This window comes from Scyliorhinus torazame, chromosome 12 (assembly GCF_047496885.1).
Source record: "Scyliorhinus torazame isolate Kashiwa2021f chromosome 12, sScyTor2.1, whole genome shotgun sequence".
Classification (NCBI taxonomy): Eukaryota; Metazoa; Chordata; class Chondrichthyes; order Carcharhiniformes; family Scyliorhinidae; genus Scyliorhinus; species Scyliorhinus torazame.
Genome location: NC_092718.1, coordinates 25,220,155 through 25,277,418, shown reverse-complemented (window position 1 = coordinate 25,277,418; position 57,264 = coordinate 25,220,155). Strand labels below are relative to the sequence as shown.

Here is a 57,264-nt window from a genome sequence, read left to right as displayed (position 1 = left end):
CGCTCTATATGCCATGGCGCACCGCTACATCCGCTTCCCTGTGGACCGGTCCAGCCAAGATGCCCGGGCCGTGGGCTTCTCTGCCGTGGCCGCGTTCCCCATGGTCCAGGGCGCGATTGATGGGATGCACGTCGCCGTGCGGCCACCTGCAGATAACAGGGCCGTATTCACCAATAGGAAGGGGACCAATTCGATGAACATACAGGTGGTCTGCGACCACCGCATGATGATCCTGCACGTCTGCGCCCGTTACCCGGGCAGTGTACATGACTCATACGTGTTGTCGTGGTCATACATCACCGGCATGTACGAGGGACGCCATCCCCGGCTGAGGGGCTGGTTGCTGGGCGACAGGGGCTACCCATTGCGATCGTGGCTAATGTCGCCTATACGGAGGCCACGCAATGAGGCGGAGAACCGTTACAATGATGGCCATGTAGCGACAAGGGGAGTGATAGAGAGGTGCTTTGGCGTGCTGAAGATGCGTTTCAGGTGCCTGGACCTCTCTAGGGGCGCCCTCCAGTATCGGTCAGATAGGGTCGGCCGCATCATTGTGGTGTGCTGCGTCCTGCACAACATAGCCCAGCAGAGGGGCGATGTGCCGCAGGCAGAGGAGGGCGGAGTGGAGGAGCAGCAGGAAGAGGCGCAGTCCTCCCCAGATGAGGGGGATGGGGGCAATGGTCAGGGCAGACGGGCTAGACACAGGCGGGTGGCTGTCCACCGTTACCGGCTGGCCCAGCGGGCACGGGACAGGCTGATAGCCGCCCGCTTCCACTGACTAGATGGGCGTGGGAATCGGGTAGTATGGCCACAGATCGCACCACCATGACAACAGCCGACCACCCACACCCCCCCACCATCCACCCACCCAGCACCCTCACCCTCTCTCCCCAACCCCACCCACCCCACCCGCATGCACACCACCCCCCCATTGCCAATCCACCTGTGGCTCAACGGCCGGGCTCACACAGTTGCCGGTGGACGCGTGTCTATCGCAGGCCATGGAGGATGATGACAACCCGCCCTGCGATGAGCTCCAGGCTCCACATCGTTGGACTATGTCTGACCCATGGCCACAGTACCACCATCCACCTAGACCATCCCTGCATGCGGCTGTGACACTGCAGCGCAACGGTCCCGTCCTCTGCCCGGGGGGATGTTGATGGCGGCCCAGGGGGAAGGGGGCAGACTCACCTGGGGCTGAGGTAAGACCACCCCTCACACACACACACTTGCGCTCAACGTACATGACACCCCCGCACGCTTTGGACAGAGCACAAAGGCAGCTTCTGTAGGTGTAACATTGACTTTAATAACGAACGGAGTTCATGCACGTGCCCTAGCCCCTAAAACTCATCTGTACCCTGCCACCCGTGCCAACTTACTCAGTGTCTAATTGTTTGGCCTTACGGGCCCTTTGACTACGTCTACGTGGTTCCCCAGGCGGCACAGCAGAACTGGAGGTGGATTCCTGTGATTCCTGCCCTCTGACATGGGATCCTTTGGCGGCCGTTTCCTGGGGCGTCCTGGCCTAGATGGGCCAGGCTGCGGCCGGGCGACTGGGATGGCGAGCTGCCAGCCTGTCCTGCCCGTTGCCCACCCCGATGCACCTGGGACGGAAGGGGGGGTTCCTAGGTGTCGCAGTGTTCCGGGACCTCCCCTACAGGGGGACCCGGGACGGACCACAGCACCTCCTCCTCCCTCGGGGTGCCCGATGGCCCCCAGGCCTCTACATGGGTGGGGGATGCGAACGGACTGGCCATCTGATGCCCCCCCGACATCTGGCGCTGCCAGTCCTGGAGGCCGATGCTGGTATCGACAGGGGTCTGCAGGTTTGCAGCCATGGAGCTCTGGGGATTGGCAAACCCTGTCTGTGACAGTGCGACGCCGGCTCGCACATGGCCAATGGCGCCGATGCCCTCAGCGATAGCCTGCTGAGACTGGGCCATGGCCTGCAGAGACTGGGCCATGGCCTGCAGGGACTGGGCTATGGACTGCTGAGACTGGGCCATGGCGTTGAGCGCCTCTGCCATCTGGCGCTGGCTCATGGCCTCCTGTGAGAGGGCAGCCATGTCCTGGGCCACAGACGCCGCCTGCACGGAAAGCCCCAGGCCTCGCAAACCGTTCCCCATGTCTGACACCGTCGCACCCATTGTCTCCACCGCGGACGCCACCCGTGCGGTGTCGGCCTGGGTGGCACGCATGACCGGCACCACTCCCAGCTCCTAGACGCGGGTGGACTCCTCCACCTGCGACTGCAGCCGCCGCAAGCCGGCCGGCACCCTCTCCGGTTCGGTGGTTGCACCGGATCTATGGGTGGGTGTGGTAACTCCAGGAACCCGGGATCCATCTGGGCGGCAGATGTTCGCTTGGGCTGGGCTGCTCTCCGACCGCCCGGCCCCTCTGCTGCTCCTACCTCCACCTGCTGTACCGGGACGGCTGTGTTGTGCGCAGCAGTGAGTGTACCAGACGCCTTATCACTAAAGTGCCCAACCGAGGTGAGTGTTTCTGCGATGGTGGAGGGTGTTGGTGACAGCAGTGGTGTTGTGTCGTGCTCTTCATCCCACTCTGAGTCCATGGCACTTTGGGGTGGGGGTTCATCTCCACCCATCCACTCTGTGTCACTGTCCGGTATTTCGTTTTCCTGGGTAGTGCTGTCCCGGGTAGGGGTTGTGGTGTTGGGTGTTCTGATGTACAGATGAGCCAACACGGTTGTATTTGGTACAACGCTGTTTTATTTCAACTTACTATTTACAGTTCTGTCTTGATACTCTGCACGTGGGGACTCCCTGTGTGTGATGTTAATCAGGTCCTGTCCTTGTCCTGGTCTCCAGATCTACTGGCCACCAGGTGTTGTGTTTCTTCTCTTATACTGTCTCTGTCCTTGTCTATGATTGGTTGTCGTGTTGTGTGTGCTGATTTGTCTGTTGGTCTGTCTATCATGATGTGTGTGTTTGAATATCATGACATCCCCCCTTTTTTACAAAATTATGTGCCTACGTGGTTATAAATACGATTGTGTCGTGAGTGCATCTAAAAGTGTGTGTGTGTGTGATATTTACAGCATGTGCATACGGTGTAACTATATACATGGGGCGATGTCGGGTGTGTCATGCTAACGAGGTTGTACCATAACAAAACAGGAATGCGAAAAACTTTGAAGTGTGGTCCGGTCAAACGATATCTGGAATGATAAAACAGTAACAGGTTACAATACAATAGTGTTTAACTTTTAAACGTTGTGAACAATCTCATAAGTCCAATCTCGTAGGTGTGCGACGAATTTGGGTTGACCGTCAGGGTGGCACTATCGGCCGGATTGATGGTGTTGACCCTGTTCACATCAATAACGGAAACCCGGAAGGCATCTTGGTCATCTGCGTCATTTTGCTGGATGTCCTGATGCGCGGGCTGGACGGTCCTGACGTGTCTGCGATGTTGTCGGAGATGTGTAGGATCCATGGGTTGAACCGCACGACAGTAGGCAGCATAGTGGCCCATCTTGCCACATCGTAGGCACTGTCGGTTTTTAGCAGGACATTGCCCTTTTAAATGTCCAGCTCCACAGTTGCCGCACGTCATGACGTCACGGCGTTCGTTACGCCACTGCGAGCCATGCGCAGTGCGGTCTTGCATCGGGCGCGCCTGCGCAGAGCGTCCCTCGATGTTGCCATTGGTTTTGGCGCGCGCGCAACCGCGGGAGACCGCGAAAAGCGCGGGAAACGGCCGCCCTCATCCGGGCCGCAGGCCTGGAGATAATCAATTGCTTGGATGCGTTCGGCCTCATGGGCGGCCTGGCTTGCCGATTCGACGGCTAGGGACCCCCTCCGTGCTGATTCGGTCGCCTGAAATTGGGCAAAACGTCTGGTTGCATTTTCATGGAGGACACAGGCTTCCACCGCAGACGCTAAGGTCAGGCCTTTAATTTTAAGAAGCTGCTGGCGTAGGCCACTGGAGGCAACGCCAAAAACAATCTGGTCCCTGGTCATGGACTCTGAGGTGTTGCCGTAACCGAAGGACTGCGCGAGTATGCGGAGGTGCGTCAGAAAGGGTTGAAAGAGCTCATCCTTACCTTGCAGGCGTTGCTGAAAGATATACCTTTCAAAGCTTTCATTCACTTCAACGTTAAAGTGCTGGTGTCTAGCTTGAGGAGGACCGTGTCATACTTGGATTGGTTCTCGCCTTCCGCGAACACCAGTGAGTTGAATACATCAATGACGTGCTGACCTGCGGTGGTGAGGAGCATCGCAATCTTTGTTTCATCCGAGGCACTCTGTTTCTCGTTGGCTCTGCATGTACAGTTCAAATCGCTGCTTGAAAAGCTTCCAATTGGTACCAAGGTTCCCAGCGACTTGCAACGGGCTGCGGTTTGTTGGTGAAGTCCATGTCTCAGGATTGCAGGTTAGTCGGCAGGTATCGATCCACTCCTGTACCATGTGGTGTTGGGTGTTCTGATGTACAGATGAGCCAACACGGTTGCATTTGGTACAACGCTGTTTTATTTCAGCTTACTATTTACAGTTCTGTCTTGATACTCTGCACGTGGGGACTCCCTGTGTGTGATGTTAATCAGGTCCTGTCCTTGTCCTGGTCTTCAGATCTACTGGCCACCAGGTGTCGTGTTTCTTCTCTTATACTGTCTCTGTCCTTGTCTATGATTGGTTGTCATGTTGTGTGTGCTGATTTGTCTGTTGGTGTGTCTATCATGATGTGTGTGTTTGAATATCATGACAGGGGTGTCCTGGGTATTGGTGCCCTGGGTAGTGGTGTCCTGGGGAGTGGTGTCCTGGCTCTGCTGTGACGGGGGCCTGTGGCTGCCCCTCTCGTCGCTGGGTGGCACACGCCTGCGTCGTCACACCCGCACGAGATGGGGGCGTCGTCTCCCTGTTGCTCCAGGTCTCTCCGTCTCCAGTGGTCTCCAAGGGACATCCTGAGGGCGTCGCATGCTGGAGGGTCCGGGTCTCTCCGTCTCCCGTGGCCTCTGAGGGGCATCATGCGGGCGGTCTACATCTGCGGGGATGGGTGCCTGGACGTTTGCTCCTGCGATACACAATGAAGCATGCATGGTTAGACACGCAGGCAGTGATCAGGTGATATGGGGGGAGGGGGATATAGGGGAGGGGGGATATGGGGACGGGCTGTCGGTGGCTCACTTGCTAGTACGCCCCCGACCTCTGCATCCCAGTCCTCAGGTCCTCAGGTCCGCCAGCCAGTTCCAGGGCCCTTTCCTCGTGTTCGGTCAGTGGCCTCTCATCAGCGGGCCCTACTCCAGTCCTCACATGCTCCCTACTGTGTGCACGTTTCTCCTGTGGGGGCGGGGCTGCTGGGGGTGGGGGGGGGGGTGGCAGGGGTAAAAGGCAACAGTGTTAGACAGGTTTATGAATGCACGCCATCGGTTGCGCGTGTATTGCAGAGGTTAAGGTTTGGGGGAAATCACTTGGGGAAATGGGGGAAGGCGGATATGGGGGAGGGGGGGGATATGGGGGATATGGGGAGGGGGATATGGGGGATATGGGGGAGGGGGGATATGGGGGATATGGGGAGGGGGAATATGGGGAATATGGGGGAGGGGGGACATGGGGAGGGGGGATATGGGGGATATGGGGGAGGGGGGATATGGGGAGGGGGATATGGGGGATATGGGGGAGGGGGGATATGGGGGAGGGGGGATATGGGGGAGGGGATATGGGGGAGGGGGGGATATGGGGGAGGGGGGATATGGGGGATATGGATATCGGGCAGGGGGGAGGCTCACCCTGGCTGCTCTGACGAGGTTGTTCACCTTCTTGTGGCACTGGGTGCCTGTCCGTGGTGTCAGGGCCACAGCGGTGATGGCCTCTGCCACCTCCCTCCACAGACGCTGGCTGTGGCGTGGGGCAACTCTGCGGCCATGTCCGGGATACAGGGCCTCCCTCCTCTGCTCCACTGCGTCCAGGAGCGCCTCCACATCCCGTGACTGGAACCTCGGAGCTGAGCGGTGGGCGGCCATCCGGTCGGGTGTTCCAGTCGGGTGTTCCGGTCGGGTGGGGGGGAGCAGCGCGTCCTGATGAGCCGTCATACACGCCGCACGGCGTGAAGCACGTGAGCAAGCGCGGATCCCGTCACGTCGCTGCTAGCCCATTCCGGGCCGGAGACTTTGCGACGTTTGGGGCGGCGTGATGAAGGTCGGATTTGCGCCGTTTTTGGCGCCGATCGGCGGACTTTGCGCCGATAACGGAGAATTTCGCCACACATGTTCTAATTTGGAATGAGTTTTATCGCAGATGATCAGCGTTCTATCATCAACTGCAATCAAATGGTAAAAGATGCTCGAAAGCATTGAGAGCGTCAAAGTTGTTCAGTTCAATCAGTAACAGCATTGAAAATACAAGGAAATGAATTACTTCAACAGTATCTGAAATTATAAAGCTCTGTTCATTTCGGCCAAAAGCTCTTCCCACTATACTGTACGGGCGGGATTCTCCACTCCCGCGCCGAAGTGCCCACGCCGTCGTGAACGCCGTCGAGGTTCACGACGGCGCGAAACGGCCCCGATCCCGACCGATTCAGGCCCCGACAATGGGCTAGGATCGGGGCCGCGTCATCTACACGTGCCAGGCCTTGTCACCGCGTAAAGGCGGCGCCGCATAGATGACGCGGCCGGCGCCGCATAATTGGCCTCACCCGCGCATGCGTGGTTGCCGTCCTCTCTGAGTCCGCCCCGCAAGAAGATGGCGGACGGATCTTGCGGGGCCGCGGAAGGAAGGAGGTCCGCATTCAGAGAGGATGGCCCGACGATCGGTGGGCACCGATCGCGGGCCATGCCACATTTGAGGTACCCCCCGGTGCAGGATCCCCACCCCCCACCCCCCACAGGCCGCCCCCCCCCCCAGCGTTCCCGCACTGTTCCCGACGGCAGCGACCAGGTGTGGACGGCGCCAGGGGGAACCCGCCGTTTTGGCCTGGCCGCTCGGCCCATTCGGGCCTGAGAATAGCGGGGGTGCCGGAGAATCGCCATTTTGGGTGTCTCCGGCGATCCTCCGGCCTGCGGCCCGCGGAACCCGACGGGACCGTTCCCGCCGCTTGGGAGAATCGCGGGAGGGCGTCGGACCGGCGTCCCGGGAAATTTTGGCGGCCCAGGCGATTCTTCCAACCGGCGTGGGAGTGGAGAATCTCGCCCTACATGTTTGAGAACACTCACCATATCCCCATCAGTTCTTAATTAATTTTACTCGCAGGGTCCAACATTTCCACCCACCCATCCTCAAGTCTCAGGGTTTAAGCTCTCCATCTCACCAACGTGGCGCAGGATATATACTCTCTCCCCCACATTTCCTCCCCCACGCTCCTCCACCCCCCGACACCAGTCTCAGGATCTAAACCTGCCCTCCCCCACCCCAATCTCAGGGTGTAAAATCTTCCCACTCCCCAGCCCCTCCCAGTTTTCAAGCTCTCATTCCTCTCCATCCCTTCATTCTCATGGCCTTGCCGAACCTCAAACTCCAGGCCCTGCTTTACCTTGAACAGCTGGCCCTCCGAACTTCGAACTCCAGACTGCACCAAACCTCGAACTCCGGACCCTGCCGAAACTAAAACTCCAGGTCCCACCGAACATCGAAATACCGCCCACTGAACCTCTAACTGCCGATCGCACTGAACCCTGATCTCCAGATGCCACTGAACCTTGAGCTCTGGGCCCTGACGAAGGTCAAAGCCCAAGCACCACAGAACTACTACATTTCTGTCCGCCTACCAACCGCAAAATACTCACCTCAGTGCCAGCACCATTTCTGCTCCCATCCCAACTGCAAAAGTAAAACAGGGCTGGCTATAACGTCATTTCCGGTTACAGCCAGAGAGGGGAGGCGGAAAGGTGGGTGTGGTAATATGCATGTACACATCAATGTATATAGTTGTTTATCAATGTACATAGAAAAGCATAAAACCAGCTTCTTAAAATGCATGCTAAAACAGAGTCTCCTTTTTCTGAAGTTACTCAGTTTCAGGATGGTTGAAGTACTCGATATTTGAAAATATGGAAAATAAACTCTGCTGAACTATGATTGCTCTTGAGCGCAGCAGATGTCAAATGACTGCAAATAAATGCGGTTGAATGGAGATAAAGTTAAAACGTGTGAATAAGTCTCTTCTCATATTCCCATTCCTTTTCAAAGCCCATTTTTCTCTTTCGGCCCCTGGAAAAAACTCTCCTCTGAGCCACGGCATTTCCAAATTCTCAACTCTAGAGCCCTCCATTTGCCTTGACAATTTTGCCGATGTGATATTTTATTTAGCGAAGAGAATTCACCTCTGATTAGGAAGTCCAGATAGGGGCAGCACGGTGGCGCAGTGGTTAGCACCGCTGTCTCAAGCCGACGAGGTCCCAGGTTCAATCCCGGCTCTGGGTCACTGTCCATGTGGAGTTTGCACATTCTCCCCGTGCTTGCATGGGTGTTGCCCCCACAACCCAAAGATGTGCAGGCTAGGTGGATTGGCCACGCTAAATTACCCCTTAATTGGAAAAAATAAATTGGGTCCTCTAAATTTATGCACTAAAACGGAAGGCCAGATAGAACTTCCAAATTGTCGAGGTAAGACATTCAGGCGGTGACGCGAAGCAGGTTTACACCAAAGGAAAGTGGAAATCTGGTCTCTTGTTGCCAAATAAACTCTTGCGGTTGAATGAATTGAATATTTCATGGCTGAGACCGATAAGGTTTTACTTATTCAAAGGTATTCAGGGTTATGCAACAGCGAATAGATGGAGTTAAGATACAGATCAGCCATGATCTAGTTGAATGGGGAAACAGGTTGAAGCAACTGAATGATTGATCTATTACTGTTGATGTGTCCCTGGCAGTGCAGTTACTTGGAAGGAGAGGCTATAAGGGAATTAAATAATAATGGTCAGTCGGCCCACAAAATTATAAACTACTTAAAACCGTCACAGACCATAGAATACTTTTAAAGCAAAATCCATCAGGGAAGCCATCTGGAACATTACAGGTCAGCATCCGAAACCTTTAAATGTGGCTGACTTGAATTGTCTGAGAGTAGCTGACCTATAATTAAGTGATCAACACAATATTAAGATGAATGTATGAAAGAGCCAACCTCGACTTGACAAAATCATCACAGAAGACAGACAAAATATCCAGCAGCATTCCTTTATTAATGTCTGTGATTGCATAACTAACAGCATTTTAAAATCAGATGGTGCAAGCACTTTGTTCTTGTTCAAGTAATATACCCCTCCAATTAACCCTGTCGACCCCAAGTGTTTGTAGATCTGATTAATAATGAAAAACTGATGTTAAGTGAGGAAGATCCTTGTCTTTGTGGCTCTGTTTTAGAACAGTACATAGAAACGTAGAAAATAGGAGCAGGAGGAGGCCATTCGGCCCTTCGAGCCTGCTCTGCCATTCATTACGATAATGGCTGATCATCCAACTCAATAACCTGATCCTGTCTTACACCCATATCCTTTGATCCCCTTTGCCCAAAGTGCTGTATCTAACTACTTTTGGAAAACATGCATTATAATTAAGACCTTCTGTCCTCCCAGACTCAATCAGAATTGTTGATGGTTCTGGTTTACCCAACTTACATTTTTAGGCATTTATAGCAACATTACGTTGTTGCACTACATACAGTTCACTGGTGTATTCTCCATGCCAGTCAATGTGCCAATCAATCAGCACTCTGCTCTCAGTCACTACAAAACTGTTGCTTCCCTGACATTGGTAATCTTGTGATTCCCCTGATGAGTACAAGGTGAAAAGCTTTGACAAAATGCCTATTTTCAGCAAAGGTCTATTGTCCTGATGAGTGCAAGGGAAAAAGCTTTGACAAAATGCCTGTTTTCAGCGAAGGCCTATTGTCCTGATGAGTACAAGGTAAAAAGCTTTGACAAAAAGCCTGTTTTCAGCGAAGGTCTATTGTCGTGATGAGTACAAGGTGAAACGTTTTGACAATATGTCTGTTTTCAGCAAAGGTCTATTGTTAAATTGAAGGAATTCAAAGCTCCCTCCCCAATTCAAAGGCATAAATCTTACTGAGTTTTTTGCTTTCTCTTATGAGCGATGTCACAACATTTTTTCAATAGCAGAACTGTCAGCACTGTAACCATTAGTAACACAGATAACAGGAGGATCATCACATCTACACAATAGTAAACATACCAGGGGAGTCGGTAAGATTCTGAGCGTAAATGTGCTGCACCTTTGTGTCGAGCAACATACTCAATCCAGAAAATGGCTCTCTCCATTGGAGACTCTGGTTGATTCCTGTGGAGAGCAGAGAGTTTCTGCATGTTATCCCGATAGGACGTATCGTTTATGACTTCGTTAAGTGCCTGCAAAAGATCGTTTGACTGCATGGCTGCGACATTAATCACTTTTGCTGCACCTCGGGTTTCAAGCCTAAATAAGTTATCAAACTGGTCAAAAAGCAGAGGGATGCCAACTACTGGCACCCCATGATAGATGGCTTCAAAAACTCCATTGGTGCCACCATGGGCAACAAAGGCTCGTGCCTTGGGGTGCCCTAGAAGGTCATTCTGGGGGATCCATTTTGCCAGTAGCGTATTATTTCCTAAATTGGGAGGGATCTTCCCATCGTGTCTCCAAATAACTTTCTGAGGTACTTGAGCAAAGGCCTCTGCTATTTTCATTGAAATTTGCATTGGCAAAGAGCTGATAATGGTCCCCAGTGACATCACAATAATCCCATGTTCCCCTGAGGATTGGACAAACTCTTCAAACTCTGCTGCTAGAGGTTTGGATGGTTTACACTGGAATCCCCCAATGTAAACAATGTTTGGCATGGTGGGTCTCGGAAATTCAAATATAAAATCAACCCTCATCAGCCACACCTCTGCCCTCAGGAGAATCATCTCAATATCTGTATCTGGACCCAGATAGCGATGGCAGACTTCATTGTAAATGGGGTGTATCATAAATTTTGAACTGTATGTTTGAAATAGATTCATAATGACATTTTGTGTTCTTTGAAGAAAACTCATTTTATCTGTCAATCGAGTGCCAGGGATTGGGACGTAGGAAGGAGGTGATGGTGCGAGGGGAAAATGAGCTTCTTCACTACTGAGCCATCGAACATTATACACCAAAAGAAGTTTGAAAGAATAAGCAAGAACTGGACCAATAGGGAAAGCAGGATCAGTAAGTACTAAGTCAAAGTTTGCATTTTCAATTTGCTTCAATAAACTTTTGTTTTCATAAATTGCAATAATTATCTCTCGAGTCCGAGTGTGACAGATTTGCATAAAATATGTCATTTCAGAATAGAATTTAACCCATGGTACCCAACCATTCTGGAAGGCATCTAGTGCTTTTCCAACCAAACGTTGCACAATATCTTCAGTTGTATTTTTCCCAGCGGATTCTGGCATTTCAACCACAATGGATTGATATAAATCAGGCCTCTCTTTGATGTACCAAGATGATGAGGCATAAAGCACAGTGATATTGTGTCCATGAAGTTTCAGTTCTTCTATTAGAATTCTCATGTTGACCCAGTGGCTTCCATCAACAGGAACAACCAATATATTGGCCCCCTGTGTAATTGGACAGGACAGGGTGGCGATGATACCAAGAGTGTACGCAACCTGGAACCTGCTTTTCCATGCACGATCCTCCATATTGAGAGCAAAGTGACATCCAGGTCCTGTTAGAGAATTGAAGAGAAATATTGGTAATACAACAGAAATTTAAAAACATATAATAGAATAAAGGAGCTGATTTAGGCCCGGGACCCGGCCTGTGACCCAGCTCTGTCTTTCAATTAGGAAATGGCTGAATTACCTCATCTACACTTTCCCTTAATCCCCTTAGTGCGCCAAAATCTGTTGAAGCCGTTCTTGAATGTATTTGATGCCTGAGCATCCACTGCCCTCTGGCTGGAGAGAATATCAAAGGTTCATAAACCTCGATGAAGAATTTTCTCCATATTCTGATACAAATCCTGAGTTCTCAGTGAGGAAACAACCTTTCAGCATCTTCGCAGACAAACCCTCTAAAAATGTTGGGCGCGATTTAATGGAAAAGTCTCTCAGTGCGGTAGCGAGCGGGAACTGCCGCGAGCTTCCTGACGCTTGGCCCGGCGAGGCTGTCAATGCTATAAAACATTAATTGGACCACTTAACGAGGCCCCACAGGCTTCACGCTGCAAATGACTGTCCCGCCGGCTGATTCGCCAGGAGAGCAGCCCCACGATTTGGGGATGCCAAGCTGGCCAGACAGTTGGACGCGGTAGAGGTCAGATGGGATGTCCTGTTCCCCTGAGGGTCTGGGAGGGTCAGCCACAGGGATAGCCTGTACCACCTTGGAATTAGTGGCAACCCCACTCCCACTTACTCCCCACCCCTTATACTGCCCAACCTCCCCATCGCCCGCATGCTGCACATCTCCCCGATCCGTCTCCCCCCCACCACAACCCCTACCCTTTGACCGCTGCGATGAACGATGCGTGCTGCTTACGTTGCCACCCCTGTGTCTCTGCAAGAGAAGTTGGCCCAGGGCATACTGGACAGGGCCCAGGCAGGTGGCGGGGTGCCGGACATCAGAATCTTCCCTATCTACAAGGAATTGTCCTAGAGATTACGGGATTGGCCAAGGACAGATCTGTCACTGCCGTAGAGGTACGGTGCAGAGGTGAGGTTACACCGGCCCCTACTCAGATGGCCTGTTACACGTGTGTTGTTAATGCCAAACAGGCTGACCCATCCCTCCCACTGACCACATGTCCATTCTCCCATAGGATGCTCAACTGACAGTGCCAGTCCGCCTGGGGTATTTCCGCTTCCCCCTCCCTGCCTTCCATGAGAACGCCTCTGAGGGGAGTTCTGAGGAGACCACCATATTCACGGCACAGCTGTCATCCCCACCCTCCATGCAGAGACACATACCTCGGTGGGCGCCAGCAGTGGACAGGCTTCCGGGGCACATCACACAGTTGCAGACGGACATCCGGGGGAGGCAGGAACGCCCAGGCAAGACAGCAGTCGGAGGTCTGCTGTAACCCAGGCCTCAGTTGGGTCTCAGTCAGATACTAAGCCTCTAGAGCCTCAGTATAGCACAGTGGGCTAAACAGCAGGATTGTAATGCAGAACAATGCCAGCAGCGCGGGTTCAATTCCTGTACCGGCCTCCCTGAACAGGTGCCGGAAAGTGACGAGTAGGGGCTTTTCACAGTAACTTCATTGAAGCCTACTTGTGACAATAAGCGCTTATTATTATTATTATAGACCAGGTTTACCCGGAGATGATGCAGATTCTAGAGTGCGGCCATGATATTCAGAGCGACACTATAGCAGGTTCATAGCCGACTGGACTCCAGAGGCAACGGGAGCAGGAGATGGCGCCGGCAATGAGTGGCACCAAGGACAACACTGCGAGGGTGGCGACCGCAGTAGAGAGCCTGATGGACATCAGAAGCATGAGTGGAGGTGGCCAAGGCGTGGCTCATGTGAGGCCCATGGCTGAGCACCTCGACAGAATGTCCCAATTGCTGTGGGACGTGACCCAGTACCAGGTGAGCATTGCCGAGGCGCTGCGGAACATGTCCCAGTCACTGAGCAGCATCGCCGAGGGCATCGACACTGTGCTGCAGACATGGGGGAGCGACAGGGCTGGCAGAGCCAGATGGTGCAAGGGAAGTCAAGTCTCGATCCACCTGCCCCTCTGTCCCAAGGTGAACCCCAGGGTCTTAAGGACACTGACTGTGAAGAGAACATGGGTGCCAACCCAGAGCCAGTTTATGGAGTGGCGATGACGGCCACCAGCTCCCCCGATACCCACTCCCCTGACCGCATCACGGAGTCAGCAGCCGGAACAGGGCGGCACGGCAGGGCATGTACTGCTGGCATGTGCACTGGGGCCCTCTGGCCCCAGAGATCCCAGAGGACGTTCGCCAGGGGCATCGAAGGCCATGGGATGCAGTAGGCAGCAGGCTGCCCCCACCTCTGATGTGCATCCTGATGACACACCGAGAGGCAGGGGTAGAGCACGCAAGGCGAAGCATGTCGAGGATTACTGAGGGAGCACTGGGACGGAGGGGGGATAGGGCGTAAGAGGAGGGAGGGTGTGATGGGGAGAAGTGATATGGGGAGGGGTTTGGAGGGGTGAGGAGAGTGGGGCGGCACCATCAGGGGATTGGAGCAGTTGGGGTCACATGTCACATGTGCACAGCATTAAAAAACACTGCACTTTAGAAATATGACGCTCTGGGGTCTCCTCATCACTTGTCGGCACATGGGTGGTCTCCGGCTGTGGCACTGGCTGGGGGCGGGGGGACACCAGATGGACTCCCTCCCCCCATCACCAACAGATCCTGCAAGACACAAGCCAAGATGCATGATTAGATCGCGGGCCAGGCGGCAGTGGGGGCGGTGGGGCTGAGGGTACTGTGGGGGGTATGGGTGAGGGTGGTGTGGGGGTGAGTGTGAGAGCAGCGATGAGGATGCTGTGGGGGTGAGGATGGGGGTGTGAGTGGTTTCGGGGTGAGGGTGAGGCTGGTGTGGAGGTAAAGGTGAGGGTGGGGTGGGGGTGAGGGTGGAGTGAGGGTGGTTTGGGGGTGAGGGTGAGGTTGAGGATAGTGTGGGGATGAGGGCAAGGCTGGTATGGAGGTAAAGGGGATGGTGGGGTGAGGGTGGGGTAGTGTGGTGTGATTTTAGGGGGGTTGATACACGTGGCACCAGGAGCTGCAACTAAGCAGGGTGTCACTTCCTCGCCCATGGCCAATCTCCAGCCCGGCGACCTTCCTTTACTCTGGGCCGCTGACCTCGACCAGGGCCCTCTGCTCAGCCGGGGTGAGGGCCCGCAGGTCCGGCCGTCCTCCTCCAGCTTTCTCTACACCTGCCCCCGGTCATTTTGGGCGGCCTTTTCCTGGCGGGGGGGGGGGGGGGGGGGAAGCAGAAAATGACAGTGTTAGACAGTCCAACGCATGCAGCCCAGGGGGTGGGTAGCTGGTGGCCTCAGTGGCCATGGTACCCGTCCATGGTGGCCAGTATGGGTGCCGACATGAGGTGTAGGGTGGGGGTTCGCCCGCCCTCCGGGTGGGTGTGTGTGGGAAGAGACTGGTGCTGGGGGCACAGTGTTGCCTCCTCACCCTGGCCACCCTGAGGAGGGTGTGCAGTTTTATACGGCACTGCAGGCCAGTCTGGACGGTGTTAATGGTGGCGCTCGCTGCCTCTGCCACCTGTGCCCAAGCACTGTGTTCCCCAGCGGCTGGCAGCCTCCTTCCCGGTCCAGTTTGCCAGGTGTCCTGCCTCTCCTCCATCACGTCCAGGAGGATCTCAAGTTCAGCGTCCAGTAATGCCATTCTCCTCGCTGCTATCTTGTTGACTGGGGTGGTGTGTGCCGGGAGTGAAGTGTGTATTTGCGACTACAGCTTGTCAGCCTGCTGAGTGCCAATCATGAATCCGGTGAGTCCCGCGCCGTTTCTCATTAGAATCGATTGATTCGGTCCAGTTGTGGCGGCAGCTTTGCTGTCGTGGAAATCCACGAATCCTGCCCAGCATCAACACTCAGGAACAGAGAAACTCGCCGCATTACTCTACCCTGTTCTCAAGGAATGCTCTATGCTGACACAATAGACCAGGTGGTTTCCGTCTGCGCCATAACAGCTCTGTGATTCTGTGAGGGAGCAAAGCCTCCTTACTCCTGTACTGCAACCCCCTTGCAATCAAATGTAACAGACCATTTGTCCTCCTAATTAATGGGTGCACCTGCATGTTAACATTGTTGGTGTTTGTTTACACAGACACCCATGAATTAAAACATTTACCAGTCTCCCACCTTTGGAAAATATTCTGCTGCAATAACCCTGCCAGGTAAAATCTGTGGGGAATGTCATAGTAAATTTCAGAAAGAACCTTCCTTCGTGATGCCACGGCAGCAGGAGCGTTCCTCGGAGGAAGCCTGGGCATCACAACAAAAGTTGAGGCCGCTGCTAACTAGGTTCCTCCCCTGAGCCTCTCCGTTTATTGTCTTAGATGTCGCCATCTGGTGGAAATGGTCAAACAGCAGAGTGGGTGCAGAGTGTCATAGAATCAGACCCGACAGTGAAGAAGGAGGGCATTCGGCCCATCGAGTCTGCACGGGCCCTTGGAAAGAGCACCCGACTTAAGTCCACGCCTCCACTCTGCCCTCATAACCCAGTAACCCCACCTAACCTTTTGGATACTAAGGGGCAATTTAGCATGGCCAATCCACCTAACCTGCACATCTTTGGACTGTGGGAGGAAAGTGGAGCACCCGGAGGAAACCCACGCAGACACAGGGAAAAAGTGCAAACTCAACACACAGACAGTGACCCAGGTTCCTGGAGCTGTGAGGCAGCAGTGCTAACCGCTGTGCCACCGTGCCGTGCTGGTTGTGAAAAGTAATCCCCAGCCACTTGTTTCCTGCCAAGGGTTCAAGGCAACTCTCTCGCTTTTCATTGCGACTTCCATTAGAATTTGCTCTCAGTAATTCAACCATTCTGCTTATCATTTCCATTGCTCTCCAATTGTGTGGTGATTCAGCATTTGAAGGCAATACTAATTTATTCTGAAATGTTTCTATACACAATACATTTATATATGTATATGACATTTAAAAGTCATTGCTGTACCACAATTGATACAATGTTTACACCATTGGAAGCTAATGCTGCTGATGCTGAGGGGAATGATGAACAATACAGATGGGAGCAGAAAGCTGCAATGGGACATTGATAGATTCAGTGAGTCGGCAAAACTGTGACAGATGGAGTTTACGTGGGGAAATTGTGAGTTCAAACATTTTGAAGTTTAAAAAGGATGAATCAGGGTATTTTCTAAATGCTGATGACAAGGTAGGAACTGTGGGGTGTCATGGATTTCAGAGTTCAAGTACAGAAATGACTGCAAGCTGGGCTTCAGGACGGCTCATTAGTTTGTAGATCCAACTTTTGCAACTCTCTCCTTGGCCCTCTGTGCCGTCCTTTTCCCTTTCACCCCCAGTCTCTTCTGATTCACTGTTTAAGTTCCTCTGGCTCAATCTACAAAGTTAATCAGCAAGTTTCAGGTTACCCGGGCTCATGCCCATTTCCCAACTACATGCCAACTCTTTGTTTTCATCAGTGAGCACCGGATCTGAGCCCACCTTTCGCTTCCAAATTCCTGGACTTCTCTGCTGTCAAGTCGACACAACTCCACTGGGTTACACAGTAAACACTGAGCTACTGCAACCCATGCTTTATTCGGTTGTTTAAATGTTATTGTAGTTTTGTCTAATCGACAGCCTAACCCCCACTGCTGCTGTTACCCAATCGAGATAATGACACTCCTATTGGTTCGACTGGGTGTTCAGCTTTATTACAATTTGATCCTGGCCAGAAATTCACTCAACTGAGTTGAGGCCCATTTCTTCTGGATTTTACAGTCACCTCTCAGTCAGTTTTCCTGCCCTGTGACTGAATCTGCTCCTCTCCTGACTCTTCATTCCTGTGGAAATAATTCCAGCAGTATGTCCTCTGATTTTCAACTCTTCAAATACTTCTGGATTCACCCACACCTCAACGCGTGTGATTGGCCCAGAGCCAGTCACATGGTTCGTCGAGGCCACCCCCTTAAAGGGGCTACCCTACCGCACAGGGCCAAATAGCTGGCTTTTAAAGCAGACCATGGCAGGCCTGCAGCGTGGGTTCCATTCCTGTACCAGCCTCCCCGAACAGGTGCCGGAATGTGGTGACTAGGGGCTTTTCACAGTAACTTCATTTGAAGCCGACTTGTGACAATAAGCGATTTTCATTTCATTTCATTTTTTCATTTCATCCCTTCCTGTTTACGACCCTTATGGCAACGACACAAAGAACTAAATACAGAAGTTATAAACATTATAAAAGACAACAGGTGCAAGAGGGTTCATCCAAAGTCCATCAGACCGGAGACATCCAGGTCCTTCCGGTCTTCCGCAAACCAATCACCGGCTCGGCAAGCTTTTGGGTGATTGAATTGTCAGCACTCGGTGACACCTCAGGAGGCACCGTCTCAATGACAGGCAAACTGGCCTTGCCGGCCTCAACAGATGCAGCTGGTTGAGTAGATTCAGGAGCCCTCTGCCTCCCTTGGCCAAATGAAGATACAGGAGTGTCTATAATACTGGGAGGACCTAAATTAAGTACACAGGAAAACACCTTTCCACAAATCCGGTGGGGCTTTGATCTGCATCACATTAACGGGATGCAAATCGGTTTCACTCCAGCCTCTGGCGGAAATCACAACCCCACATGGCGGGTAGGAAACTAATGTTTCAGCTCCCGTCTCAATGTCTCTGCCCTGCCCACCCACCATGGGGAGGGGAGTGGGGGAGCGACTGGAAAATATCCAGCCAACCATTCGAGTTGCCTTCCTGCCTGCTTGTTGTATCTGCATGTTATCTTTATACAACTCGCGTCAAAGGACACCCAAATACCTGTGAATTTGGCAGCATGGTAACATAGTGCTTAGCACAGTTGCTTCAGAGCTCCAGGGTCCCGGCTTCGATTCCCGTCTTGGGTCACTCTCTGTGCGGAGTCTGCACGTTCCCCCCATGTCTGCATGGGTTTCCTCCGGGTGCTCCGGTTTCCTCCCACAGTCCAAAGATGTGCAGGGTTAGGGGGATTGGCCATGCTAAATTGCCCTAAGGTTAGGTGGGGTTACTGGGTTACGGGAATGGGGTGGAGGTGTTGGCTTAAGTGGGGTGCTCTTTCTGAGAGCTGGTGCAGACTCGATGGGCCGAATGGCCTCCTTCTGCACTGTAAATTTTATGATTCTACGATTCTATGAATCCAATCTTTCACAACTATTAAAACTGTTCTGCAAGAGGAGTTGTCATGTGATGTACCCGCGGGAGTGGCTGCACGTTTGCATGCTCTGGCGGTACTCACCTTTAAATGTCTTTATTTATCCTGATGCACAACCCATTATTATTTAATCCTGAAGTGTATACACTGTGCTATCTTCCTGGAAGATCCTAGTTCAGGTTTTGGGGACAAGGAGCCGATTTAAGTCATGAAATGAAATGAAAATCGCTTATTGTCACAAGTAGGTGTCAAACGAAGTTATGGTGAAAACCCCTAGTCGCCACATTCCGGCGCCTGTTCAGGGAGGCTGGTACGGGAATTGAACCGTGCTGCTGGCCTGCCTTGGTCTGCTTTCAAAGCCAGCGATTTAGCCCTGTGCTAAACCAGCCCCAAACATTACCCTGGGCCTCCTGTTTACTAGTCCAGCGACAATGCAACTACGCCACTGCCTCCCCTGAAAATCCTTGTTTAATTGAGGCGGTCGGTTTGGCCGGGGTGGGGCCTTGCTCGCGACGGCAGTGTTTGCTGATCAGCAGCTTACGCTCTGCGATGTCGCAAGCATTGAGACGGTGACTGCTGTTGAGAGTAAGGTTGTGGATGACGGCCTTGTCTCCCTGGCACAGATCACTGGCGCTCACATTGATGAACTGCAAAATATCTGTAAGAAAATGGGTGAAGCGGAGATCAGAACCCTGTCAGTTGAGAGCGGAGTTTCCTCGGTGGAGGCTCACCTTCAATCCTTGGAAATCCTGCTGCATCGTGTGTCGAATATCCTGGTTAATTTGAGGAGGTGGAGCCGGAGGAGGAGTGTCCGTGCTCTCGGTCCGTCGAGAGGAGCTGAGGATGAATTCCCGGCTCAATTTGGAAACTGGCTGCCATTCTTTTACAATCTCGATTCATCAAAAAGGGCTGGAGGCGGCCGCAGTCGACGAGGCCTCACTGTGTGCTGGGGCCTGGGCCTCTCTTCACCGGGTCTTCTGGGCAATGACACGGCGATGGTGCAGAGGCTTCACCAAATTTCTGGCTGGATCCTGCATGTTGCTCGACATTCCTGTCATGGCTTTGGCCATGTTTAAGCTCCATGGATGACTATATTATCCTGCAGTTCATCATTAATCCTGAAATATTTTCCACCTGTGATTGAACTCCTGATTTTATGATGTTGTCTTTTATCCTGACAAGGATGTGTGATATTCCAACACAGATCTGTCACCTGTTATCCTGCCAATCCTGTTATCCTTCGCAAACCAGTCTATTTATCTGTGATGGAATTTATCCAGCTGTGGGCTCTGGCGATAGGGTGAGGAAGACCTTAGTTTAAGTGTGATACCGTTTGCATTCAATTTTGGTCCTGCTGTGTAGTACTGGGGGTGTGGGGTGGGTAAGGGGCGGTCTGCCCACCTTGCTTCTGACCCTGTGCCAAATTCAAATCCTTGGGATTTATTTTGCATTTGCATACAGAGATGTTTTCCTGTTTGTGAACAGATAATGAATCTCCTTCATTTCATTGGGGGAGCGGCTGGGTTACTTTATGACATTAGGTTTTTGCAATACTTCCCCAGTTTTCTTTTTGTGTTGTAATCCTTGCATTTTAAGTGATGGAGTATTTTTTCCTGGTGTCCTTTGCTTTGTTTATGTATTAGATGAATACTGCCACAGCATGGTAATGGACAGGTGGCATGATATAGAGGTGATGGGTATGGCCTGAATATGACCTCATAGTGGGTGAGGAAAACCCCCCCGTTCGATCTTATGGTGTCACATCTTTTTTGTCATACTTTTATTAATTTGGTGTTGAAGAATCCTTGATAGCCTTCTGTGCAGACCATAGATCATAGAATTTACAGTGCAGAAGGAGGCCATTCGGCCCATCGAGTCTGCACCGGCCCTTGGAAAGAGCACCCCCACTTAACCCCAAGCCTCCACTCTATCCCTGTAACCCCGTAACTCAGTAAACCCACCCAACCGTTTTGGACGCTAAGGGCAATTTATCATGGCCAATTGTTGCTAACTTTTGGTTGGTTCAATTGGCTCTGTTTTATAACCTTTGCTCTCGAGTCGCCAGGTATCTTTATGATACAGCCACGAGGTTCAAGTTCAAGTAATGATCAATAACTCAATACACCGATTAGTAAGATTCAAATCAAAGCACATTTATTATACACAGTAATCGCTACTCATGCACAAATTCTACTTCTAAGCTACTTCTACAACTAACAGGCCTATACTTAGCTTCGGACTGGCCCACCAGGTCAGGGGAACAAATGGCCTTTCGTTCGGGTTCTGAGTTTGCGGGATTCGAAGTTGGTACGGATTGGTAGCTAGGAGCGCCTATCTCATAGCGAGTGTTGACTTAAGACTTACTGGATATCGGCGGCAGCTGCACCGGTCACGGTCAAGGGTTGGTTCGCGTTGCTGAGTGACCCGGTCAAGAAGAAGAGAGCGGTGCAGAGAGGAGTGAAGAGAGAGCGATTTGAACTTGGGGCTCAACTCTTATAGTCCCCAGGGGCTTCCCGCCTTTCGGGGCGGACCCTGTACCTGGTCCCAAGTGATTGGACTTTGTCCCAAACGTTTGGTTCGATTTTCTCCAATACTGGAGCGGTTCCCTGATCGATGGGCGGTCTTAAGGTGGTCGTTCACCTCCTTTGTTTTGGCTCCTGCTGGCGCCGAGGAGTCTGGCTTTGCTTTGTGTGTCAAAATGTTGCTTATTGTTCCTGGGGATTGCTCATCAGTATGCAGATGGCTGTTTACTTTGTTATGCTGATGGTCGCTGGTATCGATGTTGTCTGGTTTTTGCAGAGGTAAATACACAGCAAACCTGCAGCCGCTGGGTTCTGTCTTGTTGGCTGACTTTCCCATCAGCCTTTGCGTTCGCTATTTTAAATCGGGAGTTGGCCACTTTAGGTGGCTACACAATCCACCTAACCTGCACACCTCTGGACTGTGGGAGGAAACCAGAGCACCCGGAGGAAACCCAAGCAGACACGGGGAGAACATGCAGACTCCGCACAGGCAGTGACCCAAGCCGGGAATCGAACCTGGGACCCGAGAGCTGTGAAGCAACTGTGCTAACCACTGTGCTACCGACTGTGCTACCGTGGGCAGACAGCTGTGTATCCTGGGAAGGACTGGGCATTGCTGTTCCTGGCACTTCCGGCGTAGCTTGAGTTGAGGAAAATATTTACTGGTGCACACCTTTTAAAAAAAAATTTGGAATACCCAATTATTTTTTTTCCAATTAAGGGGCAATTTAGCATGGCCAGTCCACCTAACCTGCACATCTTTGGGTTGTGGGGGTGAAACCCAATCTCCACATGGTTAGTGACCCAGGACCAGGATTCGAACCCGGGTCCTCAGCGCCACAATCCCAGTGCTAACCACTGCACCACGTGCCACCCTCACTGGTGCACACCTGAGCACGGTCAGAATATCCTTAGTTTCCTGCTTTTCTCGAGTAGATTTTTTATATTTTCTTGGCTGCGTCGTTAGTGACAGTGGTTACTTGATAACTTGGTTCCTGGATGGACGGCATGGTGGCGCACTGGTTAGCACTGCTACCTCACGGCGCCAGGGACCCGGATTCGAATCCGGCCCCGGGTCACTGTCAATGTGCAGTTTGCACATTCTCCCCTTGTCTGCGTGGGTCTCACCCCCACAACCCCAAGATGTGCAGGGTAGGTGGATTGGCCACTCGAAATTGCCCCTTGGAAAAGAAAATGAATTGCGTACTTTAAATTTATGGAGAAAAATAAATAAAATAATTTGGTTCCTGGAATGGACAGTGAGTATATCGTCCTGTTGTTAGGATCTCTTGGATGAAGGGTAATGGGCAGAATTGTGTTGATGGTGGAACATGAGTGGTAACATCAGTATGCAGAGAAATAAAGGGGGGTCTTAGGGTACCAAGTCAGGTCATGTTTAGTTGTATATGACCCAATTGGGCATCCCCTATGTTGTGCAGCTTTTTGTTACCCTTTAGGCGAGGGTGAACATCATTGTGCATTGTGCTCATGGATCAATCCTGTTATTCGATTAACCTGATATCCTCCACTCTTTATAATTTACCTTCCTTGTCCGTGCGAATGGAGGTACTGATTACAATTACAATTGATAACATGAACCAACTGTGTTAGTATCTATGGTCTTTTCTATTTGTATATGTTGAGTGATCTTTATGCTGTGCCGTACTGGATTTTGGGATCTCTTGCGACAGGGTTAGGGCAGCACGGTAGCATTGTGGATAGCACAATTGCTTCACAGCTCCAAGGTCCCAGTTTCGATTCCCGGCTTGGGTCACTGTCTGTGTGGAGTCTGCACATTCTCCCCGTGTCTGCGTGGGTTTCCTCCGGGTACTCCGGTTTCCTCCCACAGTCCAAAGATGTGCAGGGTAGGTGGATTGGCCATGCTAAATTTCCCTTAGTGTCCAAAATTTCCCTTAGTGTTGGGTGGGGCTACTGTGTTATGGGGATAGGATGGAGGTGTGGACCTTGGTAGGGTGCTCTTTCCAAGAGTCGGTGCAGACTCGATGGGCCGAATGGCTTCCTTCTGCACTGTAATTTCTATGATATGGTAAACTAAAATGGTAAACCTTCAGTAAAAATATTTAACAAAAAAAAGTTCTGCTTTTTCATTCTTTTCAGACTTCATCATTGCAGACATACTCATGGACATTTCTGATGCAGCTGTGCCTGCACTTGTTCATCAAACAGATCTGACCTTTGGGCTGAATGTCTAATCATGTGAAAGAAAATAGAAGTTTGGATACAATGGGAGCAGATTGTGTTGCATTTGGAGGTGATGAGCAGGGAGCAGCAAATCCCAACACATGGCCAGGAGAACAAGTTTTACTAGTTGCTCACCCACTCTATACTTAATATTCCATTCCATTCCATTCCATGAGTGCCCTGCCGAAAGGCAGATCCTTTTGAGCTAGAGCTTCTTCCTGAGATGTTTTCCTCGGCAGTTTTATGTGCGGTGGTTCCTTCGACGACTCTCAGGGATAGGGCAAGGATGCAGGGAACAAACCTACCTCAGGCAGAATGGGAATCAAACCCGCTTTGGCATTACTATGAAGCACACGCTGGCCGTCTAAGCTAACCGGCCCCCATACTTGTTAAACAATGGGAGTCTCCCAACACCTGGGACAGGATTTTACCGGCCTCCCGCTTAGCGGGATATTCCGTTCCGTCCGCCAGGCTGAAGCAAACTGTGGCGAGGTTGTGAATCCCTGGCCGTGATGTTGGACCAATGCGTCTTTAATTCCTTGGTTTCTATTTCATTTTTCTTAAAAATGTGCAACCATTCAACCGAAAATGATAGTCCCTGAATCAAGAAAATGTTCACAGTACGAAGTCTTACAACACCAGGTTAAAGTCCAACATCAATGCCAGGGCATTCAGCCTCTGATCTCCGGGTAAGCGTTCTCCAAGGCGGCCTTCAGGACGCGCGACAACGCAGAATCGCCAAGCAGAAACTTATAGCCAAGTTCCGCACACATGAGTGCGGCCTCAACCGGGACCTGGGATTCATGTCGCATTACATTCATCCCCCACCATCTGGCCTGCGAAATCCTACCAACTGTCCTGGCTTGACACAATTCACACCTCTTTAACCTGGGGTTACCCCATCTCTGGATCTGTAAAGATTTAATCACCTGCTAATGGTCGCATTCCAAGCATTGTTTGGCATCTTTGAATCTGGCTATATATGTGTTTCTGGAACATACCTCTTCATTCACCTGAGGAAGGTGCAGTGCTCCGAAAGCTAGTGACATCGAAACAAACCTGTTGGACTTTAACCTGGTGTTGTAAGACTTCTTACTGTGCTCACCCCAGTCCAACGCCGGCATCTCCACATCAAGAAAATGTTGGAAGACCATAGTTATGTTGCCTGCATAATTGTATCAAAATTAACTGCAGCTCCGCCTGCCTTGTTTCGGGGGTCCATTCATTGCATTTGACGGATAACTTTTAACTTGTAGGTTATGAAATATTTTCCCATGAACTTATGCGTTTATTTACTGATGAAGCACAAATCGAACACTGTAGGAAGTCTTGTATTCTCAGTAGCTGAGATTTTAACTATGATGAACATCTTGGTAATTTAACACAACTGGGTACGTGCAAAGTCTTCCTTCGCTTCTGAATTTCACAATCGTTCCATTTTCAAACTACCAATGTAGTTTCGTGCAAAGCTAAACTTTTTGAGTGACGTATTCCCCCAACTTTAAAGGTGATTTAGCGTAGAGGCAGCTAAGATTGCTGAATTGAAAAATGCTATCGTTGTGGGAGAGATGCTGTTTGTGATGATAATGCATGCATTATAATATCAAGGTGTTTAGCAGAGCAAGGGTTAACTTGGGACTGGAGAGTGGCACCGCCCACCGTGTGATGCATGTAGTCACATGGACAGAGAGGAGTCTAGAACTGAACCCTGACAGGAGCATACATGCATGGAACAGCTTCATGCAAGACTATCCTTGGCACTGTACATATGTGCATATCAATAAAAGTGTTTATGTTTAAACACACCAGCCTCAAAATCTGATCAATGCGCCACCACCACGGCAACATAAAAAAACAATATTAAGAACATAAAAAGCTGTGCCCACTTCAATTAGTAGGTGGAAGCATAAGAGTGAATTTTGCAATTGACAATAGACGGTAAGTCATTTAGAACAAATCACCAGACTGCACTGTGTCCTGTTCTGACAAAAAAATCATCGACCTGAAATGTTAATTGTTTATCTCTGCGCAGATACTGCCAGCATTTTCTCTTTTTATTTTAACATCCCTCCTCATGTCTCTTCTCTATTTTTCTATTATTACCAGCACACATCCAATCTAATCTTGTTCTGCAGCAATAACTATATAACTTGAGTTTTCCTCTGCCCAATTATGGTTGCTGCCTCAGGCTAGGCCCAGGCCCATCATTTCTATTTCCCAGTTTTTTTTGCCACTTCTCTTTACCCCGACCCCCCTCCTCACCCCCATTCCCACCGTATTATCATGTCTTCCCTCTGCATTAATGCCTTCAGCCAATCCCGAACCCAACTCTTCAGCACTCCTTAGTCTTGTGTCAGGTAAAATAGTGGTGACATGAACTTATCAGGAAAATTGGAACATTATCTGCCACCTGTATGTTTAAAAACTGTGGGGAAAAGGAAGTTGCTTCGCGCCGGGACACCTTGGCTATGTTAATGAGACTAGTGACTTTGAGATGTTGATGAGCTTAGCAACACTGCAAACAGATGTTTCCCAAAGGCAAGTTGGTAACAATGGGGAAGAGACCATGAAGGGATCTGAATAAGGTATGAAAGGTTCAAAGGGAGAGACAAGGTGTGAAGAGGGGGTCATAATGTGAGTGTACTATGCATTGACACTGGTAAAGCTAGGCTCAAGAAAAAAAGTTAATTAACTTTGATTTGAATCATAGAATTTACAGTGCAGAAGGAGGCCCTTTGGTCCATAGAGTCTGCACTGGCTCTTTGAAAGAGCACCCTATCCAGGCCCACACCTCCACCCTATCCCCATAACCCAGTAACCCCACCCAACACTAAGGGCAATTTTGCACACTAAGGGCAATTTAGCATGGCCAATCCACCTAACCTGCACATCTTTGGACTGTGGGAGGAAACCGGAGCACCCGGAGGAAACCCATGCACACACAGGGAGGATGTGCAGACTCCGCACAGACACTGGGACCCTGGAGCTGTGAAGCAATTGTGCTAACCACTATGCTACCGTGCTGCCCAGAGGTTAGCTCAGATAATGGAAGATCAAAGAGAAAACTTCATATGAGGTGATAATTAAAAGTATGCAAGAAAACCTTTTATTAGACCTCAGCCAACAGCAGGAATAGCTGTTTAACTCCCAGTAAGCAGTACTTGTGAAGAAAAATTGTCTTGAAGAGCAAGCTGTTTATTCTACCTCAGAAACAACACGAAAACAATATGACTAGCTAGTGTGGTGACTGTTAGTGGATTTTTACAGGGTTTTATTTTCAACATATAAGCCGTTAAAGAATATTTGGGTAGAGTTAGCTTTGAAACTGGTGAAGTAAAGATTGTTTGGAACTGTGGAAAACTGTGTGTAGCCAATGTCTTAGTTAAGCATACCTCTAGTTTACTTTATTGTTGTTTCTTTCATTGCTTAACAAACATTTTATTTAAAATCATCCCAACACGTCTGGGACATCACTCTCTGGATTTCAAATATCTCCTCACATTATACTAAATTACAAAAAATGCAGTTGATGGCAGTTGTTTCAAGTTTTCTTTCTGTGTTTTGGAGTAACTTGGCATTTCCCATCAACTGCGTTTTGAACATCTGGCATCATCCCAAATTTTACTTACTCTGAGAAAAGCCAACATCTTTCCTCTGTGCCTCTCTAAAGGGCCAACAAGGCAGTCATTGAAATCTCTTTCCAAGAAATGACCCTGGATGTCCTAACCTCCTCTTTTGTGCAGGTTTGGTGGGGGAGTGCGCCTAGGTGGGGTGCTCTTTTGGAGGGTAGGTGTAGACCCCATGGGCCGAATGGCCTCCTTCTGTACTGTTGGGATTCTATGAAAAAAGCACGATGAAGCTTAACTGTTCATTACCAGAACTGGTAACCTTCCGCCTTCAAATCCTGCAGCGATATATTTACATTGAACCACCTGCTAGATGGTGTTGCCCTAGTGATGTACTTCTTCCACCAGGTGAACAGCCCAAATGATGACATGCAGCTCCTGTTAATGGACCGGCTGGGTCTCAGTAACTCCTTACATCATTGCCCATATTTTACCAGGACGTGATCAAAGTCTGCAACATGATCACCTTGAGCCACTGTCCTCCCACGTCAGGAGTAATGGCTGTCTTCAGGGATCTGCTGCTCAGGAATCCCCACCTCCCCCAATACCATCTCAGGTGGTTGGTAAAGCGAAGGGCTGTGGCTGCTGCGGTGCCCAGGATCAGGGAGAAGCTGGGTGCTGGAGGAGCAGGCTGGGTGACACCCCATGAATTGGCGTGTCATGCTTCGGTGGATGTCCAGCTCGCAGTCAATGCCATCCGTGATCTTAGAATGGTCATGCTTGGCCCAATATCAATTATGGTCCTGAGGAGCACAGAGGTGCAGTAAACTCCAGTCTGAACACACCTCTACTCGGACAGACTTTCACAATGGCCCCAAGCCCTGAACCCTCCCTCGGGAGGCAGAGCCCCACACCCCGAGCAGTCTCACGGGAATGCCGTCTGTGCCTTTTAGCACTGTACAGAGCGGTTTGTCTGCGGCGCACTCTTCACGTCCTTGCCCTCAACCGCACCCGGACATGTCTTTAATGTCCCTGTTGGTCGTCTCTTTATGCTGGAGTCCGTTCCCCCCCCCCCCCCCCCAACTTACCATTGGGAACCAGGGATCGAGGATGTTGCACACAGCAATCCCATACAACCATAGGATACATTTGTTCATGCGTTCCCAAGATGCCTACGCTTTCCGCGGCCTTGTGGGACCCCAGGAACAAACGTCTATAGTTGTTATAGTCTGCACCCCCTTTTTATTTATTTGCAAAACCTTTTATTACAGTTTTGATTGCACTTCAGTCCCACGCTCTTGATCTCCCGACCCCGATACAGAGAGGGGCCGGGTAGGTGCAGGGCCTCCTTGTAAACCAGCTCCTGGGCCTGGCCAAGCTCACCAACAATACGACCAGGCAGCGAGCTATCGGGAGTGTTGTCTGGCCTGACGGTCTGTCCCTCTACCATTCATGGCCTGGTGGACTGGAGAGGGGGCACACAGTGTCTGCTGGAACCGTTAAGTCCTTCCAACCCCGATGGGCACTGCAGGGATTGGCATGGTCCATTGACCCCTTTTGTCACATTTTGGTTTCAATATATTTTTTCTTAAAATATTTTTATTCTCCATTTTCACATTTTCTTTAGAATTTACACCTCACCAACAAACAGTAAACGTTACTTTGCGTCAGTCTTCACAGTAGAAGACATGAGTAATATCCCAACAATTCAGGAGAGTTAGGGGGCAGAGTTGAATATGGTAGTCATCACAAAGGAGAAAGTGCTAGAGAAACTAAGAGGTCTAAACATTGATAAATCTCCAGGCCCAGATGGGCTACATCCTAGAGTTCTAAAGGAGATAGCTGAAGAAATAGTAGAGGCGTTAGTTATGATCTTTCAAAAGTCACTGGAGTCAGGGAAAGTCCCTGAGGATTGGAAAATCGCTGTTGTAACCCCCCGTTCAAGAAGGGAACAAGGAAAAAGATGGAAAATTATAGGCCAATTAGCCTAACCTCGGTTGTTGGCAAGATTCTAGAACCCATTGTTAAGGATGAGATTTCTAAATTCTTGGAAGTGCAGGGTCGGATTAGGACAAGTTAGCATGGATTTAGTAAGGGGAGGTCGCGCCTGACAAACCTGTTAGAGTTCTTTGAAGAGATAACAAATAGGTTAGACCAAGGAGAGCCAATGGATGTTATCTATCTTGACTTCCAAAAGGCCTTTGATAAGGTGCCTCACGGGAGACTGCTGAGTAAAATAAGGGCCCATGGTATTCGAGGCAAGGTACTAACATGGATTGATGATTGGCTGTCAGGCAGAAGGCAGAGAGTTGGGATAAAAGGTTCTTTTTCGGAATGGCAACCGGTTACGAGTGGTGTCCCGCAGGGTTCAGTGTTGGGGCCACAGCTGTTCTCTTTATATATTAACGATCTAGATTATGGGACTGGGGACATTCTGGCTAAGTTTGCCGATGATACAAAGATAGGTGGAGGGGCAGGTAGTATGGAGGATGTGGGGAGGCTGCAGAAAGATTTAGACAGTTTAGGAGAGTGGTCCAAGAAATGGCTGATGAAATTCAACGTGGGCAAGTGCGAGGTCTTGCACTTTGGAAAAAAGAATAGAGGGATGGACTATTTTGTAAACGGTGACAAAATTCATAATGCTGAAGTGCAAAGGGACTTGGGAGTCCTAGTCCAGGATTCTCTAAAGGTAAACTTGCAGGTTGAGTCCGTAATTAAGAAAGCAAATGCAATGTTGTCATTTATCTCAAGAGGCTTGGAATATAAAAGCAGGGATGTACTTCTGAAGCTTTATAAAGCATTGGTTAGGCCCCATTTAGAATACTGTGAGCAATTTTGGGCCCCACACCTCAGGAAGGACATACTGGCACTGGAGCGGGTCCAGTGGAGATTCACACGGATGATCCCAGGAATGGTAGGCCTAACATACGATGAACGTCTGAGGATCCTGGGATTATATTCATTGGAGTTTAGGAGGTTGAGGGGAGATCTAATAGAAACTTACAAGATAATGAATGGCTTAGATAGGGTGGACGTAGGGAAGTTGTTTCCATTAGCAGGGGAGACTAGGACCCGGGGGCACAGCCTTAGAATAAAAGGGAGTCACTTTAGAACAGAGATGAGGAGAAATTTCTTCAGCCAGAGAGTGGTGGGTCTGTGGAATTCATTGCCACAGAGGGCGGTGGGGGCCGGGACGTTGAGTATCTTTAAGACAGAAGTTGATAAATTCTTGATTTCTCGAGGAATTAAGGGCTATGGAGAGAGAGCGGGTAAATGGAGTTGAAACCAGCCATGATTGAATGGTGGAGTGGACTCGATGGGCCGAATGGCCTTACTTCCGCTCCTATGTCTTATGGTCTTATGGTCTTATGGTAACGAATACAATGTCAATCCCCTTACTAACAACAACAACCCCATCCTCCCACCACCCCAAACAACAGCCCACGTGACAATATAAGCATCAAATGAAACAAGCCCTCCCAAGGTGGGAAAAAAAGGAAAAAAGAAAAAGGAATCAGTAATCGCCTGTGGTCACCATTGACATATATAGTCCACCCCCCCAACCACCCCCTAATATTCAACATCATCCAATCCCCGAAAGAGTACCGTGAATGACATCCATGAATTGTAGACCCCCCTCCCCCCTCCAGCCCCCCTCCCAGACTCCTCCCCTCCACTTCCTCTTGTAAACCCCTCCCCCCAACCTCGGTTCCTTTACCCAACTTTTCACCCCGGCTAGACTCACCGAAAACTGTTCTACCAGGCTCTGATGGCCGCAGCCCCTCCCCCCACCTCACTCCCGCTCACTGGCTTAAACCGGCCAGCGTGGAGGCCCCCGCCCGGGTCTCCTTCCCCCTTGCCCGGTCCCAGGAAAACCAAGAAATCCCCTTTAGCACGCAACCCCGCATACACACCCAAACCCCAATGAACCATCATTGCAAATGAAAGTCCCATCTCTTCCCTTGTCCAAATATATACAGCGTCGACTCATTTAGTACATACACCAACACGCAGTGAAAAAAATAAAGTTACATGAGGCTACATCGGCACACGACCATTTCTCAATTCTGCCACAGTCCTTCTGCCTTCGCAAACTCCTCCTCTGCTTCCGCCATCCCAAAATAAAAGTCCTTGGATTTGTAGGTCACCCTCAACTTAGCTGTTGAGGTACAGCGCCTTCTTCACCCGGCTGAAGGCAGCCCGCCTCCTTGCCAGCTCCACCGTAAAGTCCTGGTATATACGTATACCAGCTCCAGTCCACTGCACCACCCGCTTCTGCTTTGCCTAGCACAGGACCTTCTCCTTCACTCTATAACTACGGAAACACACAGTTACTACTCTTGGCGGCTCACTCGCCTTTGATATAGGCCTCCGCAACTAATGAGCTCAATCCAATTCATATCGGAGGGATCGTCCCCCGCCCCCAATAGCTTTGCCAATATCATGGCAAAATACTCCGTCGGCCTCGGGCCTTCCACCCCTTCGAGCAGACCCACAATCCTCAAATCCTGTCGCCTGGATCTGTTTTCCAAGCCTTCCATTTTGGCTCACAGACCCTTGGTGGTCTCTGTCACCCTCCGCAACCCCTTCCCCATCGAGGTGAATTGATCACTGTGCTGCGATAATGCCTCTGCCACTTCCTTCAGTGTCTCACCTTGCTCCCGCACCTCCGCCGCTGCGTCGATACCGTCACCCTCACCGGTGCAATCGCCTCCTCCACCAGCACTTTCAATACCGTCCCCATCTCCTTCTTCATCACTTCCATGTGCTTTGTGAACTGTTTTTCAAGTTCCACAGCCATCACCTTGGTCATTTCTTCTGCTGTGAGCGATGTGGCCTCCCCTGGTGCTCCAGCCTCCGCTTTCCTTACAGTTCCTGCGCTGACTTTTCCACTCACCAGCGGACTTTCGTTATCCCCCTTTTTCACGGCCGCTTTTCTCCCAAACTTGGACATTTTTCCTCCCTGTGCCTTCTTACAGCCTTTTCAGCCTCCGTTGCCCCCGGGACCGGGCATTAAAACTCCGAAATTTATATTCCCGGGCGGGAGCCCTCCAATGTGCGGCTGCCACCCGCCCGCCGTCACCGTGACGTGAGTTACTTTTGTTTGAGGGGCTGCTCTTTGAATTTGCCCTTCAGGTTGTTTAATTTAGTTTAATGGGTTCAACCGAAAACAGAGTAAATGTTATCAAGTCAAACTTTCCTTTCACAAAAATGTTGGGCGGGATTCTCCGACCCCCTGCCAGGTCGGGGAATCGCCGGAGGCCTGCTTGGATCACAGCACACTGTCCCGACGCCGGCTGCCGAATTCTGTGGTGCCGGGGTTTTGGTGGGGGCGGGAATCGCGCCGCACCGGTCGGGGGCCATTGGCAGCGCCCCCCCCCCCCCCCCCCCCCGGCGATTCTCCAGGCCCTGATGGGCCGAGCTGCCGCCCTTTTTCGGCCAGTCCTGCCAGCATAAATTACACCAGGTCTGTACTGGCGGGACCTGGCTCTACGGGTGGCCAGCGGACTCCTCGGGGGGCCGCGGGGGGATCCGGCCCTGGGGGGAGGGCCCACGGTGGCCTGGACCGCGATCAGGGCCCACCGATCCGCGGGCGGGCCTGTGCCGTGGGGGCACTCTTTTCCTCTGCGCCGGCCGCTGTAAAGCTCTGCCATGGCTGACGCGGAGACGAAACATGCTGGCGCTCCTGCGCATGCGGCAACCCGGCCGGCCGGCAGAGGTCCTTCAGCGCCGCTTCGCATGGCGCCAACCACTCTAGCGCCAGCCCCATGCCGGAGTAGTTCACGCCACTCCTTGGCGCCGGTATAGCCCACCCCGCCGGTTAGCGGAGAATCCCGCAGGTTTGCTTTCGAAGATCAACCTGGAATGGTAAGACAAAACCCGTATCTCCCCTCACTAACCAACCACCCAATCCTGCCCCCTCCCCCCACCTACCAAATGTAAATCTGAGGTGCTCTTGTCATGAGTTCAGCTGACTCCACTGTTTTGGTTTATATTTGCAAATACTTCATAATTTCTTGATAATGTAAAGGCTCTCCTATTGATTCCCTTATGACCTATTTATTTTAATTTATTGTTATCATTTTTGGTCCATGGATCTTTAATGGAGACAAAGCTGTAAGTTGAGCAGAGAAACTGAGGAACTCAAAAGTTGCAAAGTAGTACACTGTGCTATGAATGTTTCGGTGTTGAACAGAAGAACTCAGACTTTCTGGCACCCGAGAGATTGGATGGATTCAGTTCGATTGGTTGGCTGCTGGCCAATGGATTGGCCAGGGTCAGTCTCGTGCTCGGCAACAGACACTGATTGGGTTCTGCCAGGTGGCATTTTCAGAGGACCCAGCAGGAGAAAGCTGCTGGACTCTGAGAGGAGAAGCTGTGTGTTGCTCTCTTTCCCCAGTGTTTCCTCATTGCGGTTTCTGAGTCTGCAGAGAAGTCTCTGGAGCTCAATGGGTCTGCAGTGAAAGCCATTACAGAATGAAGGCAAAGGCATCATCCAACAGGAAGCCTAGACTGAAGAGTGTATCTAACTGGAAGACATGCATCTGAAACAGAGACTTTTGCCCTTATATTATAATTTTTTACATGCCTCTCTCCCCTCTGTGTTTGTTTGTCTTGTGTATGTTTGTAGAGGGTGAAGGCGAGTTAAAGAGGCAGGGAGGTGAGAAATTTGATAGTAGTAAACCAATTATATTTGTTGTCTATTTAATTATAGTTAGTTAATAATAAAAGTTAATTGTGTTTAAATTTACAAACCTGCTGATTGTAGTTATTGGGCAGCCAAAGACTTTGGGTATTTTTTAAAATTAAGAGTTAATTTCTACTGTGCAGTGACTCTGGGTCAGGTGGACCTGAAATTGACCGCACACTAGCACAGAGTGTCAGAACAATCATTTATTTTTGGCTTCCCGAACCACTTTCCTGGAGTGTCTGTGTATTTGGCATACGCATTTCAATTTCAAATTGCTCTTGCCTTTATATTCACCCAGGATGCACCATTATTGCTTAGTTTTCTCTTGTTTAAAGATATCCAAACTAACCTCAGGTGTGAAGTGACAGGAATATTGGATAGCTTACCTTAGTATTTACCGAGGACATGAAGAAAGGTGTGGAGATGCCGGCGTTGGACTGGGGTGAGCACAGTAACAAGTCTTACAACACCAGGTTAAAGTCCAATAGGTTTGTTTTGGTGTCATCAAAACAAACCTGTTGGACTTTAACCTGGTGTTGTAAGACTTCTTACAATGAAGAAAGGTGGTATAATATGAGAAAAAGAAGATAAAAGACAGTTATTTACAATAGAAGGCAGGGGATAATGCTGATAATTAATAAACCAGTCAGACTAGAGGAGAAAACCCTGAATAGGTTGCACTCATGCATGCTGTTACAACCACAGCTGATGATATTTGCTGAGCAACCCAAAACCCAGACAGAAACCTGATCATAACCCACTTTTTATATTCTGAAAACAAGGAGAAAAAAAGTAGCAGCACAGAATTCCAGTAACATTTATGAAATTTGATAAAAATTAAAAGATTTATTAACAAGAAGAAAATAAAACTTAACCGCAAAAGATCAATATTACACCATTGAAAGAATTTTACAATACACCCTACACCCTGAAGAAAAATACTTGGTCAGAACACACTTGGAAACACCTTTTCGACAATGCCCCCTGATGGATTTTAAATTATAATAAATGCAACCATATTATCCTCGGCAACAATTGCTGTCACCTTATATTTCTCACTCACTTCCACTCTGTTGTGGAAATCCAAGAAAATTCAGAAACACTCTTTGACCCTTTTGGGTGAAATTGAATAACTTTCCCTTGTTTACTTGAAGCTATTGCAGGTTGTAAATGTTCCAGACTCCCATTTGAAATTTAACAGCTGAAAAGTCAAGTCCCTATCTATCTCCTAATGCAAATTTCTAAACCTAGCAGATTTGTTTATAAATCCACTTCACCGTGGCCTCTTATTAAAAATGTGTGCATTTACCACCTTTATTTCTCAACATATTCAGACACAGGCCGGGAGTTTCCAGCTCCATATTTTTCGGCGGCAGATGTGACAAATGATTGGCCACCGGAGGAATATTCTATTTCCATCAAAGTCAATGCCTGTTTCATGGCTCATCGGCTCTGCCTTCAGGGAGTCTGGGAGGCGGTGGGAGGAGCAGGAGGGTAGAAAGGAGGTGGGAGAGGGACGGGAGTGGAGGGGGAGGGAGGGAGTAGACAGGGATTGGAGACATGGGGAGTCAGGGAATGGGAGGTGTGGTGGGGTGGATTGTCAGATGAGGGGAAGGGGAGCAAGGAAATGGGGAGGAAGGTTAGTGGTGGGATGGAGGGAAGAAGAAGTGATGGGGAGGGGTGAGGTTGTGGGTGATGACAGGAGGGAAGGGAGGGGGACAGAGAGTAGGGGGAGGGAGGGGGTATTTGAGTGTGAGGTTTGAGTGCGTCAGAGATGTGTGTGCATGTGTGAGTTTTATGTGCATGGGGATGAGCATCTGTGGGAGAGGATGAGTGTGTGTGAGGGATGACTGTGTGTGTGAGAGAGAGAGTTGAGTGTGTTTGTGAAAGAGAAATTAATGTGTGCATGTGAGGGTCTTATGCAAGTGTGTGTGTGTGTGTGTGTGTGAGGGAGATGAATGAATCTGTGAGTGGTGATTGTGTGTGTGTGTGTGAGAGGCAGATGAGTGAATGTGTGTGTGGGGATGAGTATTGTATGAGATGCATGAATGTGTTTGTGTGAGAGGGATGTGTGTGTGTGTGGAGGATGAATGCGTATGTGTGTGTGTACCTATGAGAGATGAGTGTGTGAGAGAGATGTGTGTGGGTGTGAGAAAGAGATGTGTGTGTGTGAGAGAAAAATGAATGTGTGTCTAAGAGAGAAATGAGTGTATGTGGAGAGAGACATTTGTGTTTGTATATGTGAGGGATGAGTGTATGTCTAAGAGGGGGATAAGTATCTGTGTCAGAGAGGGTTGAGTGTGTGTGTGAGGGATGAATGTGTGTGTGTGAGAAAGAGATGAGCGCGTGTGTGATGGACGAGTGCGTGTGTGTGTGTGAGGGATGTGTGTGTGTGAGAGAGAGATGAGTGTGTGAGGGGTTTGAGTGTGTGCGTGTGAGGGATCAGAGCACCTGGAGCGGGGGCGGAGAATAGCCGTTCATGCCGGAAATCCGGCGAGACGGCGTTTCCGCGATTCTCTGCGGACCCACCAGTTGTGCATGCGTGGTCGACACGGAGCCGGTCGGGGGCTGTTGAAAGCGCCCCCCGCGGCAATTCTCTGCGCTCGACGGGCCGACTCCGGGGGGCCTCCAAGGTGGCCAGGCCCGCGATCGGGGGCTACCGATCGGCGGACGCACTCATTCCGGGGGAGCCTATGTTCCTCCACGCCGGGCCCCTGCAGGACTCCGCCATGTTGCGCGGAGGCTGGCGCGTAGATGGCCGTTGTGCGCATGCGCGGAACTGCGTCGGCTGTGCAGGTTCTAGCCCCCTGAACAGTGGTGAATTGCTGGGCCAGGGGGCCCGTTGACGCCGGCGTACACCACTCCGGTGTTTACACCAGCATCAACACTTGGCCGGGATTTCGGAGAATCCCGCCCTGTGTGTGTGAGCATCCAGCATTCCAGCAGCACTCTTCCCATTTGAACCAAAGGAGCAGCAACACTCCTCCAATTAAAAATGACATAAACATAAGATCCAAGTACGTTTTTTTAACAACAGAGTTTTTAAATTATAGTAAGGTACACAAATAAGAAATAGAAAAGGATGTTATAAATTAGGCTTTTGTATATTTGTACCTTTTTTGCGTGAAGACAACCATTTCTTCGTGGTTTGGCTCTTCAACACAATAATAATGTTTCTCAGGAGTTCTTTCAGCACTCTTAGTTCAAGAGGGTTCCACAGCTGGAAAAGTTTGGCAAACCCTGTTTTAAGTGATAGGAACAGGACAAGGCCATTTCGCCCCTCATGCCTGTTCTGCCATTTTGTGACATCATAACCTATCTCCATACAACCAACTTTACCCAATATCCCTTCATGAATTTGAATAATAAAAGACTCTCTATTGCAAACTTCTCTTTAATAATTGACCGAGCATCATCTACCATCAGTGGGGCAGAGTTTCAAATTTCGCCTCGACGTACCCGATCTGTTCCCATTGTTGTGAACAGAATTTCTGTGTTCCTTTTTACTGCCAATGATCTGTAAATTGCTATGTGACAGGTCTGCGTTTTCTTGCTCTCAGGATGAGTGTCCCATTCAAAATAAATTCCATCAGCCAACTTTTTGTGAATTTCAAAATAAACATGTTTATTTAATTTTACAGATTTTGCCCAAATTTTAAAATGCGACGTTTCCCTTACTTGTCCTATACACACACACACAAAGACATGAGGATTAAATGCAGATGCAACAATATGCTTGCCACTTGGAATTTCTTCAGTCTCTTTGTGGCAGGCCTGTAGTTCCTTAGATGAAGACAATGCTATAAAGCTGAGTGGAAAGTCTGATAAAGCAAAAGGATCTCAATGAACTGCAAGGTTTCTGATAGTGGAGTTCCCAGAGGTTGATTCTCAGGTGAACTGAAACTTGGAACAGGTTCGGGGCGGGGGGGGGGGGGGGGGGGGGGGGGTCCTTCTCAAACTTTCAAAATATTGTTTTTTATTACAGTGGCTGTTTGGATGACTTGCAGCTGGTTTGTTCAACGCTTTTTAATTATTTTCTTTATCTTCGGGCTTCTTGTGAATGGGAGTGAGGATCCACAGAAATGAAAAGGGAGACACGTGAAAAGAAAGTGCACACAGATATGTGATTCTCAGCCAAGATGACAGTACAGTGTACAGACTAATAAGGGACCATATTCAGGTAACAAATTTTACAACTTAGAACCATGTTCTGTTCTTAAAACACAGGCTCATGACTGAGGGAAAACATTTGACCAAGCACGACTTTAAGCAAGGTTCCCTTTCCTGAAAGTTGCACCTTAATCTTATTTGACAAGGTTATAAATTTCCTTAGAATTAAAGAGGGCTGTCTTTCAGGGGAAATTAAATAACTAAAACCAATAAGGTAATGCATTTTGGAAGGGCTAATGCAGGTAGGGAATATACAGTGAATGGTAGAACCCTCAAGAGTATTGAAAGTCAAAGAGATCTAGGAGTACAGGTCCACAGGTCATTGAAAGGGGCAACACAGGTGGAGAAGGTAGTCAAGAAGGCATACGGCATGCTTGCCTTCATTGGCCGGGGCATTGAGTATAAGAATTGGCAAGTCATGCTGCAGCTGTATAGAATCTTAGTTAGGCCACACTTGGAGTATAGTGTTCAATTCTGGTCGCCACACTACCAGAAGGATGTGGAGGCTTTAGAGAGGGTGCAGAAGAGATTTACCAGAATGTTGCCTGGTATGGAGGGCATTAGCTATGAGGAGCGGTTGAATAAACTCGGTTTGTTCTCACTGGAACGAAGGAGGTTGAGGGGCGACCTGATAGAGGTATACAAAATTATGAGGGGCATAGACAGAGTGGATAGTCAGAGGCTTTTCCCCAGGGTAGAGGGGTCAATTACTAGGGGGCATAGGTTTAAGGGGAGAGGGGCAAAGTTTAGAGTAGATGTACGAGGCAAGTTTTTTACGCAGAGGGTAGTGGGTGCCTGGAACTCACTACCGGAGGAGGTAGTGGAAGCAGGGACGATAGGGACATTTAAGGGGCATCTTGACAAATATATGAATAGGATGGGAATAGAAGGATACGGACCCAGGAAGTGTAGAAGATTGTAGTTTAGTCGGGCAGTATGGTCGGCACGGGCTTGGAGGGCCGAAGGGCCTGTTCCTGTGCTGTACATTTCTTTGTTCTTTGTTCTTTGGACTATCGATCAAGGGAACCTCATTACAATTGACAGACCACCTTTGCCTCAGTATTTACAGTTGAAAATGAAGATAACTTGCCAGAAGTCCTGAAAAATTAGTTGATGGAGGACAGGGACTGAATACAATTAATGTAAGTACAGCATTATTAATTAGAAAACTAATGAAAGATTGACAAATCCTCATGAACTCATGGTTTCTATCCCAGGGTGTTAAAGGAAGTAGGGGAGCAGATTATAGATACCAAACTATAACCTTTCAGAGTTCACTAGATACAGTTGTCCCTCTGGATTGGAAAATTGCACATGTCACTCCACTTTTTCAGGAGGGTGAAAGGAGAAACTCAGGGAATTACAGAGAGGTTAGCCTGACATCTGTTGTGGGGAAATTTCTAGGGCAGGATGCTCCAGTCCGGCAGCTGCGTTTTCCTGCTTTCCGTCAGCCGACCAATGGGATTTCCCACTGCCGGTGGAGCGGAGGATCCCGCTGACGGAGAATTTCTCTGCTGCAGTCTATAATCAGGAATGACCAGCGGAATTCTCAATTTTTGAGACTAAAGGCTGGACTCTCCGATTGGCAATGCCGAAATCGCGTTCGGGGGCAAAATCGGGGCAGCCACATTTTTCGGATGCTCTGCCCCCTCAAAAACAGCGTACGCCGTGCACCGTCGGGATGGCCTTACGACATCACCTGCGGCCCTCCCCCAATGCTCCGCCCCCAATGGGTCAACTTCCAAACGGTGTGAGACACGTGGGCCGGGATTCTCCGAGCATGCTCCGGGTCGGAGAACGGCGGGGGTCGCGAGAATCCCACCACGCCGCTCCGATGCCGGGCCGCCGATTCTATAGCGACCGGAGAAACGGCGCCAATCGCGCCCACGCTGTCGCCGCGGCGCCGGCCATGGACTGCTGAAATAGGCTGGCGCGGCGATTCTCCGCGCGAGACGGGCCGATCTCCCGCCGAACTCTCACCGAGTTCTGCCGAGTCCCGCCGGCGTGGTTCAGACCTGGTACCACCAAGTGGGAGTCGGACCCGCGGCCAATGTTGACATCCTGGTGGAGGCGCGGGATCTGACTCCGGGGGGGGGGGGGCCTCCACGGGGTCCAGGCCCGCAAGCAGGGGCTTCCGATTGGCAGGTGACCGCGATCTGGAGGGGGCCTACTTTCTGCCATGTTGGCCCACTGTTCGGTTGCCGACATGTTGCTCCACGCCGGCGAGTAGACGGCAACCACCGCATGCGCCGGCGTGGAGACGGGGGAGGTGCACAAGCACTTTCCCGCGCCTGCCACGGCGCACATGCACAGACCCGCGCCGGCTGTGTAGCAGCCGGTTTTCAGCTCCGGAGCAGCGCACAGCACTCCGCCGCGTTCTAGCCCCCGAAGAAGAGGAGAATTACTGGGCCTGGAGGCCTGTCGACGCCGGCGTCGCTCGCACTGGTTTTGACACTTGCGTCAACACTTAGCCGCGATATCGGTGAATCCCGGCCATGTCCTCTCAACATTTGTAAACCTGGCATGGTGGCTGCGGACTGTGTCCAGCGCCGCGAGAGTCAGGGGGAGCCGTTCCGCTGTCAGGTGGGGCTTCGGCGGGAGCTGGGGGGATGGTTGGGTTGGTCCAGGGGTGGCGAGGGGGATTACAGGGGAGCAGGTTTTGGCAGGCCGGGTCCGCGGGCGGCCAGCACTATGTTATACGGCGCAGCCGCCGCAGGCCGGTGCTTTACCCGGCATGGGTGCTGCTAGCCCCCCACCGGGTGTAGGATCGGTACGTGGGGGGGGGGGGGCGACCTTTTGGTCGTAAAACCAGGCGGATCATGCGGGCATAGACACAGAATCAGAGAATCCATCCCTTTGTGTTGACGCCGGAGTAGGATTCACAGAGATCTACGACTGCAGAACTGACACCACAAACAGACCAATCCAACGACCGTTAAGGGGCTAGCACCGGCACCACGTTGACACAATCTGTTGAATGTCCCAGGAAAAAGACCTGAAATGTCTGCGCACCTTAGGAGTTCGAATGCTGATGAGGTGCTGTTGCAAGAGGCCCATTAGTGGATTGTGGATCAGACAAGGTTACGAAAGGGCTGTTTGGGGCAAATATTTCATTCGGGAGTTGACAGTAGGGTCCGGGGGCTGAGATTTTGATTAATAAGAGAGTATCTTTTTTGGCAGCTAAGATTTTGAAAGACCTGGGGCGTCATTCTCCGACCCCCCAGCGGGTCGGAGAATGGCCGTTGGCCGCCGTGAATCCCGCCCCCGCCGGTTGCCGAAGTCTCCGAAGGGAGAAAAGTCGGCGGGGCGTTAATGTCGCCGCTGCCGCGGAGAATGGCACGGGTCTGCGCAAGGCAGCCGATTTTCGGCCTGCCGATATTCTCCCTTCCGGATGGGCCGAAGTCCCGTCGACGTGATGACCGTTCACGTCGACGTAAATTAAACCTCCTTTTCATCGGCGTGACCCGGTGCTCCAGGTTCACGCCGAACAGCGTGGAGGTGAGTGACGGCCTGGGGGGTTGGCTCTGGGCAGGCGATGGCGTGGCCGCAGTCTGAATGTGTGAGGAGAGGTGTCTCGGCTTGTGTGTGTGTGTGTGCGGCGGGGGGGTGGGGGGTGGGGTGGGTGGTTAGAGTGGGCTGGGCTCCGGGGGAGTGCCGGGAGGGGGGTCCGTGCCGGGGAGGGGGATGGGGGTTCCGTGCCGGGGAGGAGGTTGGGCTCCGTGCCATGGAGGAGGTTGGGGGGGGGTCCGTGCCGGGGAGGGGGATGGGGGGTCCGTGCCGGGGAGGAGGTTGGGGGGGGTCCGTGCCGGGGAGGGGGATGGGGGGTCCGTGCCGGGGAGGAGTTTGGGTTCCGTGCCGGGGAAGAGGTTGGGGGGGGTCCGTGCCGGGGAGGGGCATGGGGGGGGGGTCCGTGCCGGGGTGGAGGTTGGGGGGGGGGGTCCGTGCTGGGGAGGGGGATGGGGGATCCGAGCTGGGGAGGAGGTTGGGGTCCGTGCCAGGGAGGAGGTTGGGGGGGGGGTCTGTGCCGGGGAGGGGGATGGGGGGTCCGTGCCGGGGAGGAGGTTGGGGTCCGTGCCGGGGAGGAGGTTGGGGGGGGTCCGTGCCGGGGAGGAGGTTGGGGGGGTCTGTGCCGGGGAGGGGGATGGGGGGTCCGTGCCGGGGAGGAGGTTGGGGGGGGATCCGTGCCGGGGAGGGGGATGGGGGGTCCGTGCCGGGGAGGAGGTTGGGGTCCGTGCCGGGGAGGAGGTTGGGGGGGGGTCCGTGCCGGGGAGGGGGATGGGGGGGGTCCGTGCCGGGGTGTAGGTTGGGGGGGGGTCCGTGCCAGGGAGGGGGATGGGGGGTCCGTGCCGGGGAGGGGGATGCGAGGGCAAGTGAGTTGGTCCACCTGGCCAGGTGCCAGCCTCCAACAGTTGGACCCATGCGATCCATGCCACCTGGCTGGGGGGAGGAGGGGATATGGGCAATGATGACATGTCGTCGTTCCCCTCGCCCCCACCAGGTCGTCATGTTTTCCGATCATCCAGCCATGTTGGCCGCCGTGGCGGCAGCCGCTAATGTCTATGTTGCACTGGATGAGGAGGAGGAGGAGCGTGCCAGAGAGGCGGCGCAGGCTGCCGCAGAGGGACAGGCGGCAGCCGCCCAGGCTGGAGGGACACCTGACCGACAGGACGAGGAGGGGGAGGAGGACGTCGCGGCCCCACGGCAACGGAGGCACCCGAGGGCGCCCCGTGTGTACCGGCCCCGGCGGTCATACCAGGACCTCGCGGACCGGGAATGCAGGAGGAGACTCCGGATGAGGCGGGAAACCGTGGCACACATCTGCCACCTGCTGGCACACCTGTCACCACGTGGCACTGGCGGGGGACACCCTCTCCCCGTGTCCGTCACGGTTACGGTGGCCCTGAACTTTTATGCAACGGGGTCATTCCAGGCACCGAGTGGGGACCTGTCCGGCATATCGCAGACATCGGTGCATCGGTGCATCCGGGCAGTGACAGTTGTCCTATATGCCATGGCGCACCGCTACATCCGCTTCCCCGTGGACCGGGCCAGCCAAGATGCCTGGGCCGTGGGCTTCTCTGCCGTGCCCGGGTTCCCCATGGTCCAGGGCGCGATCGATGGGATGCACGTCGCCGTGCGGCCACCTGCAGATAACAGGGCCGTGTTCGCCAATAGTAAGGGGCTCTATTCGATGAACATACAGGTGGTCTGCGACCACCGCATGATGATCCTGCACGTCTGCGCCCATTAGCCAGGCAGTGTACACGACTCATACATGTTGTCGCGGTCATCCATCCCCGGCATGTACGAGGGACGCCATCCCCGGCTGAGGGGCTGGTTGCTGGGCGACAGGGGCTACCCATTGCGATCGTGGCTGATGACGCCTATACGGAGGCCACGCAATGAGGCGGAGAACCGCTACAATGATGCCCATGTAGCGACAAGGGGAGTGATAGCGAGGGGCTTTGGCATGCTGAAGATGCGTTTCAGGTGCCTGGACCTCTCTAGGGGCGCCCTCCAGTATGGGTCAGATAGCGTCGGCCGCATCATTGTGGTGTGCTGCGTCCTGCACAACATAGCCCAGCAGAGGGGCGATGTGCCGCAGGCAGAGGAGGGCGGAGTGGAGGAGCAGCAGGAAGAGGTGCAGTCCTCCCCAGGTGAGGGGGATGGGGGTAATGGTCAGGGCAGACGGGCTAGACACGGGCGGGTGGCTGTCCTCCGTTACCGGCTGGCCCAGCGGGCACGGGACAGACTGATAGCCGCCCGCTTCACTGACTAGATGGGCGTGGGAATCGGGTAGTATGGCCACAGACCGCACACCATGGCAACAGCCGACCACCCACACCCCCCACCCATCCACCCACCCAGCACCCTCACCCCCCTCTCCAACCCCACCCACCCCACCCGCATGCACACCACCCCCCCCCATTGCCGATCCACCTGCGGCACAACGGGCCGGGCTCACACAGTTGCGGGTGGACGCGTGTCTATCACAGGCCATGGAGGATGATGACAACCCGCCCTGCGGTGAGCTCCTGGCTCCACATCGTTGGACTATGTCTGACCCATGGCCACAGTACCACCATCCACCCGGACCATCCCTGCAATCGGCTGTGACACTGCAGCGCACGGTCCCGTCCTCTGCCCGGGGGATGTTGATGGCGGCCCAGGGGGAAGGGGGCAGACTCACCTGGGGCTGAGGTAAGACCACCCCTCACACACACACTTGCGCTCAACGTACATGACACCCCCGCACGCTTTGGACAGAGCACAAAGGCAGCTTCGGTAGGTGTAACATTGACTTTAATAACCAAACGAGTTCATGAACGTGCCCTAGACCTAAAACTCATCTGTGCCCTGCACCCGTGCCAACTTACTCAGTGTCTAATTGTTTGGCCTTACGGGCCCTTTGACTACGTCTACGTGGTTCCCCAGACGGTACAGCAGAACTGGAGGTGGACTCCTGTGATTCCTGCCCTCTGACACTCGATCCCTTTGGCGGCCGTTTCCTGGGGCGTCCTGGCCTAGATGGGCCAGGCTGCGGCCCGGGCGACTGGGATGGCGAGCTGCCAGCCTGTCCTGCCCGTTGCCCACCCGATGCACCTGGGACGGAAGGGGGGGAGTCCGAGGTGTCGCGGTGAACCGGGACCTCCCCTACAGGGGGAGCCGGGACGGACCACAGCACCTCCTCCTCCCTCGGGGTGCCCGATGGCCCCCAGGCCTCTACATGGGTGGGGGATGCGAACGGACTGACCATCCGACGCCCCCCCGACATCTGGCGCTGCCAGTCCTGAAGGCCCGTGCTGGTATCGACAGGGGTCTGCAGGTTTGCAGCCATGGAGCCCAGGGGGTTGGCAAACCCTGTCTGTGACAGTGCGACGCCGGCTCGCACATGGCCACTGGCGCCGATGCGTTCAGCGATGGCCTGCAGAGACTGGGCCATGGCCTGCTGAGACTGGGCCATGGCCTGCTGAGACTGGGCCATGGCCTGCAGAGACTGGGCTATGGCGTTGAGCGCCTCTGCCATCTGGCGCTGGCACTGGCTCATGGCCTCCTGTGAGAGGGCAGCCATGTCCTGGGCCACAGACGCCGCCTGCACGGAAAGCCCCAGGCCTCGCAAACCGTTCCCCATGTTTGACACCGTCGCACCCATTGCCTGCACCGCGGACGCCACCCATGCGGTGTCAGCCTGGGTGGCACGCATGACCGGCACCACTCCCAGCTCCTGGACGCGGGTGGACTCCTCCACCTGCGACTGCAGCCGCCGCAAGCCGGCCGTCACCCTCTTCGCTCGTCTCCGGGTCAGTGGTTGCATCGGATCTATGTGTGGGTGTGGTAACTCCAGGAACCCGGGATCCATCTGGGCGGCAGATGTTCCCTTGGGCTGGGCTGCCCTCCAACCGCCCGGCCCCTCTGCTGCTCCTACCTCCACCTGCTGTACCGGGACGGCTGTGTTGTGCGCACCAGTGAGTGTAGCAGACGCCTCATCACTAAAGTGCCCAACCGAGGTGAGTGTTTCTGTGATGGTGGAGGGTGTTGGTGACAGCAGTGGCGTTGTGTCGTGCTCTTCGTCCCACTCTGACTCCATGGCACTTTGGGGTAGGGGTTCGTCTCCACCCATCCACTCTGAGTCACTGTCCGGTATTTCGTCTTCCTGGGTAGTGCTGTCCCGGGTAGGGGTGTCCTGGGCAGTGCTGTCCCGGGTAGTGGTGTCCCGGGTAGTGGTGTCCTGGGTAGTGGTGTCCTGGGTAGTGGTGTCCTGGGTAGTGGTGTCCTGGCTCGGATGTGACGGGGACCTGTGGCTGCCCCCCTCGTCGCTGGGTGGTCGCTCCCGCACGTCTCCCTGTTGCTCCAGGTCTCTCTGTCTCCCATGGTGTGCGAGGGGCATTCTGCAGGCATCGCATGCTGGAGGGTCCGGGTCTCTCCGTCTCCCATGGCCTCCGAGGGGCATCCTGCGGGCGTCGCATGCTGGAGGGTCCAGGTCTCTCCGTCTCCCGTGGCCTCCGAGGGGCATCCTGCGGGCGTTGCATGCTGGAGGGTCCGGGTCTCTCCGTCTCCCGTGGTGTGCGAGGGGCATCCTGCGGGCGTCGCATGCTGGAGGGTCCGTGTCTCTCCGTCTCCCGTGGTGTGCGAGGGGCATCCTGCGGGCGTCGCATGTTGGAGGGTCCGTGTCTCTCCGTCTCCCGTGGTGTGCGAGGGGCATCCTGCGGGCGTCGCATGCTGGAGGGTCCGTGTCTCTCCGTCTCCCGTGGCCTCTGAGGGCATCCTGCAGGCGTCGCACGCTGGAGGGTCCGGGTCTCTCCGTCTCCCATGGCCTCCAAGGGGCACCCTGCGGGCGGTCTGCATCTGCGGGAATGGGTGCCTGGACGTTTGGTCCTGCGATACACAATGAAGCATGCATGGTTAGACATCAGGCAGTGATTAGGTGATATGGGGGGGGGGGGGATATAGGGGAGGGGGGATATGGGGACGGGCTGTCCGTGGCTCACTTGCTAGTACGCCCCCCGACCTCTGCATCAGAAACCTCCCGGTCCTCAGGTCCGCCAGCCAGTTCCAGGGCCCTTTCCTCGTGTTCGGTCAGTGGCCTCTCATCAGCGGGGCCTCCTCCAGTCCTCACATGCTCCCTATTGTTGTGTGCGCGCTTCTCCTGTGGGGGGGGGGGGGGGAGGGGGTGGTGGTGGCAGGGGTAAAAGGCAACACTGTTAGGCAGGTATATGAATGCACGCCATCGGTTGCGCGTGCATTGCAAGGTTAAGGTTAGGGCTGGATTCACTTGGGGATATGGGGGATATGGGGGAGGGGGGATATGGGGGAGGGGGGATATGGGGGATATGGGGGAGGGGGGATATGGGGGAGGGGGGATATGGGGAGGGGGAATATGGGGGATATGGGGGTTATGGGGGAGGGGGGATATGGGGGAGGGGGGGATATGGGGTAGCGGGGATATGGGGGAGGGGGGATATGGGGGAGGGGGGATATGGGGGATATGCGGGAGGGGGGATATGGGGGAGGGGGGATATGGGGGAGGGGGATATGGGGGAGGGGGATCTGGGGGAGGGGGGATATGGGGGAGGGGGGATATGGGGGAGGGGCGATATGGGGAGGCTCACCCTGCCTGCTCTGACGAGGTCGTTCACCTTCTTGTGGCACTGGGTGCCTGTCCGTGGTGTCAGGGCCGCAGCGGTGACGGCCTCTGCCACTTCCCTCCACAGACGCCGGCTGTGGCGTGGGGCAACTCTGCGGCCGTGCCCGGGATACAGGGCGTCCCTCCTCTGCTCCACCGCGTCCAGGAGCGCCTCCACATCCCGTGACTCGAACCTCGGGGCTGAGCGGCGGCCAGCCATCCAGTCGGGTGTTCCGGTCGGGTGTTCCGGTCGGGTGGGGGGGAGCAGCGCGGCCTTATGAGCCGTCACGCCATGCGGCGCGTATGACGCTGCACGGCGTGAACCACTGCGCAAGCGCGGATCCCGTTACGTCGCTGCTAGCCCATTTTGGCCCGGAGAATTTCGACCCATTTTTCCGACGTGACGCAAGTCGGATTTGCACCGTTTTCTGCGCCGATCGGCGGACTTTCCGCCGATAACGGAGAATTTTGCCCCTGAACAGGAGGCATGTAATTGTCAGTGGGTCATTGACTGGTACCCCCGAGTTTATTTATATGCACTGAACTGGGATGATACAACTTTTGTCAACAAGTTGTTGGCTTCTATTCCTGCTCTAGACTCACACCAGCTAATTCTGCAGAGGGGGGCTTTCACTGGAGCCTGGGATCAAAGCCCGAGTCTTTGAGATGTGAAGCCACATCTGGAGTACTTTATAGTACTGCTCTCCTTATTGAAGGATAATAATAATCTTTATTTTCATAAATAGGCTTACATTAACACTGCAATGAAGTTACTATGAAAAGCCCTGAGTCACCACATTCCGGCACCTGTTTGGGTGCACAGTGGGAGAATTCAGAATGCCCAAAGGCATATCATTTGGGACTTGTGGGATGAAACCGGAGCACCCGGAGCAAACCCATACAGACACTGGGAGAATGTGCAGACTCCGCACAGACAGTGACCCAAGCCGGGAATCGAACATGGGACCCTGGCGCTGTGAAGCAACAATGCTGACTACTATGCTACCGTGCATACTGGCCATAGTGCTAACCGTGCTGTAAATGCATTGGAAGCAGTTTGAAGGATGTTTACTCGATCAACATCTGGAAGGGGTGGGTTGTTTTATGAGTAAAGATTGGACAGGCTAGGCTTATACCGCTGGAGTTTAGAAGAGGAAGAGGCAACTTGATTGAAACATATGAGAGCCTCAGGAGTCTCAACTGGGTGGATGTCTAGCAGACGTTTCCTCTTGTGGGAGAATCTGGGGATCATTGCTTAAAAATTAATGATCACCCATTTCAAATAGTGATCGAGAGAATATTTTTCTCTCAGAGGGACATGATTCTCTGGAATTTTCTTCCTCAAAAGATGGTGGAAGAAGAATCTTTGATTAATTTTAAGGTAGAGGCAGACAGATCCTTGATAAGCAAGTGGGTGAAAGGTGTTTGGGGGTAGACAGGGATGTGGGGTTGGGCTTACAAGCAGATCAGCCACGATATTGTTGAATGGCAGATCAGGCTTGAGGGGCCGAGTGGCCTACCCCTGCTTCTATTTCATATGTCTGTTTGTATGATGTGGCCTTGCTGCCTGTCCCCCATAACCTTTAGCTCCCTTGTTCATCAGAAATCAAAATTCTGGTTGTTCCAAATTCTGAGTGAATTTCAAATTGTGTAACATTGGTGCTCACAAGAACATAGTAAGAGTGGACCTTTCAGCCCTTAGATCCTGCCCCGCCTTCATTTAAATCATGCATTCTGATTGTGGCATCAAGTACACTTTCCAAATCCAACTCGTAACCCTTGACTCCCTTGTCGATCAAAAATATATTGAACTCATCCTTGAACAGATTGAGTGACCCGGCCTCCACTGCTCTCTGGGATACAATTTAAATCTGTTTGCAGTCAATGTGCTCAAAAGCTATCAGCAATTCTTCAACACCGCAGGCTGGATTCTTCGTCCGCTGGATCCTCTCTTTCGCAGGCAGTGCACTCACGCCCGCGGATTTCCCGACACATTGGGGGGGGTGCACAATGAGAAACCCCATTGGCCGGCTGCCGGGATGGAGGATCCTGCTGCTGGCGGGGCACCCTGCCCCACATGTCCTAATTTGGAATGTGTTTGATCTCAGATCAACAGCGTTCTGCCATCAACTGCAATCTTACCTCTCCCGCCACACCTTCAATCTCCCCGACTCCAGTATCAGGGTCTAAACCCCCCCCCCCCCCCCCCCCCCCATCCTCACCAAACCCACCTCATTCTCATCATCTAAATCTTCCCACACCCCAGTCTCAGGGTCTAAAAATTACCACCCCCAACCCACTCCAGTCTTCAAACTCTTACCCCTCTCTCCAGTCTCCGTGCTCTGCTGAACCTCAGTCTGGGTGGTGGGGGAGGGGGGGCTGAAGAGGTGTGAGGGAGGTGGGAGTGGGCAGTGGGATAGCGTTATGTTGTATACAAGTTATGCATTACAAAGAGAAACATAAAATAAGCTTCTTAAAGCATATGTTAAAACAGAGTCTCCGTCGTCTAAAGTTAGTTCCCTTTTAAGGTATTTGAAGTTGTTGAAATTCAAAAATATTTAGAACTTTGCTGAACGATATCTGCTTTTGTGCGTAATTGGTATCAAATGAGTGAAACGGAGTTTGTTGAAAGCAGGTGATATTAAGATCTGAGGGTAGGCTCTCCAATCATATGCTCATTCCTCCTTAAAACACGTTTTTCTCTGTCATTCCATGAAAAAAACCTCTCCCTGAGTCACTAATAATGGCATTTTCAAATTCCCAACTCTATTTGGCCCTCAATTTGCTCGGACCATTTTGTAGATGGGGTAGTTTGTGAAAAACATTTCCCTTTGATTAAGAAGTCCAGACAAAGCTTTCAAATTATAGGTAGGACAATAGTGTAAATAATTCGAAGCCCTTTTCCCAGCAAAAGCAAATATCTTACTGAATTTTTGCTTTTTCTTTCGAGCAATGTTACAAAGTTTTTTCAACAGTAGAACTGTCAGCACTGTAACCATTAGTAACACAGATAACAGGAGGATCATCACATCCACACAATAGTAAACATACCAGGGAGTCGGTAAGATTCTGAGCGTAAATGTGCTGCACCTTTGTGTCGAGCAACATACTCAATCCAGAAAATGGCTCTCTCCATTGGAGATTCTGGTTGATCCCTGTGGAGAGCAGAGAGTTTCTGCATGTTATCCGATAGGATGTGTTGTTTATGACTTCGTTAAGTGCCTGCAAAAGATCGTTTGACTGCATGGCTGCGACATTAATCACTTTTGCTGCCCCTCGGGTTTCAAGTTTAAATAGATTATCAAACTGGTCAAAAAGCAGAGGGATGCCAACTACTGGCACCCCATGATAGATGGCTTCAAAAACTCCATTGGTGCCACCATGGGCAACAAAGGCTCGTGCCTTGGGGTGCCCTAGAAGGTCATTCTGAGGGATCCATTTTGCCAGTAGCGTATTATTTCCTAAGTTGGGAGGAATCTTTCCATCGTGTCTCCAAATAACTTTCTGAGGTACTTGAGCAAAGGCCTCTGCTATTTTCATTGAAATTTGCATTGGCAATGAGCTGATCATGGTCCCCAGAGACATCACAATAATCCCATGTTCCCCTGAGGATTGGACAAACTCTTCAAACTCTGCTGCTAGAGGTTTGGATGGTTTACACTGGAATCCCCCAATGTAAACAATGTTTGGCATGGTGGGCCTCGGGAATTCAAATATAAAATCAACTCTCATCAGCCACACATCTGCCCTCAGGAGAATCATCTCAATATCTGTGTCTGGGCCCAGATAGCGATGGCAGACTTCAGTGTATATTTGGTGTATCATTAATTTTGAATTGTATGTTTGAAAAAGTTTTGTAATGACATTTTGAGTTCTTTGAAGAAAACTCATTTTATCTGTCAATTGTGAACCAGGGATTGGGACATAGGAAGGAGGCGATGGTGCGAGGGGAAAATGAGCTTCTCCAGTACTGAGCCATCGAACATTATACACCAAAGGGAGTTTGAAAGAATAAGCAAGAATTGGACCAATAGGAAAAATAGGATCAGTAAGTAGTAAATCAAAGTTTGCATTTTCAATTTGCTTCAGTAAACTTTTGTTTTCATAAATTGCAATAATTATCTCTCGATTCCAAGTGTGACAGATGTGGATAAAATGCATCATTTCAAAATGGATGTCAGCCCATGGCATCCAACCATTCTGGAAGGCATCTAATGTCTTTTCAACCAAACGTTGCACAATATCTTCAGCTGTATTATTCCAAGCGGATTCTGACACTTCAACCACAATGGATTGATATAGATCAGGCCTCTCATTGATGTACCAAGATGATGAGGCATAAAGGACGCTGGCAGTGTGTCCATGAAGTTTCAGTTCCTCTATTAGAATTCTCATGTTGACCCAGTGGCTTCCATCAACAGGAACAACCAATATATTAGCCCCCTGCGTAATTGGACAGGACAGGGTGGCGATGATACCAAGAGTGTATGCAACCTGGAACCTGCTTTTCCATGCACGATCCTCCATATTGGGATTAAAATGGCATCCAGAACCTGTGAGAGAATTGAAGAGAAATATTGGAAACACAACAGAAATTAAAAAAACCTATCAAACCTTCGGCCTATGACCCGGCCTGTGTAATTGACCCTATGACCCAGCTCTGTCTTTCAATTTGGTAATGGCTGAATTACCTCAACAACACTTTCACTTAATTCCCTTAGTGCTACGGCTGACAGACCTTCTAAAAATGTTGTACTTTTCAATTAGATTACATTTTAATCTCCTGAATTCCAAATAATATATTCTGCTCAATTGTTACACATACCCAGGAATCCAACTAATGAGGCTTTGTTGCACACACTCTAAGGAAAATTAACATACCCTGGGTGGCAGATCATGGGCGAAATTCTCCCGAAACGGCGCGATGTCCGCCAACTGGCGCCCAAAACGGCGCCAATCAGACAGGCATCGCGCCGCCCCAAAGGTGCGGAATGCTCCGCATCTTTGGGGGCCGAGCCCCAACATTGAGGCGCTAGGCCGACGCCGGAAGGATTCCGCTGGCGGAAACGGCCTTTGTTGCCCCGCCAGCTGGTGCGGAAATGACATCCCCGGGCGGCGCAAGCACGGGAGCGTCAGCGGCCGCTGACAGTTTCCCACGCATGCGCAGTGGAGGGAGTCTCTTCCGCCTCCGCCATGGTGGGCCCCGATCGCGGGACAGGCCACCATGGGGGCACCCCCCGGGGCCAGATCGCCCCGCGCCCCCCCCAGGACGCCGGAGCCCACCCACGCCGCCTTGCCCCGCCGTTCAAAAGGTGGTTTAATCCACGCCGGCGGGACAGGCAATTTATCGGCGGGAATTCGGCCCATACGGGCCGGAGAATCGAGCGGGGGGGTGCCCGCCAACCGGCGCGGCCCGATTCCCGCCCCCGCCGAATATCCGGTGCCGGAGACTTCGGCAACCGGCGGGGGACGGGATTCACGGCAGCCCCCGGCGATTGTCCAACCCGGCGGGGGGTCAGAGAATGACGCCCCATAGATCATGAGCAGCACGGTAGCATTGTGGATATCACAGCTCCAGGGTCCCAGGTTCGATTCCGGCTTGGGTCACTGTCTGTGCGGAGTCTGCATATCCTCCCCGAGGGCAGCACGGTAGCATTGTGGATAGCACAATTGCTTTACAGCTCCAGGGTCCCAGGTTCGATTCCGGCTTGGGTCACTGCCTGTGCGGAGTCTGCACATCCTCTCCGTGTGTGCGTGGGTTTCCTCCGGGTGCTCCGGTTTCCTCCCACAGTCCAAAGATGTGCAGGTTAGGTCGATTGGCCATGCTAAAATTGCCCTTAGTGTCCAAAATTGCCCTTAAGTTTTGGGTGGGGTTACTGGGTTATGGGGATAGGATGGAGGTGTGGACCTTGGGTAGGGTGCTCTTTCCAAGAGCTGGTGCAGACTCGATGGGCCGAATGGCCTCCTTCTGCACTGTAAAATTCTATGAAATAACTCTACACAGTTCTCAAGGAATGGCACCTGCAAAGTCAAACATAGTCTGTTGCAAACACAATGGGCCGAATGGCCTCCTTCTGCACCGTAACACTTCTGTGGTTCTGTGTGATAATCACAGCAAGGCCTCCTTACTCCTGCACTACAACCCCTTTGCAATAAAATGTAACAGGCCATTTGCCTTCCTAATTACTGGGTGTACTTGCATGAACATTGTTGTTGTTTGTTTACACAAATCCTCATGAATTAAAACATTGTCGAGTCCCTCAGCTTTGGAAAATACTCTGCTTTTCTAAGCCTGCCAAAATGGATAATTTCCGACACATCCGTGAGCATTTCAGATACAATTATGTCTATGGCATTACTTTAATGAAATAAGACTTCTGGGCTGAATGACTTCTCATATGCAACACAAGTTTGGATGCCATCGAAGGAGATTGTGATGGATTTGGCGATGATGAGCAGGGAGCAGCCATTCCTGGCACAGGTTCAGGAAGCAGCAAACTCTGCAAGTTCATCTAGAAAGACCATTTACAACACAGTGCAACAGAGAGCTGATGATTCCACTGCAGTGTAACAGGGATAGGTGATGATCGGGATGATGATTGCACATTGTTCAGTACTATTCACAAATCTTCAGAAACAGAAGGAGTCTGTGCCATGGGAGTGTCCCTTTAAGAAAGGTTTTTGTCTTATCGCATGACTTCAGTGATGTCATTGTGTGGGTGGAGCTGGGCTGTGGCTCTGTGAGTTTTTACTTTCGCTTTGAGTTTTTGGACTGGTTTGAACTGCACAGGTTGAGAGAAGTATTTTTCTTTATCTTCATTTTAAAAAGCTATTCCAGACTACTAGTAAATTAAAAGAGATAATTGCTTTCTGCAAGGAATTCAAATCTTCTGTTTGAAAAGGGGAACTGAGTATCAATAAGAAGTCTTATACCAGTGAGAATGCCGTGTGCTGGGCCATGCCTTTGAAAAGGGGTTTCAATTTTACTTGGATTTTATTATTGATTTGGAACTGTTCAGGAGGAAGACATTAAGGGTTTTACATAGATTATTGTAGCTGTGTGGGGTCTTTATGTTTGCAGTTGATAAGAATTCTTGCTGTGTGTGTTTATACAAATGTTAACTAAATTCTTAGATTAAAGTGCGGGGGGGGGGCAGGGGGTGGTGAAGGGGTGACCAGGGGGGCACTATCTGGCAGGTCAGGTCCAGTGCCATGTTGTATGGGCGACCGTTGCAGGTTGTCACCATGCGCATGCACGGCCATGGACCTGACAATTCTCTGGCCATTTATTTTGTGGAGGTCGGGAGTTTTACAAGGCCTGGCTGTGAGCACCTCACTGGCCAGAGGATCGGTGCTGGGGCGGCGCTGGGTTTTCCTACATAGCTCCAAAATCGGAAAATCCATTTATTCTCTTTGCTGTCGCCATCTGGTGGAAATGGTCAAACAGCAGAGCAGCTGCAGAGTGCTGATAGTTGAAAGTAGCCCCTGACTTCCACTCCCACAGCAGTTTACTGTTGACGCCCAGCCACTGGCCCCCTGCCAAGGGTTCAAAATCAGCCCTCTCGTTTTTCATTGCTCCTCCCTTTTGAACTTTCTCCCAGTAATTCAGACATTCTGTTTGTTGTTGCGTTGATTTCCGACATCCCCAAACAATATCTTGAACAGTTACAGGAATAGGAAAGCCATTTAGTCACTCAAGTCTGTTCCACTGTGCACTGTCCTGCAACTTATCTCCATATAATCCCCGTTGCCTGATATCCCTTAATGCCTTTGATTGAGAAAGGACAATCATAGAAACATCGAAACATAGAAAATAGGAGCAGGTTTGGTGGGCCATTCAGCCCTTCGAACCAACACTGCCATTCAATATGATCGCGCCTAGTCCTCTATCTCAACACCAGACACCCGCATTCTCCCATACCCTTGACAGCTGCAAGTCTATCTATTTCATTCTTAAATATGATGTGGAGATGCCGACGTTGGACTGGGGTGAGCACAGTAAGAAGTCTTACAACACTCGGTTAAAGTCCAACAGGTTTGTTTCGAATCACTAGCTTTTGGAGCACTGCTCCTTCCTCAGGAGAATGAAGAGGTAGGTACCAGAAACATATATATAGACAGATTCAAAGATGCAAGACGAGAATGCAAGTCTTTGCAGGTAATTAAGTCTTTACAACTGGAGAGAGGGATAATCACAGGTTAAAGAGGTGTGATTTGTCTCAAGCCAGGACAGTTGGTAGGATTTCGCAGGCCAGATGGTGGGGGGTGAATGTAATGCGACATGAATCCAAGGTCCCGGTTGAGGCCGTACTCATGTGTGCATATATCTCTTCAATATATTCTGCAACTTGGTCTCTGTAGCCTTCACCATCCTCTGAGTGAAGACGTTTCTCCTCATCTCAGTCCTAAATGGCCTACCTTGTATCCTGAGACTGTGACCCCCTTGTTCTAAATCTACCATCCAGAGGAAACATCATCCTTGCATCCAGTCTGTCCAACCTGTCAGAATGCCCTACATTTGAATTAGATACCCTCTCATTCTTCTAAAGTCCAGGGATTACAGGCCCAGTTGACCCAATCTCTCCTCATACGAATCTGCCAACCCTGGAGTCAGTCCGGTTAACCTTCCCTGCCCGCCTTCTTTGGCAAGTATATCTTTCTTAGGTCAGGAGACCAAAAGGCACACAATACTCCAGCGAATGGCCAGAGAATCCCACCACGGGTGCAGCCTCACCAAGGCCCTATGCAGCTGCAGTAAGACATCCTTGCTCCTGTACTCAAGTCCTCTTGCAATGAAGGCCAACATACCATGTGCCTTCCTCACTACTATCTGTACCTGCACGCCGATCAATCTCAGCTTTAACATTAATAATTGGCCCTGCATCAAATATCATTGGCAGGATTGAGGCACCCATTGCAGCTGCACAGTGGCACAGTGGTTAGCACTGCTGCCTCACAGCTCCAGGGTCCCAGGTTCGATTCCCCGCTGGGTCACTGTCTGTGCAGAGTCTGCAAGTTCTTCCTGTGTCTGCGTGGGTTTCCTCTGGCTACTCTGGTTTCCTCTTTCCTCAGACAGTCCAAAGATGTGCAGGTTAGGTGGATTGGCCATGCTCAATATCCCTTTAGTGTCCAAAGGTTAGGTGGGGACAGGGTGCGGTGGGACACTGCAAGCCTGATGTGTTGAATGGCCTCCTTCTGCACTGTAGTGATTCTATGATTCGCCAGGCCTCCTGTCGATCTCCACACCGTGTTTTGCAGCAGTGGAAACGGCCAGCCATTGGCCAGTAGCCAAATTTCTTCCACCCTCTGTGCACATTATGTTTGAACATCATTTCTAAAAGGCCTGGCTCGAACATTGAGGGCTTTCCATCTAGTCCGAGACTCACTAACTAACTGAAATAATTTCTCCCTATCTCTCCTCCCTGTTTGCATTAATATGTTGAAAACAAAGAACAAAGAACAAAGAAATGTACAACACAGGAACAGGCCCTTCGGCCCTCCAGGCCCGTGCCGACCATGCTGCCCGACTAAACTACAATCTTCTACACTTCCTGGGTCCGTATCCCTCTATTCCCATCCTATTCATGTATTTGTCAAGATGCCCCTTAAATGTCACTATCGTCCCTGCTTCCACCACCTCCTCCGGTAGCGAGTTCCAGGCACCCACTACCCTCTGCGTAAAAAACTTGCCTCGTACATCTACTCTAAACTTTGCCCCTCTCACCTTAAACCTATGCCCCCTAGTAATTGACCCCTCTATCCCGGGGAAAAGCCTCTGACTATCCACTCTGTCTATGCCCCTCATAATTTTGTAGACCTCTATCAGGTCGCCCCTCAACCTCCTTCGTTCCAGTGAGAACAAACCGAGTTTATTCAACCGCTCCTCATACCTAATGCCCTCCATACCAGGCAACATTCTGGTAACATTGATCAAATTACTCTTTCACCATCCAACTTCCAGCAAAACAACTCTTGTTTGTGGAATCTCTCCTCACACTGTAACACTGGGAGTCCAGGTGTCGGTCTGGTAAATCTACCTCCGCACATCTTTCAACGCCGGTTTGCCCAGAACTGAACACATTACTCCGGACTTACTCTAACTAGAGTTTTGTCACTTTGACTTTGTAGCTGCTGCAGCATAACGTCAGCTCTTTAACATTCCACTTCTCTCAAATTAAAGGACAAA

At 51.5% G+C, this 57,264-nt stretch overlaps 2 pseudogenes; both read right to left on the bottom strand.

Moving 5' to 3' along the window:
* Positions 1 to 9,130: 9,130 nt before the first annotated feature.
* Positions 9,131 to 34,252, bottom strand: LOC140387453 (UDP-glucuronosyltransferase 2A1 pseudogene; annotated as a pseudogene).
* A 15,055-nt stretch (positions 34,253 to 49,307) lies between these two features.
* The window catches only part of LOC140387444 (UDP-glucuronosyltransferase 2A2 pseudogene), a 9,329-nt pseudogene continuing 1,372 nt past the window's right edge, over positions 49,308 to 57,264 (bottom strand).